The 72,089-nt window shown below is 38.8% G+C and overlaps 1 pseudogene; it reads left to right on the top strand.

The window, feature by feature from the left end:
* The first annotated feature begins 34,203 nt into the window (after positions 1–34,203).
* LOC115165359 (storkhead-box protein 2-like) lies at positions 34,204–42,311 on the top strand (annotated as a pseudogene).
* Positions 42,312–72,089: the final 29,778 nt, after the last annotated feature.

The following is a 72,089-nucleotide window of genomic DNA, read 5'->3' as shown; positions in this document are numbered from 1 at the left end:
GCTGTACTGCTTAATCAGGATGATAGGAACACTGTTGACACTTTTCAGCAAGTTGCAATCATGTAATACAGAAATAAACCATTTTTCAAAAACAAGGTCACTCTGTTAAGTACCATTTCGTTGTACTGTTTAAACTCGATGAAAGGAACACTGTTGACACTTTTCAGCAAGTTGCAATCATGAAATACAGAAATAAACATTTTTTCAAAAACAAGGTCTAAGTCATGTTTGATTCACTCTCTAAGTACCATTTTGCTGTACTGTTTAATCTCGATGAAAGGAACATTGTTGACACTTAAGCAAGTTGCAATCATGAAATACAGAAATAAACAGTTTTTCAAAAACAAGGTCTAAGTCATGTTTGAGTCACTCTGTAAGTACCATTTTGCTGTACTGTTTAATCTCGATGAAAGGAACACTGTTGACACTTTTCAGCAAGTTGCAATCATGAAATACAGAAATAAACAGCTTTTCAAAAACATAGTCTGTCATGTTTGAGTCACTCTGTAAGTACCATTTTGCTGTACTGTTTAGACTCGATGAAAGAAACATTGTTGACACTTTTCTGCAACTTGCAATCATGAAATACAGAAATAAACAGTTTTTCACAAACAAGGTCTAAGTCATGTTTGATGCACTCTGTAAGTACCATTTTTGCTGTACTGCTGAATCAGGATGATAGGAACACTGTTGACACTTTTCAGCAAGTTGCAATCATGTAATACAGAAATAAACAGCTTTTCAAAAACATAGTCTGTCATGTTTGAGTCACTCTGTAAGTACCATTTTGCTGTACTGTTTAGACTCGATGAAAGAAACATTGTTGACACTTTTCAGCAACTTGCAATCATGAAATACAGAAATAAACAGTTTTTCACAAACAAGGTCTAAGTCATGTTTGATGCACTCTGTAAGTACCATTTTTGCTGTACTGCTGAATCAGGATGATAGGAACACTGTTGACACTTTTCAGCAAGTTGCAATCATGTAATACAGAAATAAACAGCTTTTCAAAAACATAGTCTGTCATGTTTGAGTCACTCTGTAAGTACCATTTTGCTGTACTGTTTAGACTCGATGAAAGAAACATTGACACTTTTCAGCAACTTGCAATCATGAAATACAGAAATAAACAGTTTTTCACAAACAAGGTCTAAGTCATGTTTGATGCACTCTGTAAGTACCATTTTTGCTGTACTGCTGAATCAGGATGATAGGAACACTGTTGACACTTTTCAGCAAGTTGCAATCATGTAATACAGAAATAAACAGCTTTTCAAAAACATAGTCTGTCATGTTTGAGTCACTCTGTAAGTACCATTTTGCTGTACTGTTTAGACTCGATGAAAGAAACATTGTTGACACTTTTCAGCAACTTGCAATCATGAAATACAGAAATAAACAGTTTTTCACAAACAAGGTCTAAGTCATGTTTGATGCACTCTGTAAGTACCATTTTGCTGTACTGCTGAATCAGGATGATAGGAACACTGTTGACACTTTTCAGCAAGTTGCAATCATGTAATACAGAAATAAACAGTTTTTCACAAACAAGGTCTAAATCATGTTTGAGTCACTCTGTAAGTACCATTTTGCTGTACTGTTTATACTCGATGAAAGGAACATTATTGACACTTTTCAGCAAGCTGCAATCATGAAATACAGAAAAAATCAGTTTTTCATAAACAAGGTCTAAATCATGTTTGAGTCACTCTGTAAGCACCATTTGCTGTACTGTTTGACCTCGATGAAAGGAACATTGTTGACACTTTTCAGCAAGCTGCAATCATGAAGTACAGAAATAATCAGGTTTTCATAATCAAGGTCTAAATCATGTTTGAGTCACTCTGTAAGTACCATTTTGCTGTACTGTTTAAACTCGATTAAAGGAACATTGTTGACACTTTTCAGCAAGTTGCAATCATGAAATACAGAAATAATCAGTTTTTCATAAACAAGGTCTAAATCATGTTTGAGTCACTCTGTAAGTACCATTTCTGCTGTACTGCCTAATCCAGATTATAGGAACACTGTTGACACTTTTCAGCAAGTTGCAATCATGAAATACAGAATAAACAGCTTTTCAAAACAATAGTCTGATCATGTTTGAGTCACTCTGTAAGTACCATTTTGCTGTACTGTTTAGACTCGATGAAAGAAACATTGTTGACACTTTCCAGCAACTTGCAATCATGAAATACAGAAATAAAACAGTTTTTCAAAACAAGGTCTAAGTCATGTTTGATGCACTCTGTAAGTACCATTTTGCTGTACTGCTTAATCAGGATGATAGGAACACTGTTGACACTTTTCAGCAAGTTGCAATCATGAAATACAGAAATAAAAAGCTTTTTCAAAACATAGTCTGTCATGTTTGATGCACTCTGTAAGTACCATTTTTGCTGTACTGCTTTAGACTCGATGAAAGAACACATTGTTGACACTTTTCATGCAATTGCAATCATGAAATACAGAAATAAACAGTTTTTCACAAACAAGGTCAAGTCATGTTTGATGCCATAGGTAAGTACCATTTTGCTGTACTGTTTAGACTCGATGAAAGAAACATTGTTGACACTTTTCTGCAACTTGCAATCATGAAATACAGAAATAAACAGTTTTTCACAAACAAGGTCTAAGTCATGTTTGATGCACTCTGTAAGTACCATTTTTGCTGTACTGCTGAATCAGGATGATAGGAACACTGTTGACACTTTTCAGCAAGTTGCAATCATGTAATACAGAAATAAACAGCTTTTCAAAAACAAGGTCTAAATCATGTTTGAGTCACTCTGTAAGTACCATTTTGCTGTACTGTTTAGACTCGATGAAAGAAACATTGACACTTTTCAGCAACTTGCAATCATGAAATACAGAAATAAACAGTTTTTCACAAACAAGGTCTAAGTCATGTTTGATGCACTCTGTAAGTACCATTTTTGCTGTACTGTTTAGACTCGATGAAAGAAACATTGACACTTTTCAGCAACTTGCAATCATGAAATACAGAAATAAACAGCTTTTCAAAAACATAGGTCTGTCATGTTTGAGTGACTCTGTAAGTACCATTTTGCTGTACTGTTTAGACTCGATGAAAGGAACACTGTTGACACTTTTCAGCAAGTTGCAATCATGTAATACAGAAAAACTAGTTTTTCATAAACAAGGTCTAAATCATGTTTGAGTCACTCTGTAAGCACCATTTGCTGTACTGTTTGAACTCGATGAAAGGAACATTGTTGACACTTTTCAGCAAGCTGCAATCATGAAGTACAGATAATAATCAGGTTTTCATAATCAAGGTCTAAATCATGTTTGAGTCACTCTGTAAGTACCATTTTGCTGTACTGTTTAAACTCGATGAAAGGAACATTGTTGACACTTTCAGCAAGTTGCAATCATGAAATACAGAAATAAACAGTTTTTTCATAATCAAGGTCTAAATCATGTTTGAGTCACTCTGTAATTACCATTTTGCTGTACTCTTTAGACTCGATGAAAGAACATTGTTGACACTTTTCAGCAAGTTGCAATCATGAAATACAGAAATAAACAGCTTTTCAAAAACATAGTCTGTCATGTTTGAGTCACTCTGTAAGTACCATTTTGCTGTACTGTTTAGACTCGATGAAAGAAACATGTTGACACTTTTCATGCAACTTGCAATCATGAAATACAGAAATAAACAGTTTTTCACAAACAAGGTCTAAGTCATGTTTGATGCACTCTGTAAGTACCATTTTTGCTGTACTGCTGAATCAGGATGATAGGAACACTGTTGACACTTTTCAGCAAGTTGCAATCATGTAATACAGAAATAAACAGCTTTTCAAAAACATAGTCTGTCATGTTTGAGTCACTCTGTAAGTACCATTTTGCTGTACTGTTTAGACTCGATGAAAGAAACATTGTTGACACTTTTCTAGCAACTTGCAATCATGAAATACAGAAATAAACAGTTTTTCACAAACAAGGTCTAAGTCATGTTTGATGCACTCTGTAAGTACCATTTTTGCTGTACTGCTGAATCAGGATGATAGGAACATTTGACACTTTTCAGCAACTTGCAATCATGAAATACAGAAATAAACAGTTTTTCACAAACAAGGTCTAAGTCATGTTTGATGCACTCTGTAAGTACCATTTTTGCTGTACTGCTGAATCAGGATGATAGGAACACTGTTGACACTTTTCAGCAAGTTGCAATCATGTAATACAGAAATAAACAGCTTTTCAAAAACATAGTCTGTCATGTTTGAGTCACTCTGTAAGTACCATTTTGCTGTACTGTTTAGACTCGATGAAAGAAACATTGTTGACACTTTTCTGCAACTTGCAATCATGAAATACAGAAATAAACAGTTTTTCACAAACAAGGTCTAAGTCATGTTTGATGCACTCTGTAAGTACCATTTTTGCTGTACTGCTGAATCAGGATGATAGGAACACTGTTGACACTTTTCAGCAAGTTGCAATCATGTAATACAGAAATAAACAGCTTTTCAAAAACATAGTCTGTCATGTTTGAGTCACTCTGTAAGTACCATTTTTGCTGTACTGCTGAATCAGGATGATAGGAACACTGTTGACACTTTTCAGCAAGTTGCAATCATGTAATACAGAAATAAACAGCTTTTTCAAAAACATAGTCTGTCATGTTTGAGTCACTCTGTAAGTACCATTTTGCTGTACTGTTTAGACTCGATGAAAGAAACATGTTGACACTTTTCATGCAACTTGCAATCATGAAATACAGAAATAAACAGTTTTTCACAAACAAGGTCTAAGTCATGTTTGATGCACTCTGTAAGTACCATTTTTGCTGTACTGCTGAATCAGGATGATAGGAACACTGTTGACACTTTTCAGCAAGTTGCAATCATGTAATACAGAAATAAACAGCTTTTCAAAAACATAGTCTGTCATGTTTGAGTCACTCTGTAAGTACCATTTTGCTGTACTGTTTAGACTCGATGAAAGAAACATGTTGACACTTTTCAGCAACTTGCAATCATGAAATACAGAAATAAACAGTTTTTCACAAACAAGGTCTAAGTCATGTTTGATGCACTCTGTAAGTACCATTTTTGCTGTACTGCTGAATCAGGATGATAGGAACACTGTTGACACTTTTCAGCAAGTTGCAATCATGTAATACAGAAATAAACAGCTTTTCAAAAACATAGTCTGTCATGTTTGAGTCACTCTGTAAGTACCATTTTGCTGTACTGTTTAGACTCGATGAAAGAAACATTGTTGACACTTTTCTGCAACTTGCAATCATGAAATACAGAAATAAACAGTTTTTCACAAACAAGGTCTAAGTCATGTTTGATGCACTCTGTAAGTACCATTTTTGCTGTACTGCTGAATCAGGATGATAGGAACACTGTTGACACTTTTCAGCAAGTTGCAATCATGTAATACAGAAATAAACAGCTTTTCAAAAACATAGTCTGTCATGTTTGAGTCACTCTGTAAGTACCATTTTGCTGTACTGTTTAGACTCGATGAAAGAAACATTGACACTTTTCAGCAACTTGCAATCATGAAATACAGAAATAAACAGTTTTTCACAAACAAGGTCTAAGTCATGTTTGATGCACTCTGTAAGTACCATTTTTGCTGTACTGCTGAATCAGGATGATAGGAACACTGTTGACACTTTTCAGCAAGTTGCAATCATGTAATACAGAAATAAACAGCTTTTCAAAAACATAGTCTGTCATGTTTGAGTCACTCTGTAAGTACCATTTTGCTGTACTGTTTAGACTCGATGAAAGAAACATTGTGACACTTTTCAGCAACTTGCAATCATGAAATACAGAAATAAACAGTTTTTCACAAACAAGGTCTAAGTCATGTTTGATGCACTCTGTAAGTACCATTTTTGCTGTACTGCTGAATCAGGATGATAGGAACACTGTTGACACTTTTCAGCAAGTTGCAATCATGTAATACAGAAATAAACAGCTTTTCAAAAACATAGTCTGTCATGTTTGAGTCACTCTGTAAGTACCATTTTGCTGTACTGTTTAGACTCGATGAAAGAAACATTGTTGACACTTTTCTGCAACTTGCAATCATGAAATACAGAAATAAACAGTTTTTCACAAACAGGTCTAAGTCATGTTTGATGCACTCTGTAAGTACCATTTTTGCTTGTACTGCTGAATCAGGATGATAGGAACACTGTTGACACTTTTCAGCAAGTTGCAATCATGTAATACAGAAATAAACAGCTTTTCAAAAACATAGTCTGTCATGTTTGAGTCACTCTGTAAGTACCATTTTGCTGTACTGTTTAGACTCGATGAAAGAAACATTGTTGACACTTTTCTGCAACTTGCAATCATGAAATACAGAAATAAACAGTTTTTCACAAACAAGGTCTGTCATGTTTGAGTGCACTCTGTAAGTACCATTTTGCTGTACTGTTTAGACTCGATGAAAGAAACATTGTTGACACTTTTCTGCAACTTGCAATCATGAAATACAGAAATAAACAGTTTTTCACAAACAAGGTCTAAGTCATGTTTGATGCACTCTGTAAGTACCATTTTTGCTGTACTGCTGAATCAGGATGATAGGAACACTGTTGACACTTTTCAGCAAGTTGCAATCATGTAATACAGAAATAAACAGCTTTTCAAAAACATAGTCTGTCATGTTTGAGTCACTCTGTAAGTACCATTTTGCTGTACTGTTTAGACTCGATGAAAGAAACATTGACACTTTTCAGCAACTTGCAATCATGAAATACAGAAATAAACAGTTTTTCACAAACAAGGTCTAAGTCATGTTTGATGCACTCTGTAAGTACCATTTTTGCTGTACTGCTGAATCAGGATGATAGGAACACTGTTGACACTTTTCAGCAAGTTGCAATCATGTAATACAGAAATAAACAGCTTTTCAAAAACATAGTCTGTCATGTTTGAGTCACTCTGTAAGTACCATTTTGCTGTACTGTTTAGACTCGATGAAAGAAACATTGTTGACACTTTTCAGCAACTTGCAATCATGAAATACAGAAATAAACAGTTTTTCACAAACAAGGTCTAAGTCATGTTTGATGCACTCTGTAAGTACCATTTTTGCTGTACTGTTTAGACTCGATGAAAGAAACATTGTTGACACTTTTCTGCAACTTGCAATCATGAAATACAGAAATAAACAGTTTTTCACAAACAAGGTCTAAGTCATGTTTGATGCACTCTGTAAGTACCATTTTTGCTGTACTGCTGAATCAGGATGATAGGAACACTGTTGACACTTTTCAGCAAGTTGCAATCATGTAATACAGAAATAAACAGCTTTTCAAAAACATAGTCTGTCATGTTTGAGTCACTCTGTAAGTACCATTTTGCTGTACTGTTTAGACTCGATGAAAGAAACATTGTGACACTTTTCAGCAACTTGCAATCATGAAATACAGAAATAAACAGTTTTTCACAAACAAGGTCTAAGTCATGTTTGATGCACTCTGTAAGTACCATTTTTGCTGTACTGCTGAATCAGGATGATAGGAACACTGTTGACACTTTTCAGCAAGTTGCAATCATGTAATACAGAAATAAACAGCTTTTCAAAAACATAGTCTGTCATGTTTGAGTCACTCTGTAAGTACCATTTTGCTGTACTGTTTAGACTCGATGAAAGAAACATTGTGACACTTTTCATGCAACTTGCAATCATGAAATACAGAAATAAACAGTTTTTCACAAACAAGGTCTAAGTCATGTTTGATGCACTCTGTAAGTACCATTTTTGCTGTACTGCTGAATCAGGATGATAGGAACACTGTTGACACTTTTCAGCAAGTTGCAATCATGTAATACAGAAATAAACAGCTTTTCAAAAACATAGTCTGTCATGTTTGAGTCACTCTGTAAGTACCATTTTGCTGTACTGTTTAGACTCGATGAAAGAAACATTGTTGACACTTTTCTGCAACTTGCAATCATGAAATACAGAAATAAACAGTTTTTCACAAACAAGGTCTAAGTCATGTTTGATGCACTCTGTAAGTACCATTTTTGCTGTACTGCTGAATCAGGATGATAGGAACACTGTTGACACTTTTCAGCAAGTTGCAATCATGTAATACAGAAATAAACAGCTTTTCAAAAACATAGTCTGTCATGTTTGAGTCACTCTGTAAGTACCATTTTTGCTGTACTGCTGAATCAGGATGATAGGAACACTGTTGACACTTTTCAGCAAGTTGCAATCATGTAATACAGAAATAAACAGCTTTTCAAAAACATAGTCTGTCATGTTTGAGTCACTCTGTAAGTACCATTTTGCTGTACTGTTTAGACTCGATGAAGAAACATTGTTGACACTTTTCTGCAACTTGCAATCATGAAATACAGAAATAAACAGTTTTTCACAAACAAGGTCTAAGTCATGTTTGATGCACTCTGTAAGTACCATTTTTGCTGTACTGCTGAATCAGGATGATAGGAACACTGTTGACACTTTTCAGCAAGTTGCAATCATGTAATACAGAAATAAACAGCTTTTCAAAAACATAGTCTGTCATGTTTGAGTCACTCTGTAAGTACCATTTTGCTGTACTGTTTAGACTCGATGAAAGAAACATTGTTGACACTTTTCTGCAACTTGCAATCATGAAATACAGAAATAAACAGTTTTTCACAAACAAGGTCTGTTTGAGTCACTCTGTAAGTACCATTTTGCTGTACTGTTTAGACTCGATGAAAGAAACATTGTTGACACTTTTCAGCAACTTGCAATCATGAAATACAGAAATAAACAGTTTTTCACAAACAAGGTCTAAGTCATGTTTGATGCACTCTGTAAGTACCATTTTTGCTGTACTGCTGAATCAGGATGATAGGAACACTGTTGACACTTTTCAGCAAGTTGCAATCATGTAATACAGAAATAAACAGCTTTTCAAAAACATAGTCTGTCATGTTTGAGTCACTCTGTAAGTACCATTTTGCTGTACTGTTTAGACTCGATGAAAGAAACATTGTTGACACTTTTCATGCAACTTGCAATCATGAAATACAGAAATAAACAGTTTTTCACAAACAAGGTCTAAGTCATGTTTGATGCACTCTGTAAGTACCATTTTTGCTGTACTGCTGAATCAGGATGATAGGAACACTGTTGACACTTTTCAGCAAGTTGCAATCATGTAATACAGAAATAAACAGCTTTTCAAAAACATAGTCTGTCATGTTTGAGTCACTCTGTAAGTACCATTTTGCTGTACTGTTTAGACTCGATGAAAGAAACATTGACACTTTTCTGCAACTTGCAATCATGAAATACAGAAATAAACAGTTTTTCACAAACAAGGTCTAAGTCATGTTTGATGCACTCTGTAAGTACCATTTTTGCTGTACTGCTGAATCAGGATGATAGGAACACTGTTGACACTTTTCAGCAAGTTGCAATCATGTAATACAGAAATAAACAGCTTTTCAAAAACATAGTCTGTCATGTTTGAGTCACTCTGTAAGTACCATTTTGCTGTACTGTTTAGACTCGATGAAAGAAACATGTTGACACTTTTCTGCAACTTGCAATCATGAAATACAGAAATAAACAGTTTTTCACAAACAAGGTCTAAGTCATGTTTGATGCACTCTGTAAGTACCATTTTTGCTGTACTGCTGAATCAGGATGATAGGAACACTGTTGACACTTTTCAGCAAGTTGCAATCATGTAATACAGAAATAAACAGTTTTTCACAAACAAGGTCTAAGTCATGTTTGATGCACTCTGTAAGTACCATTTTTGCTGTACTGCTGAATCAGGATGATAGGAACATGTTGACACTTTTCAGCAAGTTGCAATCATGTAATACAGAAATAAACAGCTTTTCAAAAACATAGTCTGTCATGTTTGAGTCACTCTGTAAGTACCATTTTGCTGTACTGTTTAGACTCGATGAAAGAAACATTGTTGACACTTTTCTGCAACTTGCAATCATGAATACAGAAATAAACAGTTTTTCACAAACAAGGTCTAAGTCATGTTGATGCACTCTGTAAGTACCATTTTTGCTGTACTGCTGAATCAGGATGATAGGAACACTGTTGACACTTTTCAGCAAGTTGCAATCATGTAATACAGAAATAAACAGCTTTTCAAAACATAGTCTGTCATGTTTGAGTCACTCTGTAAGTACCATTTTGCTGTACTGTTTAGACTCGATGAAAGAAACATTGACACTTTTCAGCAACTTGCAATCATGAAATACAGAAATAAACAGTTTTTCACAAACAAGGTCTAAGTCATGTTTGATGCACTCTGTAAGTACCATTTTTGCTGTACTGCTGAATCAGGATGATAGGAACACTGTTGACACTTTTCAGCAAGTTGCAATCATGTAATACAGAAATAAACAGCTTTTCAAAAACATAGTCTGTCATGTTTGAGTCACTCTGTAAGTACCATTTTGCTGTACTGTTTAGACTCGATGAAAGAAACATGTTGACACTTTTCAGCAACTTGCAATCATGAAATACAGAAATAAACAGTTTTTCACAAACAAGGTCTAAGTCATGTTTGATGCACTCTGTAAGTACCATTTTTGCTGTACTGCTGAATCAGGATGATAGGAACACTGTTGACACTTTTCAGCAAGTTGCAATCATGTAATACAGAAATAAACAGCTTTTCAAAAACATAGTCTGTCATGTTTGAGTCACTCTGTAAGTACCATTTTGCTGTACTGTTTAGACTCGATGAAAGAAACATTGTTGACACTTTTCAGCAAGTTGCAATCATGTAATACAGAAATAAACAGCTTTTCAAAAACATAGTCTGTCATGTTTGAGTCACTCTGTAAGTACCATTTTGCTGTACTGTTTAGACTCGATGAAAGAAACATTGACACTTTTCAGCAACTTGCAATCATGAAATACAGAAATAAACAGTTTTTCACAAACAAGGTCTAAGTCATGTTTGATGCACTCTGTAAGTACCATTTTTGCTGTACTGCTGAATCAGGATGATAGGAACACTGTTGACACTTTTCAGCAAGTTGCAATCATGTAATACAGAAATAAACAGCTTTTCAAAAACATAGTCTGTCATGTTTGAGTCACTCTGTAAGTACCATTTTGCTGTACTGTTTAGACTCGATGAAAGAAACATTGTTGACACTTTTCTGCAACTTGCAATCATGAAATACAGAAATAAACAGTTTTTCACAAACAAGGTCTAAGTCATGTTTGATGCACTCTGTAAGTACCATTTTTGCTGTACTGCTGAATCAGGATGATAGGAACACTGTTGACACTTTTCAGCAAGTTGCAATCATGTAATACAGAAATAAACAGCTTTTCAAAAACATAGTCTGTCATGTTTGAGTCACTCTGTAAGTACCATTTTGCTGTACTGTTTAGACTCGATGAAAGAAACATTGTTGACACTTTTCAGCAACTTGCAATCATGAAATACAGAAATAAACAGTTTTTCACAAACAAGGTCTAAGTCATGTTTGATGCACTCTGTAAGTACCATTTTTGCTGTACTGCTGAATCAGGATGATAGGAACACTGTTGACACTTTTCAGCAAGTTGCAATCATGTAATACAGAAATAAACAGCTTTTCAAAAACATAGTCTGTCATGTTTGAGTCACTCTGTAAGTACCATTTTGCTGTACTGTTTAGACTCGATGAAAGAAACATGTTGACACTTTTCTTGCAACTTGCAATCATGAAATACAGAAATAAACAGTTTTTCACAAACAAGGTCTAAGTCATGTTTGATGCACTCTGTAAGTACCATTTTTGCTGTACTGCTGAATCAGGATGATAGGAACACTGTTGACACTTTTCAGCAAGTTGCAATCATGTAATACAGAAATAAACAGCTTTTCAAAAACATAGTCTGTCATGTTTGAGTCACTCTGTAAGTACCATTTTGCTGTACTGTTTAGACTCGATGAAAGAAACATTGTTGACACTTTTCATGCAACTTGCAATCATGAAATACAGAAATAAACAGTTTTTCACAAACAAGGTCTAAGTCATGTTTGATGCACTCTGTAAGTACCATTTTTGCTGTACTGCTGAATCAGGATGATAGGAACACTGTTGACACTTTTCAGCAAGTTGCAATCATGTAATACAGAAATAAACAGCTTTTCAAAAACATAGTCTGTCATGTTTGAGTCACTCTGTAAGTACCATTTTGCTGTACTGTTTAGACTCGATGAAAGAAACATTGTTGACACTTTTCAGCAACTTGCAATCATGAAATACAGAAATAAACAGTTTTTCACAAACAAGGTCTAAGTCATGTTTGATGCACTCTGTAAGTACCATTTTTGCTGTACTGCTGAATCAGGATGATAGGAACACTGTTGACACTTTTCAGCAACTTGCAATCATGAAATACAGAAATAAACAGTTTTTCACAAACAAGGTCTAAGTCATGTTTGATGCACTCTGTAAGTACCATTTTTGCTGTACTGCTGAATCAGGATGATAGGAACACTGTTGACACTTTTCAGCAAGTTGCAATCATGTAATACAGAAATAAACAGCTTTTCAAAAACATAGTCTGTCATGTTTGAGTCACTCTGTAAGTACCATTTTGCTGTACTGTTTAGACTCGATGAAAGAAACATTGTTGACACTTTTCTGCAACTTGCAATCATGAAATACAGAAATAAACAGTTTTTCACAAACAAGGTCTAAGTCATGTTTGATGCACTCTGTAAGTACCATTTTTGCTGTACTGCTGAATCAGGATGATAGGAACACTGTTGACACTTTTCAGCAAGTTGCAATCATGAAATACAGAAATAAACCGTTTTTCAAACCAAGGTCTAGTCATGTTTGAGTCACTCTGTAAGTACCATTTTGCTGTACTGTTTAGACTCGATGAAAGAAACATTGTTGACACTTTTCAGCAAGTTGCAATCATGTAATACAGAAATAAACAGCTTTTCAAAAACATAGTCTGTCATGTTTGAGTCACTCTGTAAGTACCATTTTGCTGTACTGTTAGACTCGATGAAAGAAACATTGTTGACACTTTTCAGCAACTTGCAATCATGAAATACAGAAATAAACAGTTTTTCACAAACAAGGTCTAAGTCATGTTTGATGCACTCTGTAAGTACCATTTTTGCTGTACTGCTGAATCAGGATGATAAGGAACACTGTTGACACTTTTCAGCAAGTTGCAATCATGTAAATACAGAAATAAACAGCTTTTCAAAACATAGTCTAAGTCATGTTTGAGTCACTCTGTAAGTACCATTTTGCTGTACTGTTTAGACTCGATGAAAGAAACATTGACACTTTTCAGCAAGTTGCAATCATGAAATACAGAAATAAACAGCTTTTCAAAAACATAGTCTGTCATGTTTGAGTCACTCTGTAAGTACCATTTTGCTGTACTGCTGAATCAGGATGATAGGAACACTGTTGACACTTTTCAGCAAGTTGCAATCATGTAATACAGAAATAAACAGCTTTTCAAAACATAGTCTGTCATGTTTGAGTCACTCTGTAAGTACCATTTTGCTTTACTGTTTAGACTCGATGAAAGAAACATTGACACTTTTCAGCAACTTGCATCATGAAATACAGAAATAAACAGTTTTTCACAAACAAGGTCTAAGTCATGTTTGATGCACTCTGTAAGTACCATTTTTGCTGTACTGCTGAATCAGGATGATAGGAACACTGTTGACACTTTTCAGCAGTTGCAATCATGTAATACAGAAATAAACAGCTTTTCAAAACATAGTCTGTCAGTTTGCAGTCACTCTGTACAGTACCATTTTGCTGTACTGTTTAGACTCGATGAAAGAAAAATTGACACTTTACAGCAACTGCAATCATGAAATACAGAAATAAACAGTTTTTCACAAACAAGGTCTAAGTCATGTTTGATGCCACTCTGTAAGTACCATTTTTGCTGTACTGCTGAATCAGGATGATAGGAACACTGTTGACACTTTTCAGCAAGTTGCAATCATGTAATACAGAAATAAACAGCTTTTCAAAAACATAGTCTGTCATGTTTGAGTCACTCTGTAAGTACCATTTTGCTGTACTGTTTAGACTCGATGAAAGAAACATTGTGACACTTTTCAGCAACTTGCAATCATGAAATACAGAAATAAACAGTTTTTCACAAACAAGGTCTAAGTCATGTTTGATGCACTCTGTAAGTACCATTTTTGCTGTACTGCTGAATCAGGATGATAGGAACACTGTTGACACTTTTCAGCAAGTTGCAATCATGTAATACAGAAATAAACAGCTTTTCAAAAACATAGTCTGTCATGTTTGAGTCACTCTGTAAGTACCATTTTGCTGTACTGTTTAGACTCGATGAAAGAAACATTGTTGACACTTTTCTGCAACTTGCAATCATGAAATACAGAAATAAACAGTTTTTCACAAACAAGGTCTAAGTCATGTTTGATGCACTCTGTAAGTACCATTTTTGCTGTACTGCTGAATCAGGATGATAGGAACACTGTTGACACTTTTCAGCAAGTTGCAATCATGTAATACAGAAATAAACAGCTTTTCAAAAACATAGTCTGTCATGTTTGAGTCACTCTGTAAGTACCATTTTGCTGTACTGTTTAGACTCGATGAAAGAAACATTTGACACTTTTCAGCAACTTGCAATCATGAAATACAGAAATAAACAGTTTTTCACAAACAAGGTCTAAGTCATGTTTGATGCACTCTGTAAGTACCATTTTTGCTGTACTGCTGAATCAGGATGATAGGAACACTGTTGACACTTTTCAGCAAGTTGCAATCATGTAATACAGAAATAAACAGCTTTTCAAAAACATAGTCTGTCATGTTTGAGTCACTCTGTAAGTACCATTTTGCTGTACTGTTTAGACTCGATGAAAGAAACATTGACACTTTTCAGCAACTTGCAATCATGAAATACAGAAATAAACAGTTTTTCACAAACAAGGTCTAAGTCATGTTTGAGTCACTCTGTAAGTACCATTTTGCTGTACTGTTTAGACTCGATGAAAGAAACATTGACACTTTTCAGCAACTTGCAATCATGAAATACAGAAATAAACAGTTTTTCACAAACAAGGTCTAAGTCATGTTTGATGCACTCTGTAAGTACCATTTTTGCTGTACTGCTGAATCAGGATGATAGGAACACTGTTGACACTTTTCAGCAAGTTGCAATCATGTAATACAGAAATAAACAGCTTTTCAAAACATAGTCTGTCATGTTTGAGTCACTCTGTAAGTACCATTTTGCTGTACTGTTTAGACTCGATGAAAGAAACATTGACACTTTTCAGCAACTTGCAATCATGAAATACAGAAATAAACAGTTTTTCACAAACAAGGTCTAAGTCATGTTTGATGCACTCTGTAAGTACCATTTTTGCTGTACTGCTGAATCAGGATGATAGGAACACTGTTGACACTTTTCAGCAAGTTGCAATCATGTAATACAGAAATAAACAGCTTTTCAAAAACATAGTCTGTCATGTTTGAGTCACTCTGTAAGTACCATTTTGCTGTACTGTTTAGACTCGATGAAAGAAACATTGTTGACACTTTTCAGGCAACTTGCAATCATGAAATACAGAAATAAACAGTTTTTCACAAACAAGGTCTAAGTCATGTTTGATGCACTCTGTAAGTACCATTTTTGCTGTACTGCTGAATCAGGATGATAGGAACACTGTTGACACTTTTCAGCAAGTTGCAATCATGTAATACAGAAATAAACAGCTTTTCAAAAACATAGTCTGTCATGTTTGAGTCACTCTGTAAGTACCATTTTGCTGTACTGTTTAGACTCGATGAAAGAAACATTTTTACACTTTTCTGCAACTTGCAATCATGAAATACAGAAATAAACAGTTTTTCACAAACAAGGTCTAAGTCATGTTTGATGCACTCTGTAAGTACCATTTTTGCTGTACTGCTGAATCAGGATGATAGGAACACTGTTGACACTTTTCAGCAAGTTGCAATCATGAAATACAGAAATAAACCGTTTTTCAAAAGAAGGTCTAAATCATGTTTTGAGTCACTCTGTAAGTACCATTTTGCTGTACTGTTTAGACTCGATGAAAGAAACATTGTTGACACTTTTCAGCAAGTTGCAATCATGTAATACAGAAATAAACAGTTTTTCACAAACAAGGTCTGTCATGTTTGAGTCACTCTGTAAGTACCATTTTGCTGTACTGTTTAGACTCGATGAAAGAAACATTGACACTTTTCAGCAACTTGCAATCATGAAATACAGAAATAAACAGTTTTTCACAAACAAGGTCTAAGTCATGTTTGATGCACTCTGTAAGTACCATTTTTGCTGTACTGCTGAATCAGGATGATAGGAACACTGTTGACACTTTTCAGCAAGTTGCAATCATGTAATACAGAAATAAACAGCTTTTCAAAAACATAGTCTGTCATGTTTGAGTCACTCTGTAAGTACCATTTTGCTGTACTGTTTAGACTCGATGAAAGAAACATTGTTGACACTTTTCTGCAACTTGCAATCATGAAATACAGAAATAAACAGTTTTTCACAAACAAGGTCTAAGTCATGTTTGATGCACTCTGTAAGTACCATTTTTGCTGTACTGCTGAATCAGGATGATAGGAACACTGTTGACACTTTTCAGCAAGTTGCAATCATGTAATACAGAAATAAACAGCTTTTCAAAAACATAGTCTGTCATGTTTGAGTCACTCTGTAAGTACCATTTTGCTGTACTGTTTAGACTCGATGAAAGAAACATTGACACTTTACAGGAACTTGCAATCATGAAATACAGAAATAAACAGTTTTTCACAAACAAGGTCTAAGTCATGTTTGATGCACTCTGTAAGTACCATTTTTGCTGTACTGCTGAATCAGGATGATAGGAACACTGTTGACACTTTTCAGCAAGTTGCAATCATGTAATACAGAAATAAACAGCTTTTCAAAAACATAGTCTGTCATGTTTGAGTCACTCTGTAAGTACCATTTTGCTGTACTGTTTAGACTCGATGAAAGAAACATTGTTGACACTTTTCAGCAACTTGCAATCATGAAATACAGAAATAAACAGTTTTTCACAAACAAGGTCTAAGTCATGTTTGATGCACTCTGTAAGTACCATTTTTGCTGTACTGCTGAATCAGGATGATAGGAACACTGTTGACACTTTTCAGCAAGTTGCAATCATGTAATACAGAAATAAACAGCTTTTCAAAAACATAGTCTGTCATGTTTGAGTCACTCTGTAAGTACCATTTTGCTGTACTGTTTAGACTCGATGAAAGAAACATTGTTGACACTTTTCAGCAACTTGCAATCATGAAATACAGAAATAAACAGTTTTTCACAAACAAGGTCTAAGTCATGTTTGATGCACTCTGTAAGTACCATTTTTGCTGTACTGCTGAATCAGGATGATAGGAACACTGTTGACACTTTTCAGCAAGTTGCAATCATGTAATACAGAAATAAACAGCTTTTCAAAAACATAGTCTGTCATGTTTGAGTCACTCTGTAAGTACCATTTTGCTGTACTGTTTAGACTCGATGAAAGAAACATTGTCACACTTTTCATGCAACTTGCAATCATGAAATACAGAAATAAACAGTTTTTCACAAACAAGGTCTAAGTCATGTTTGATGCACTCTGTAAGTACCATTTTTGCTGTACTGCTGAATCAGGATGATAGGAACACTGTTGACACTTTTCAGCAAGTTGCAATCATGTAATACAGAAATAAACAGCTTTTCAAAAACATAGTCTGTCATGTTTGAGTCACTCTGTAAGTACCATTTTGCTGTACTGTTTAGACTCGATGAAAGAAACATTGTTGACACTTTTCTGCAACTTGCAATCATGAAATACAGAAATAAACAGTTTTTCACAAACAAGGTCTAAGTCATGTTTGATGCACTCTGTAAGTACCATTTTTGCTGTACTGCTGAATCAGGATGATAGGAACACTGTTGACACTTTTCAGCAAGTTGCAATCATGTAATACAGAAATAAACAGCTTTTCAAAAACATAGTCTGTCATGTTTGAGTCACTCTGTAAGTACCATTTTGCTGTACTGTTTAGACTCGATGAAAGAAACATTGTTGACACTTTTCAGCAACTTGCAATCATGAAATACAGAAATAAACAGTTTTTCACAAACAAGGTCTAAGTCATGTTTGATGCACTCTGTAAGTACCATTTTTGCTGTACTGCTGAGACTCGATGAAGAAACATTGACACTTTTCTGCAACTTGCAATCATGAAATACAGAAATAAACAGTTTTTCACAAACAAGGTCTAAGTCATGTTTGATGCACTCTGTAAGTACCATTTTTGCTGTACTGCTGAATCAGGATGATAGGAACACTGTTGACACTTTTCAGCAAGTTGCAATCATGTAATACAGAAATAAACAGCTTTTTCAAAAACATAGTCTGTCATGTTTGAGTCACTCTGTAAGTACCATTTTGCTGTTACTGTTTAGACTCGATGAAAGAAACATTGTTGACACTTTTCAGCAACTTGCAATCATGAAATACAGAAATAAACAGTTTTTCACAAACAAGGTCTGTCATGTTTGAGTCACTCTGTAAGTACCATTTTGCTGTACTGTTTAGACTCGATGAAAGAAACATTGTTGACACTTTCTGCAAGTTGCAATCATGAAATACAGAAATAAACAGTTTTTCACAAACAAGGTCTAAGTCATGTTTGATGCACTCTGTAAGTACCATTTTGCTGTACTGTTTAGACTCGATGAAAGAAACATTGTTGACACTTTTCAGCAACTTGCAATCATGAAATACAGAAATAAACAGTTTTCACAAACAAGGTCTAAGTCATGTTTGATGCACTCTGTAAGTACCATTTTTGCTGTACTGCTGAATCAGGATGATAGGAACACTGTTGACACTTTTCAGCAAGTTGCAATCATGTAATACAGAAATAAACAGCTTTTCAAAACATAGTCTGTCATGTTTGAGTCACTCTGTAAGTACCATTTTGCTGTACTGTTTAGACTCGATGAAAGAAAACATTGACACATTTCAGCAACTTGCAATCATGAAATACAGAAATAAACAGTTTTTTCACAAACAAGGTCTAAGTCATGTTTGATGCAACTCTGTAAGTACCATTTTTGCTGTACTGCTGAATCAGGATGATAGGAACACTGTTGACACTTTTCAGCAAGTTGCATTGTTTGATGCACTCTGTAAGTACCATTTTTGCTGTACTGCTGAATCAGGATGATAGGAACACTGTTGACACTTTTCAGCAAGTTGCAATCATGTAATACAGAAATAAACAGCTTTTCAAAAACATAGTCTGTCATGTTTGAGTCACTCTGTAAGTACCATTTTGCTGTACTGTTTAGACTCGATGAAAGAAACATTGACACTTTTCAGCAACTTGCAATCATGAAATACAGAAATAAACAGTTTTTCACAAACAAGGTCTAAGTCATGTTTGATGCACTCTGTAAGTACCATTTTTGCTGTACTGCTGAATCAGGATGATAGGAACACTGTTGACACTTTTCAGCAAGTTGCAATCATGTAATACAGAAATAAACAGCTTTTCAAAAACATAGTCTGTCATGTTTGAGTCACTCTGTAAGTACCATTTTGCTGTACTGTTTAGACTCGATGAAAGAAACATTGACACATTTCAGCAACTTGCAATCATGAAATACAGAAATAAACAGTTTTTCACAAACAAGGTCAAGTCATGTTTGAGTCACTCTGTTAACACCATTCTGCTGTACTGCTTAATCAGGATGATAGGAACACTGTTGACACTTTTCAGCAAGTTGCAATCATGTAATACAGAATAAACAGCTTTTCAAAAACATAGTCTGTCATGTTTGAGTCACTCTGTAAGTACCATTTTGCTGTACTGTTTAGACTCGATGAAAGAAACATTGACACTTTTCAGCAAGTTGCAATCATGTAATACAGAAATAAACAGCTTTTCAAAAACATAGTCTGTCATGTTTGAGTCACTCTGTAAGTACCATTTTGCTGTACTGTTTAGACTCGATGAAAGAAACATTGACACATTTCAGCAACTTGCAATCATGAAATACAGAAATAAACAGTTTTTCACAAACAAGGTCTAAGTCATGTTTGATGCACTCTGTAAGTACCATTTTTGCTGTACTGCTGAATCAGGATGATAGGAACACTGTTGACACTTTTCAGCAAGTTGCAATCATGTAATACAGAAATAAACAGCTTTTCAAAAACATAGTTAAGTCATGTTTGAGTCACTGTAAGTACCATTTTGCTGTACTGTTTAGACTCGATGAAAGAAACATTGTTGACACTTTTCTGCAACTTGCAATCATGAAATACAGAAATAAACAGTTTTTCACAAACAAGGTCTAAGTCATGTTTGATGCACTCTGTAAGTACCATTTTTGCTGTACTGCTGAATCAGGATGATAGGAACACTGTTGACACTTTTCAGCAAGTTGCAATCATGTAATACAGAAATAAACAGCTTTTCAAAAACATAGTCTGTCATGTTTGAGTCACTCTGTAAGTACCATTTTGCTGTACTGTTTAGACTCGATGAAAGAAACATTGTTGACACTTTTCTGCAACTTGCAATCATGAAATACAGAAATAAACAGTTTTTCACAAACAAGGTCTAAGTCATGTTTGATGCACTCTGTAAGTACCATTTTTGCTGTACTGCTGAATCAGGATGATAGGAACACTGTTGACACTTTTCAGCAAGTTGCAATCATGTAATACAGAAATAAACAGCTTTTCAAAAACATAGTCTGTCATGTTTGAGTCACTCTGTAAGTACCATTTTGCTGTACTGTTTAGACTCGATGAAAGAAACATTGTTGACACTTTTCTGCAACTTGCAATCATGAAATACAGAAATAAACAGTTTTTCACAAACAAGGTCTAAGTCATGTTTGATGCACTCTGTAAGTACCATTTTTGCTGTACTGCTGAATCAGGATGATAGGAACACTGTTGACACTTTTCAGCAAGTTGCAATCATGTAATACAGAAATAAACAGCTTTTCAAAAACATAGTCTGTCATGTTTGAGTCACTCTGTAAGTACCATTTTGCTGTACTGTTTAGACTCGATGAAAGAAACATTGACACATTTCAGCAACTTGCAATCATGAAATACAGAAATAAAGAGTTTTTCACTAACAAGGTCTAAGTCATGTTTGATGCACTATGTAAGTACCATTTTTGCTGTACTGCTGAATCAGGATGATAGGAACACTGTTGACACTTTTCAGCAAGTTGCAATCATGTAATACAGAATTAAACAGCTTTTCAAAAACATAGTCTGTCATGTTTGAGTCACGCTGTAAGTAACATTTTGCTGTACTGTTTAGACCTGATGAAAGAAACATTGACACTTTTCAGCAAGTTGCAATCATGTAATACAGAAATAAACAGCTTTTCAAAAACATAGTCTGTCATGTTTGAGTCACTCTGTAAGTACCATTTTGCTGTACTGTTTAGACTCGATGAAAGAAACATTGACACATTTCAGCAACTTGCAATCATGAAATACAGAAATAAACAGTTTTTCACAAACAAGGTCTAAGTCATGTTTGATGCACTCTGTAAGTACCATTTTTGCTGTACTGCTGAATCAGGATGATAGGAACACTGTTGACACTTTTCAGCAAGTTGCAATCATGTAATACAGAAATAAACAGCTTTTCAAAAACATAGTCTGTCATGTTTGAGTCACTCTGTAAGTACCATTTTGCTGTACTGTTTAGACTCGATGAAAGAAACATTGTTGACACTTTTCTGCAACTTGCAATCATGAAATACAGAAATAAACAGTTTTTCACAAACAAGGTCTAAGTCATGTTTGATGCACTCTGTAAGTACCATTTTTGCTGTACTGCTGAATCAGGATGATAGGAACACTGTTGACACTTTTCAGCAAGTTGCAATCATGTAATACAGAAATAAACAGCTTTTCAAAAACATAGTCTGTCATGTTTGAGTCACTCTGTAAGTACCATTTTGCTGTACTGTTTAGACTCGATGAAAGAAACATTGACACATTTTCAGCAACTTGCAATCATGAAATACAGAAATAAACAGTTTTTCACAAACAAGGTCTAAGTCATGTTTGATGCACTATGTAAGTACCATTTTTGCTGTACTGCTGAATCAGGATGATAGGAACACTGTTGACACTTTTCAGCAAGTTGCAATCATGTAATACAGAAATAAACAGCTTTTCAAAAACATAGTCTGTCATGTTTGAGTCACTCTGTAAACTACCATTTTGATGTACTGTTTAGACTCGATGAAAGAAACATTGACACATTTCAGCAACTTGCAATCATGAAATACAGAAATAAACAGTTTTTCACAAACAAGGTCTGTCATGTTTGATGCACTCTGTAAATACAATTGTTGCTGTACTGCTGAATCAGGATGAGAGTAACACTGTTGACACTTTTCAGCAAGTTGCAATCATGTAATACAGAATTAAACAGCTTTTCAAAAACATAGTCTGTCATGTTTGAGTCACTCTGTAAGTAACATTTTGCTGTACTGTTTAGACTCGATGAAAGAAACATTGACACTTTTCAGCAAGTTGCAATCATGTAATACAGAAATAAACAGCTTTTCAAAAACATAGTCTGTCATGTTTGAGTCACTCTGTAAGTACCATTTTGCTGTACTGTTTAGACTCGATGAAAGAAACATTGACACATTTTCAGCAACTTGCAATCATGAAATACAGAAATAAACAGTTTTTCACAAACAAGGTCTAAGTCATGTTTGATGCACTCTGTAAGTACCATTTTTGCTGTACTGCTGAATCAGGATGATAGGAACACTGTTGACACTTTTCAGCAAGTTGCAATCATGTAATACAGAAATAAACAGCTTTTCAAAAACATAGTTAAGTCATGTTTGAGTCACTGTAAGTACCATTTTGTTGTACTGTTTAGACTCGATGAAAGAAACATTGTTGACACTTTTCTGCAACTTGCAATCATGAAATACAGAAATAAACAGTTTTTCACAAACAAGGTCTAAGTCATGTTTGATGCACTCTGTAAGTACCATTTTTGCTGTACTGCTGAATCAGGATGATAGGAACACTGTTGACACTTTTCAGCAAGTTGCAATCATGTAATACAGAAATAAACAGCTTTTCAAAAACATAGTCTGTCATGTTTGAGTCACTCTGTAAGTACCATTTTGCTGTACTGTTTAGACTCGATGAAAGAAACATTGTTGACACTTTTCTGCAACTTGCAATCATGAAATACAGAAATAAACAGTTTTTCACAAACAAGGTCTAAGTCATGTTTGATGCACTCTGTAAGTACCATTTTTGCTGTACTGCTGAATCAGGATGATAGGAACACTGTTGACACTTTTCAGCAAGTTGCAATCATGTAATACAGAAATAAACAGCTTTTCAAAAACATAGTCTGTCATGTTTGAGTCACTCTGTAAGTACCATTTTGCTGTACTGTTTAGACTCGATGAAAGAAACATTGACACATTTCAGCAACTTGCAATCATGAAATACAGAAATAAACAGTTTTTCACAAACAAGGTCTAAGTCATGTTTGATGCACTCTGTAAGTACCATTTTTGCTGTACTGCTGAATCAGGATGATAGGAACACTGTTGACACTTTTCAGCAAGTTGCAATCATGTAATACAGAAATAAACAGCTTTTCAAAAACATAGTCTGTCATGTTTGAGTCACTCTGTAAGTACCATTTTGCTGTACTGTTTAGACTCGATGAAAGAAACATTGTTGACACTTTTCTAGCAACTTGCAATCATGAAATACAGAAATAAACAGTTTTTCACAAACAAGGTCTAAGTCATGTTTGATGCACTCTGTAAGTACCATTGTTGCTGTACTGCTGAATCAGGATGATAGGAACACTGTTGACACTTTTCAGCAAGTTGCAATCATGTAATACAGAATTAAACAGCTTTTCAAAAACATAGTCTGTCATGTTTGAGTCACTCTGTAAGTACCATTTTGCTGTACTGTTTAGACTCGATGAAAGAAACATTGTTGACACTTTTCTGCAACTTGCAATCATGAAATACAGAAATAAACAGTTTTTCACAAACAAGGTCTAAGTCATGTTTGATGCACTCTGTAAGTACCATTTTTGCTGTACTGCTGAATCAGGATGATAGGAACACTGTTGACACTTTTCAGCAAGTTGCAATCATGTATACAGAAATAAACAGCTTTTCAAAAACATAGTCTGTCATGTTTGAGTCACTCTGTAAGTACCATTTTGCTGTACTGTTTAGACTCGATGAAAGAAACATTGACACATTTCAGCAACCTGCAATCATGAAATACAGAAATAAACAGTTTTTCACAAACAAGGTCTAAGTCATGTTTGATGCACTCTGTAAGTACCATTTTTGCTGTACTGCTGAATCAGGATGATAGGCACACTGTTGACACTTTTCAGCAAGTTGCAATCATGTAATACAGAAATAAACAGCTTTTCAAAAACATAGTTAAGTCATGTTTGAGTCACTGTAAGTACCATTTTGTTGTACTGTTTAGACTCGATGAAAGAAACATTGTTGACACTTTTCTGCAAGTTGCAATCATGAAATACAGAAATAAACAGTTTTTCACAAACAAGGTCTAAGTCATGTTTGATGCACTCTGTAAGTACCATTTTTGCTGTACTGCTGAATCAGGATGATAGGAACACTGTTGACACTTTTCAGCAAGTTGCAATCATGTAATACAGAAATAAACAGCTTTTCAAAAACATAGTCTGTCATGTTTGAGTCACTCTGTAAGTACCATTTTGCTGTACTGTTTAGACTCGATGAAAGAAACATTGTTGACACTTTTCTGCAACTTGCAATCATGAAATACAGAAATAAACAGTTTTTCACAAACAAGGTCTAAGTCATGTTTGATGCACTCTGTAAGTACCATTTTTGCTGTACTGCTGAATCAGGATGATAGGAACACTGTTGACACTTTTCAGCAAGTTGCAATCATGTAATACAGAATTAAACAGCTTTTCAAAAACATAGTCTGTCATGTTTGAGTCACTCTGTAAGTACCATTTTGCTGTACTGTTTAGACTCGATGAAAGAAACATTGACACTTTTCAGCAACTTGCAATCATGAAATACAGAAATAAACAGTTTTTCACAAACAAGGTCTAAGTCATGTTTGATGCACTCTGTAAGTACCATTTTTGCTGTACTGCTGAATCAGGATGATAGGAACACTGTTGACACTTTTCAGCAAGTTGCAATCATGTAATACAGAAATAAACAGCTTTTCAAAAACATAGTCTGTCATGTTTGAGTCACTCTGTAAGTACCATTTTGCTGTACTGTTTAGACTCGATGAAAGAAACATTGTTGACACTTTTCTGCAACTTGCAATCATGAAATACAGAAATAAACAGTTTTTCACAAACAAGGTCTAAGTCATGTTTGATGCACTCTGTAAGTACCATTTTTGCTGTACTGCTGAATCAGGATGATAGGAACACTGTTGACACTTTTCAGCAAGTTGCAATCATGTAATACAGAAATAAACAGCTTTTCAAAAACATAGTCTGTCATGTTTGAGTCACTCTGTAAGTACCATTTTGCTGTACTGTTCAGACTCGATGAAAGAAACATTGACACATTTCAGCAACTTGCAATCATGAAATACAGAAATAAACAGTTTTTCACAAACAAGGTCTAAGTCATGTTTTATGCACTCTGTAAGTACCATTTTTGCTGTACTGCTGAATCAGGATGATAGGAACACTGTTGACACTTTTCAGCAAGTTGCAATCATGTAATACAGAAATAAACAGCTTTTCAAAAACATAGTCTGTCATGTTTGAGTCACTCTGTAAGTACCATTTTGCTGTACTGTTTAGACTCGATGAAAGAAACATTGTTGACACTTTTCTAGCAAGTTGCAATCATGAAATACAGAAATAAACAGTTTTTCACAAACAAGGTCTAGTCATGTTTGATGCACTCTGTAAGTACCATTGTTGCTGTACTGCTGAATCAGGATGATAGGAACACTGTTGACACTTTTCAGCAAGTTGCAATCATGTAATACAGAATTAAACAGCTTTTCAAAAACATAGTCTGTCATGTTTGAGTCACTCTGTAAGTACCATTTTGCTGTACTTTTTAGACTCGATGAAAGAAACATTGTTGACACTTTTCTGCAAGTTGCAATCATGAAATACAGAAATAAACAGTTTTTCACAAACAAGGTCTTAAGTCATGTTTGATGCACTCTGTAAGTACCATTTTTGCTGTACTGCTGAATCAGGATGATAGGAACAATGTTGACACTTTTCAACAAGTTGCTATAATGTAATACAGAAATAAAAAGCTTTTCAAAAACATAGTCTGTCATGTTTGAGTCACTCTGTAAGTACCATTTTGCTGTACTGTTCAGACTCGATGAAAGAAACATTGACACATTTCAGCAACCTGCAATCATGAAATACAGAAATGAACAGTTTTTCACAAACAAGGTCTAAGTCATGTTTGATGCACTCTGTAAGTACCATTTTTGCTGTACTGCTGAATCAGGATGATAGGAACACTGTTGACACTTTTCAGCAAGTTGCAATCATGTAATACAGAAATAAACAGCTTTTCAAAAACATAGTCTAAGTCATGTTTGAGTCACTCTGTAAGTACCATTTTGCTGTACTGTTTAGACTCGATGAAAGAAACATTGTTGACACTTTTCTGCAAGTTGCAATCATGAAATACAGAAATAAACAGTTTTTCACAAACAAGGTCTAAGTCATGTTTGATGCACTCTGTAAGTACCATTTTTGCTGTACTGCTGAATCAGGATGATAGGAACACTGTTGACACTTTTCAGCAAGTTGCAATCATGTAATACAGAATTAAACAGCTTTTCAAAAACATAGTCTGTCATGTTTGAGTCACTCTGTAAGTACCATTTTGCTGTACTGTTTAGACTCGATGAAAGAAACATTGTTGACACTTTTCTGCAAGTTGCAATCATGAAATACAGAAATAAACAGTTTTTCACAAACAAGGTCTAAGTCATGTTTGATGCACTCTGTAAGTACCATTTTTGCTGTACTGCTGAATCAGGATGATAGGAACACTGTTGACACTTTTCAGCAAGTTGCAATCATGTAATACAGAATTAAACAGCTTTTCAAAAACATAGTCTGTCATGTTTGAGTCACTCTGTAAGTACCATTTTGCTGTACTGTTTAGACTCGATGAAAGAAACATTGTTGACACTTTTTAGCAAGTTGCAATCATGAAATACAGAAATAAACAGTTTTTCACAAACAAGGTCTAAGTCATGTTTGATGCACTCTGTAAGTACCATTTTTGCTGTACTGCTGAATCAGGATGATAGGAACACTGTTGACACTTTTCAGCAAGTTGCAATCATGTAATACAGAATTAAACAGCTTTTCAAAAACATAGTCTGTCATGTTTGAGTCACTCTGTAAGTACCATTTTGCTGTACTGTTTAGACTCGATGAAAGAAACATTGTTGACACTTTTTAGCAAGTTGCAATCATGAAATACAGAAATAAACAGTTTTTCACAAACAAGGTCTGTCATGTTTGATGCACTCTGTAAATACAATTGTTGCTGTACTGCTGAATCAGGATGATAGGAACACTGTTGACACTTTTCAGCAAGTTGCAATCATGTAATACAGAATTAAACAGCTTTTCAAAAACATAGTCTGTCATGTTTGAGTCACTCTGTAAGTACCATTTTGCTGTACTTTTTAGACTCGATGAAAGAAACATTGTTGACACTTTTCTGCAAGTTGCAATCATGAAATACAGAAATAAACAGTTTTTCACAAACAAGGTCTTAAGTCATGTTTGATGCACTCTGTAAGTACCATTTTTGCTGTACTGCTGAATCAGGATGATAGGAACAATGTTGACACTTTTCAGCAAGTTGCTATAATGTAATACAGAAATAAAAAGCTTTTCAAAAACATAGTCTGTCATGTTTGAGTCACTCTGTAAGTACCATTTTGCTGTACTGTTTAGACTCGATGAAAGAAACATTGACACATTTCAGCAACTTGCAATCATGAAATACAGAAATAAACAGTTTTTCACAAACAAGGTCTAAGTCATGTTTGATGCACTCTGTAAGTACCATTTTGCTGTACTGTTTAGACTCGATGAAAGAAACATTGTTGACACTTTTTAGCAAGTTGCAATCATGAAATACAGAAATAAACAGTTTTTCACAAACAAGGTCTAAGTCATGTTTGATGCACTCTGTAAGTACCATTTTTGCTGTACTGCTGAATCAGGATGATAGGAACACTGTTGACACTTTTCAGCAAGTTGCAATCATGTAATACAGAAATAAACAGCTTTTCAAAAACATAGTCTGTCATGTTTGAGTCACTCTGTAAGTACCATTTTGCTGTACTGTTTAGACTCGATGAAAGAAACATTGACACATTTCAGCAACTTGCAATCATGAAATACAGAAATAAACAGTTTTTCACAAACAAGGTCTAAGTCATGTTTGATGCACTCTGTAAGTACCATTTTTGCTGTACTGCTGAATCAGGATGATAGGAACACTGTTGACACTTTCAGCAAGTTGCAATCATGTAATACAGAAATAAACAGCTTTTCAAAAACATAGTCTGTCATGTTTGAGTCACTCTGTAAGTACCATTTTGCTGTACTGTTTAGACTCGATGAAAGAAACATTGTTGACACTTTTCTGCAACTTGCAATCATGAAATACAGAAATAAACAGTTTTTCACAAACAAGGTCTAAGTCATGTTTGATGCACTCTGTAAGTACCATTTTTGCTGTACTGCTGAATCAGGATGATAGGAACACTGTTGACACTTTTCAGCAAGTTGCAATCATGTAATACAGAATTAAACAGCTTTTCAAAAACTTAGTCTGTCATGTTTGATTCACTCTGTAAGTACCATATTGCTGTACTGTTTAGACTCGATGAAAGAAACATTGTTGACACTTTTCTGCAAGTTGCAATCATGAAATACAGAAATAAACAGTTTTTCACAAACAAGGTCTTAAGTCATGTTTGATGCACTCTGTAAGTACCATTTTTGCTGTACTGCTGAATCAGGATGATAGGAACAATGTTGACACTTTTCAGCAAGTTGCTATAATGTAATACAGAAATAAACAGCTTTTCAAAAACATAGTCTGTCATGTTTGAGTCACTCTGTAAGTACCATTTTGCTGTACTGTTCAGACTCGATGAAAGAAACATTGACACATTTCAGCAACTTGCAATCATGAAATACAGAAATAAACAGTTTTTCACAAACAAGGTCTAAGTCATGTTTGATGCACTATGTAAGTACCATTTTTGCTGTACTGCTGAATCAGGATGATAGGAACACTGTTGATTCTTTTCAGCAAGTTGCAATCATGTAATACAGAAATAAAAAGCTTTTCAAAAACATAGTCTGTCATGTTTGAGTCACTCTGAAAGTACCATTTTGCTGTACTGTTTAGACTCGATGAAAGAAACATTGACACATTTCAGCAACTTGCAATCATGAAATACAGAAATAAACAGTTTTTCACAAACAAGGTCTGTCATGTTTGATGCACTCTGTAAATACAATTGTTGCTGTACTGCTGAATCAGGATGATAGTAACACTGTTCACACTTTTCAGCAAGTTGCAATCATGTAATACAGAAATAAACAGCTTTTCAAAAACATAGTCTGTCATGTTTGAGTCACTCTGTAAGTACCATTTTGCTGTACTGTTTAGACTCGATGAAAGAAACATTGACACTTTTCAGCAACTTGCAATCATGAAATACAGAAATAAACAGTTTTTCACAAACAAGGTCTAAGTCATGTTTGATGCACTCTGTAAGTACCATTTTTGCTGTACTGCTGAATCAGGATGATAGGAACACTGTTGACACTTTTCAGCAAGTTGCAATCATGTAATACAGAAATAAAAAGCTTTTCAAAAACATAGTCTGTCATGTTTGAGTCACTCTGTAAGTACCATTTTGCTGTACTGTTTAGACTCGATGAAAGAAACATTGTTGACACTTTTTAGCAAGTTGCAATCATGAAATACAGAAATAAACAGTTTTTCACAAACAAGGTCTGTCATGTTTGATGCACTCTGTAAATACCATTTTTGCTGTACTGCTGAATCAGGATGATAGGAACACTGTTGACACTTTTCAGCAAGTTGCAATCATGTAATACAGAAATAAACAGCTTTTCAAAAACATAGTCTGTCATGTTTGAGTCACTCTGTAAGTACCATTTTGCTGTACTGTTTAGACTCGATGAAAGAAACATTGACACATTTCAGCAACTTGCAATCATGAAATACAGAAATAAACAGTTTTTCACAAACAAGGTCAAGTCATGTTTGAGTCACTCTGTTAATTAACCTCTTACATCTGCTCCAATATCCAATGATGGGCGGGGCGCGAAATACAAACTCCTCTAAAATCCCAAAACTTCCACTTTTCAAACATAGGACTATTTTACAGCTATTTAAAGACAAGACTCTCGTTAATCTAACCACACTGTCCGATTTCAAAAAGGCTTTACAACGAAAGCAAAACATTAGATTATGTCAGCAGAGTACCCAGCCAGAAATAATCAGACACCCATTTTTCAAGCTAGCATATAATGTCACAAAAAACAAAACCACAGCTAAATGCAGCACTAACCTTTTATGATCTTCATCAGATGACACACCTAGGACATTATGTTATACAATACATGCATGTCTGTTCAATCAAGTTCATATTTTTATCAAAAAACAGCTTTTTACATTAGCATGTGACGTTCAGAACTAGCATTCCCACCGAACACTTCCGGTGAATTTACTAAATTACTGACGATAAACGTTCACAAAAAGAATAACAATTATTTTAAGCAATACAGCAAAAATGGTACTTACAGAGTCCATCAAACATGATTTAGGCCTTGTTTGTGAAAAACTATTTATTTCTGTATTTCATGATTGCAACTTGCTGAAAAGTGTCAACAATGTTTCTTTCATCGAGATTAAAAAGTACAGCAAAATGGTACTTACAGAGTGACTCAAACATGACTTAGAACTTGTTTTTGAAAAACTGTGTCTTTCTGTATTTCATGATTGCAACTTGCTGAAAAGTGTCAACAGTGTTATTTTCATCGAGTTTAAACAGTACAGCTAAATGGTACTTAACAGAGTGACCTTGTTTTTGAAAAACTGTTTATTTATGTATTACATATTTGCAACTTGCTGAAAAGTGTCAACAGTGTTCCTATGATCCTGATTAAGCAGTACAGCAAAAATGGTACTTACAGAGTGCATCAAACATGACTTAGACCTTGTTTGTGAAAAACGGTTTATTTCTGTATTTCATGATTGCAACTTGCTGAAGTGTTAACAATGTTCCTTTCATCGAGATTAAACAGTACAGCAAAATGGTACTTACAGAATGACTTGGACCTTGTTTTTGAAAAACTGTTTATTTCTGTATTTCATGATTGCAACTTGCTGAAAAGTGTCAACAGTGTTCCTTTCATCGAGTTTAAACAGTACAACAAAATGGTACTTAACAGAGTGACCTTGTTTTTGAAAAACTGTTTATTTCTGTATTTCATGATTGCAACTTGCTGAAAAGTGTCAACAATGTTTCTTTCATCGAGATGAAATAGTACAGGAAAATGGTACTTACAGAGTGACTCAAACATGACTTAGACCTTGTTTTTGAAAAACTGTTTATTTCTGTATTTCATGATTGCACCTTGCTGAAAAGTGTCAACAGTGTTATTTTCATCGAGTTTAAACAGTATAGCAAAATGGTACTTAACAGAGTGACCTTGTTTTTGAAAAACGGTTTATTTCTGTATTACATGATTGCAACTTGCTGAAGTGTCAACAATGTTCCTTTCATCGAGATTAAACAGTACAGCAAAATGGTACTTACAGAATGACTTAGACCTTGTTTTTGAAAAGCTGTTTATTTCTGTATTACATGATTGCAACTTGCTGAAAAGTGTCAACAGTGTTCCTATCATCCTGATTAAGCAGTACAGCAAAAATGGTACTTACAGAGTGCATCAGACATGACTTAGACCTTGTTTGTGAAAAACGGTTTATTTCTGTATTTCATGATTGCAACTTGCTTAAGTGTTAACAATGTTCCTTTCATCGAGATTAAACAGTACAGCAAAATGGTACTTACAGAATAACTTGGACCTTGTTTTTGAAAAACTGTTTATTTCTGTATTTCATGATTGCAACTTGCTGAAAAGTGTCAACAGTGTTCCTTTCATCGAGTTTAAACAGTACAACAAAATGGTACTTAACAGAGTGACCTTGTTTTTGAAAAACTGTTTATTTCTGTATCACATGATTGCAACTTGCTGAAAAGTGTCAACAGTGTTCCTATCATCCTGATTAAGCAGTACAGCAAAAATGGTACTTACAGAGTCCATCAAACATGACTTAGACCTTGTTTTTGAAAAACTGTTTATTTCTGTATTTCATGATTGCAACTTGCTGAAAAGTGTCAACAGTGTTCCTTTCATCGAGTTTAAAGAGTACAACAAAATGGTACTTAACAGAGTGACCTTGTTTTTGAAAAACTGTTTATTTCTGTATCACATTATTGCAACTTGCTGAAAAGTGTCAACAGTGTTATTTTCATCGAGTTTAAACAGTACAGCAAAATTGTACTTAATAAACGCCAACCGTGTACCCCGATAACATTCCCGGTCCTCTTTAACCTTCCTCCAGGGGCCCTCTCCGGCTATAATCTCCTCCCAGGTCCACGACTCCCGATAGTCCACCTGCTGCTCCTTCCTCCGCTGCTTGTGCTGTGGTTGGTGGGAGATTCTGTCACGGTTGTCGTAATGGATGGACCAAGGCGCAGCGGGTATGTGAATGCTCATTTTTATTAAACATGAAACAAAACAAGAAACAAACAGTCTTGTAGGCTCACACAGCAATACAAAGAACAATCTCCCACAATCCCCAAAACAAACAAACTCCTAATTATAGGACCTTCAATCAGAGGCAACGATAACCAGCTGCTTCCAATTGAAGGCCCCAATCCCAAATACTAAACATAGAAATAAACACCCTAGAAACAGACATAGAACTAAACCAAAAAACCCCGGAAATATAAATAAAACGCCCCTCTACATAAACACACACTCAAAACCATATAAAACAAATACACCCTGCCACGTCCTGACCAAACTATACTGCTCAAAAAAATAAAGGGAACACTTAATGTAACCGCTGTGTTGGATTTCAAAACAGCTTTACAGCGAAACCACATTGTTCAATATTCTGAGTACAGAGCTCAGCCATCAAAGCAAGCTATACAGTTACCCGCCAAGTTCTGGAGTCAACAAAACTCAGAAATAGTATTATACCTTTGCTGATCTTCGTCGAAATGCACTCCCAGGACTCCCACTTCCACAAGAAATGTTGGTTTTGTTCAAAAAACTCCATATTTATGTCCAAATACCTCCGTTTTGTTCGAGCGTTCAGATCACTATTCCAAAGACACAATGCGCGAGCGCAAAACCCTAGACAAAAAGTCAAAAAGTTCCATTACCGTTTGTAGAAACATGTCAAACTATGTTTACAATCAATCCTTAGGGTCTTTTTATCGTAAATCTTCGATAATATTCCAACAGGACAATAGCGTATTCATTACAGAGGAAAAAGAAGGAACGGCGTGCATGCGTGACCACGCAGTAAACAACTCATTGGCCTCAGGCAGTCCACTTGTTGAGTCAGCTCTTATTCTCTCCCCTAGAAGCATGAAACAATGTTCTAAAGACTGTTGACATCTAGTGGAAGCCTTAGGAAGTGCAAAATGAACCCTAAGTCACTGTATACTGGATAGGGAATCACTTGAAAAACTACAAATCTCAGATTTCCACACTTCCTGGTTGGATTTTTCTCAAGTTTTTGCCTGCCATATGAGTTCTGTTATACTCACAGACATCATTCAAACAGTTTTAGAAACTTCAGAGTGTTTTAGAAATGTCAGAGTCTATCCAAATCTACTAATAATATGCATATCCTACCTTCTGGGCCCGAGTAGCAGGCAGTTTAATTTGGGCATGTCATTCATCTGAATTTCCGAGTACTGCCCCCTGTCACTAAAAAGTTAAAGCCCCAGCTGACTGGCTCCCCAAAGGGATGATCAGACAGTGATGACATTTATTGTATACCTATAACAATCTGTCCTGTCAGATTACTATCAGATAGATTAAGGTCGACTATGCGGTTGATGTATTGGGCCAGAACAGTTTTTACGATCGATGGATCGGTTACTACAAATAATGGCTTATCCATTGCTGAATAATATTATATGAGAATAATCAGACACCCATTTTTCAAGCTAGCATATCATGTCACATAAACCCAAACCACAGCTAAATGCAGCACTAACCTTTTATGATCTTCATCAGATGACACACCTAGGACATTTTTCACGTCATATGCGGCGCGTACCAAATGGCACCCTATTGGAGTGCATTATGAAGTGAATAGCATGCCATTTGAGAATGTTATGTTTGACATTCATGACATATTCTTCTCCACGTCATTGTCTAGGTGTGCCCACGCTGACGGCGGAGATCCTCCACCACACACCGAGCATGCTGGTCCGGGAGAGGAAGATCTACCCCACGCCGGAGGGCTACTTCATCGTCACGCCACAGACCTACTTCATCACGCCCTCTCTCATCAGGACCAGCTCCAAGTGGTACCACCTGGACAAGAGGTTACCTGATCGCAAGCAGCAGCAGCAGTGTACCTCCCCGTTCTCTGGAACCATTACCCCCTCCACCTCTGGCTGTGTCAGGGACAGGTCCTATACTAAGAACCATAGAGACTCTTATAATAATTACTGTGACGACCCCCCCAGCCACCATACCACCCTCACCAGGAAGTCCCCCAAGGAGCACAGAGAGGCCTACTCACCCCACTCCCCTCACACCCCCACACAGCCCCGGCACACCACGGAGAAGATCCGGAGCACCCTCAGCTTCCCCTTCAAGTCGGACACCCTGACCAAGCACCGAGAGGGGGGCAGCACCGGGGAAAAGCAGTCCAAGAAGTTTGGCATTAAGCTGTTCCTGCTGAGCTTCAAGAAGAACAAGACCAAACAACTGACCACCTTCTCGGCCCAGTTCACCCCGGAAGAGTGGCCTCTACAGGACGAGGAGACGCCCACGGCCGTGCCGCACAACGTGGAGGTGGAGATCATCAGATGGATCAACCCAGACCCGACAGTGGAGAACGTGGTGAGGCACACGGCCGTGAAGAAGAGGTTGGAGGAGAGAGCCCAGAGGAGCAAGGCCAGCTCGTCAGCCCAGCACAGCGCACGCAGCAGGAGGAGCCGCAGACACCGCAAGCCCCAGGGTAAGCCCTCATGCTCCCACATTAACCTCTCTGGCGCATGTGGGACGAATTCGTCCCACCTACGTAACAGCCACTTCAATCCAGTGGCGCGATTTTTGAATCGTTTGAAATACTATTACTTCAATTTCTCAAACATATGACTATTTTACAGCTATTTAAAGACAAGAATCTCGTTAACTTCTTCAGCCTACCATCCCGTTAGCGGGATCATTTTCCAGCGAAAACTCCTAGCGACATTAGCATAACGAAATTCAATATTTTTTTTTTTTCAAATATAGGGCTGTCTCATATCGTTTTATAGATACACCTCTCTTGAATCGACCCTCGTTGTCCGATTTCAAAAAGGTTTTACAGGAAAAGCACAATATTAGATTATGTTAGAGGAGTACATTGTAAAAGTCGCATCATATGAATTTTCCGAGCAAGCACACCCATCACATATAACCAAAAAACAGCTAAATGCAGCACTAACCTTTTACAAACTTCATCAGATGACACACCTAGGACATCATGTTACACACAGCATGCAATCTTTTGTTCAATAAAGGTCATATTTCTATATAAAAACAGCATTTTACATCGGCACCTGAGGTTGACTAACTATTTTCCCATATAATGCGTCCCGGGAAACAGTGCTACAATTTTATAAATTACTATTCGAAAACGATTTTTTTAATATATATTGTCAATCTAAGATTTATAGATGAATATCTCTTGAAAACACCTGTCAAAACAGATTTTAAATTAACTTTACAGGGTAATCACACTTTGAGATCAAATGGGATGCGATACCCAGAAATTGAGCTCGAAAACCTAGCTCGGCGCCATCTTTGAACATTTGAGCAAGTAACATCTGATATTGTATAATATCGCCAATAATCCCTCACCTTTAGTTGTCTTCATCAGAAAACACTTCCCGATGTCCCAGGTCCATGACAAATGTATTTTCGGTCGAAAAAGTCCATGCTTTATGTTCCATTAGCTTCCTGTCGTTAGCGCGTCCTAAGGCTGTAATCAAATGTTGTTCCGTGCGCGGCACCTGTCTAACGCAAAATGACTGTTTACGGTTAGTTAGGTTCGTTCAAACATGTCAAACGTTGTATAAAATAATCGTCAGGGCCTGTTTCAACAAGAGAGCCAATCAGATTCGAGTGGGAAGATGTCATTGTGTTTCAAAAGGCTTCCAAAGGTGGGGGCAGACACGGCCGCCGACGTCACAATGCTCATGGCCCTACTACTCTGACCAATTGCCACATCGTCTCTTTCACTGAGTTTCTACCGCAGAACCCTCAAAACACTTTGTAAAGACTGGGGACATCTAGTGGAAGCACTGGAAAGTGCTCAATTTTCATTTTTTTACGTTGTGATTTATAGGTAAGGCTGTGAAGTCGAGTCCACAATTCAGATTTCCACTTCCTGGTTCAATCGGTCTCGGGGTTTTGACTGCCATACGAGTTCTGTTATACTCACAGACACCATTCAAACAGTTTTAGAAAATTTAGGGTGTTTTCTATCCATATAAAATAAGTATATGCATGTCTTAGCTTCTGACTTTGATTAGTAGGTCGTTGAAAATGGGAACGATTTTTTTCCAAAATGCGCTGTGGCGCCCCCTATCCTAGGGTAAATCGAACAGGTTAATCTAACCACACTGTCCGATTTCAAAAAGGCTTTACAACATTAGAAACATTAGATTATGTCAGGAGAGTGCCCAGCCAGAAATAATCAGACACCCATTTTTCAAGCTAGCATATCATGTCACATAAACCCAAACCACAGCTAAATGCAGCACTAACCTTTTATGATCTTCATCAGATGACACACCTAGAACATTATGTTATACAATACATGCATGTCTGTTCAATCAAGTTCATATTTATATCAAAAACCAGCTTTTTACATTAGCATGTGACGTTCAGAAAAAGCATACCCCCCGCAAACTTCCGGGGAATTTACTAACAGTTTGCTAAATTACTCACGATAAACGTTCACAAAAAGCATAACAATTATTTTAAGAATTATAGATACATTACTCCTCTATGCACTCGATATGTCCGACTTTAAAATAGCTTTTCGGATGAAGCACATTTTGCAATATTCTAAGTACATAGCCCAGCCAACACGGGCTAGCTATTTAGACACCCACCCAGTTCAGCCTTCACCAAAATCACATTTCCTATAAGAAAAATGTTCTTACCTTTCCTGTTCTTCGTCAGAATACACTCCCAGGACTTCTACTTCAATAACAAATGTAGGTTTGGTCCCAAATAATCCATCGTTATATCCAAACAGCGACGTTTTGTTCGTGAGTTCTAGACACTATCAGAATGCTACATCACGGTCACGAGCATGGCGCATGGCGTGACAAAAAATGTCTAAATATTCCATTACCGTACTTCGAAGCATGTCAACCGCTGTTTAAAACCAATTTTTATGCCATTTATCTCGTAGAAAAGCGATAATATTCCGACCGGGAATCTGCAATGAGCCTAAACAGCCGAATGAAATTTCTCCACGGGGGCGAATCGTGCACGCGCCTCATTCAATGGTCCTCTGATCGGCCACTTACCAAAGGCGATAATCTGTTTCAGCCAGAGGCCGCCTCGTCATCGTTCAGGTTTTTCCCGGGTTCTGAGAGCCTATTGGAGCCCTAGGAATTGTCACGTTACAGCTAAGATCCTTACTTTTCAATAAACAGATGCAAGACGCACGACTCCTTGTCAGACAGGCCACTTCCTGCATGAAACCTTGTCAGGTTTTTGCCTGCCATAGGAGTTCTGTTATACTCACAGACACTATTCAAACAGTTTTAGAAACTTTAGGGTGTTTTCTATCCAAACCTGAACAATAATATGCATATTCTAGCTTCTGAGTTGGTGTAGGAGGCAGTTAAAAATGGGCACATATTTTTTCCAAAATTCTCAATACTGCCCCCTAGCCCAAACAGGTTATTAAGACCCGCACCTCTCGGAGAGACCCCTCTGAGGGATCCAACCTGGACATGGCGGCTGAGAGGGACTACCAGCCCTACAGCTCCTCCTCCATGGAACACAGCCATGGCCGCCACCTGGCTCACAGCAACCCAAACATCATGGAGTCCCACCTGCCCGTCACCCCAAAGTGGGACGTGTCAGGAGAGCTGGCCAAGAGGAGGACGGAGATGCCCTTCCCCGAGCCTTCGCACGGAACGTCCCACTCCAAGATGTACCACAGCCACACACAGGAGAGGAAATCACGCAACGAGCGCTCAGCCAACAAGGCCAAAGCGAACTCCAAAAGGTGCCTGGGGGTTGGGCTGATTGGGCCCCCGGACTACTTTGAACACAGCCCTGATGAGAGGGAGAGAGACAAGAGGCGCTACTACACAGACGAAGGAACCTTGAGGGCTGCAGCCCAGGCCTCCCACTACTCCCACTCGCGGGACACGCCCCATGCTGCTAAGTTAACCTCTGTGTGTGGGCCCAACAGAGGGAGGACACTTAAAAAGAGTAAAAGTAGAGACCGTTTACCTGACTACGACCGCTTGAAGGCTTACTCTCCAAAACCCATGGCTGAGGACTATTTCCAGTGCATTGCATCCAACGAATTGATCTTTACCGCTCCCAGCCCCTTAGGAAAACATAATCAAGATAGCTTACCTAAGGTGAAGGTGGGTTGTCCCTCCAACAGACAGACCCCTCACCCCCCAGAGTACAAAGAGGAAACTACAAAGGGACATAACAGTGTTAGCTTACCAATGCCCTGTCAGATGCTTGAACCTTTGCCAAATGGCCATTCTGTACAGCACCACAACACCAACTCCAATAGCATGGACAAGAGGAAGGAGATCTTCAGCAAAGACACTTTGTTTAAACCACCGCCCAACGCGTTGCCAGGCACCTATGGGGACGGCAGCTACTCCAGGTTGAGTACGTTGAGCAAGACCCAAGTCATGTCGTCATCCGAGATTCTGGACAGCCAGGGGCAATTTGAGCAGCCTGGCCCCCTGCTAGGTATGCCCCGGCCCCCTCCCTCTGCCCCCTCGGCTGAAGCCTCCTTCGACTACTACAATGTGTCTGATGATGACGAGCTGGAGGACGCTGCCTCGGCCAAGCGGTCAGAGCAGAAGGCCCCAGAGGGTTGTGGTGGGGGAGGACAGGGCACCATGCAGTGGCTGCTGGAGAGGGAGAAGGAGAGGGACCTCCAGCGCAGGTTTGAGAGGAACCTGACCTTCCCCAACCCCAAGGAGAGTGACCACAACAACCAGAGTCAGCTGTCGGCCCACTCAGCCAGGCTGGACAGCATGGACAGCAACAGTGTTACAGTGGACAGTGGATTTAACTCTCCACGGTAAGCCTCGGTTGGGTGAAAACAACTCACTCACATAGACACACACAGAGTCTCTGTTTGTGTGGACGATGGTAATGAGGGGATGGTTTCTTATTCTGTGAGAACCAAACGGACCGGTATTATTATAACATATGGTGCTATTGATTATAGTGAATCTGAGGTACAACCTATCATGGGTTATAGCTCTGTAGAAGAGACAGAATAGGAGGTTGCAATGTTCCTTAATTTCATAATTTCCTCATTCATGTGAGCCTATGCTTGTCTGTTTAGAAAACCTCATTTTTTCTCTGAATGAATTTGGTTTGCTTTGTTTGTTTGTTACATTTCATTTCTTTCTGATGTCTGTGCTTCATTCAATGATTCATGTCTGCTTATGTTCAATGATATCTTGAATATTTTTCTTAGTTTCTTGAATCACTTGAGCGTAAGCAGACATTTGTCTTTTTGTGGAGTTTTTAGCTCATGATACATGGTGTCTGTCACTGAAATATGTCCATTAAGACAACCATTCACATGGCTTTACCATCAGCCAACAAAATATTACCTTTTTTAGGCCCAAAAGCAACATAGAGTCTGAAGGCTACAGAGGATTTTGATATTTAGCAGTGCTGAAAGAGGGAGAAAGGGGGAGTAGGCCTGTCTCTGTCATAGTGTGTATGGAGTTAATCTGGTCAGAACTGTAACCGTTTTTTTAATGTACTTCCAAATTGTGTGAATTGTAATTCCAGGTGTTTTTAAAGACTGCCTATTAAACTTTGGTTTTCCATTACACAGATAGCAACCCCCAAAATATTTTGTGCATTACAACGCTGTGCCTTTTTTTTACCAAATCCTTTTTGCCCGGGCCCCTCTGGCATACTGGGAGTGTGTGACACTTCATTAGGGTCACATGTGTCTTCCTGTGTCTAACCACGACCACATGTTCCAGCCTCTAAATAAGATGGATGCCCGCGCTAGCGCCGCTCGTTTTTGATTGGTTTGTATTACGCTTTGGTTTGCAGTTCAGAACCTATGGGACGATCGGCTCATTTGCTTTCTGACTGAGTCCCCCCCACCTCATCTTCCCTCAGCCCCTTCCACGTTTCCAGGCACAGCCTACTGCTCTGTCCCGTGGCCAGTAATGGAAAAGAATGTATCTGTATCCAGCAGACATGTGGCTGTCGCTAACTCATGCTTCTCAGCCGATTTATTTAAACAAGATGGGCAACCTTTTATGGCAGTAATTGTGGAACTGGAAACAGTGTCTGCTGCATATTTTAAACAATGTGGAGTTGGAGTGGTGGTCCTTCCTTGTTGGGTCTGTTGCCTATTTCACAGACTCTCACAACCATGTCATTTTCCTTTCCTGTGACAGAAATGTGGTTTACACACTAATGTTGGGTTGGGACCCCCCTTGTGATGTAACTATGAGCCATCAAGGCAGATTTCAATAATCTCCTCTGTGACTGCTGTCGGAAAGGGCATCTGTCCACAGATGTGTACTTTGTCATTTGGCCCCCTCCCTTCCCCGAGGCAGCTCAGCTCCACCCTTCTCTCCCATAGCCCTAGCCTGCAGATGGAGGCAGTGACCAGAAGCACATCCACCTTTCAATGGGTGACATGGTCTAGCTGGAAGTGAAATCAAAGTTTATTGGTCACGTACACCGTTTAACAGATGTTATAGCGGATGCAGCGAAATGCTTATGTTACTAGCTCCAAACAATGCATTAAATTATCAAACAAGTACACGAATACAAGAACCGGGCGTGATCAGACTTTTTGACATGCTGTTACTCTCTAAACCACTAATGACATCATTCCAAAGAAGTGTCTTGTCATACAGATTTTAGGCTGATACCTTACATATTATCAGTCATATAATCTTTAAAACAACTCCACTGTACAGAACATCAGACAAACCATGAATGAGGACCACACCTTACATATTACTCTTCTCTCATTCTCTCTTCTCGCTTTACCCATCTTTTATTCTCACCTTTTGTTACTTCCTCTCCGGGCAGTGATTACAGCAGTTAGTGGTTAATATGGAGAGGATATCAAGTTTTGTTTTACTTGAAGGGAACTACCTAACCTGCAAGTTCTGGAAAACTTTATAGAAAATGTGTCAACAATCAATCAATACGATACTTTCTGCTCTCACACAATTCCACACAAACAAGGGAAGCCCAGGTAACATAACCTTTTTTCTGTATCCTCTGTGTGTGGACCTCTGTCCCTATTCTCCTCATTCTCTTCACCATAATTTTTTTCTCTCCCTTCCTCTCCTTTCTTCCTTTGGTCAGCACACGAGAGAGCCTGGCCTCAAACACCTCCAGCATTGTGGAGAGCAACAGACGTCAGAATCTGGCTCTGAGTCCCGGACACCTGGGAATCGCCACAGGCAACGGTCCACCTTTCACCTTCCAGACCATTCCCTTAGCCGCTCACCACCCAACCTGAGAAACTGCAGAAACCCTCAAACTGTTTGGCCTCCATTACGAGTGTGTGACAGTGGCTGGAGTGGGAGGTAAAAAAAGAGACAAGTGTTGGGTTTGGATTTATACCCTACACCTCCACCTCACTGGGACGGTTACAGCATACAGACTGACAGGGCCTTCATAACATACACCAGCCAGCTCAAGGACTGGTACTACATCTGTCATTCAATGGTTTTGGATTAGTTATCTTCCGTTGGGTTATATTTGAATGTGTGATGCTCACTACTACAATAACACCACTTCTTCTCACAAGAGGACATTTATGAAAATATTTAAAAGCATTGATCTTTTTCAAACCCATTCTAAAACTTGAAAAAGAAAATCATGTAATTCTACTGGTTCTTTTAGGTTTTTGTTTTTACTGAGCAGTTTTTATTTCTTTAATGTGATTGGTTTGACTTTGACCTGCCAGTTGACATTCTGTAATTTGTTTTGGTGTCAAATTTATAATCCTATAATCTCAGGTCACGTGTAATAATTACACTATTACATTTCTTTAGCTGTGTGGCTGTTCAGCTTTCTAAACTTACTCTTTAGCCCCCTCTACTGGCTCACATAGAGTCGTGCCATAATGCCATGCCTACAGAATAGTGATGGGAAGTTCAGCTCTTTTAACTGACTCTGATCTTTGACTCATTCAGTCAAAATAACAAATCTTTTGACTCATTTCATTCGTTTGAGCCAGTAATGCCCAGAGCACACATGATCCCCTGTTGGCGAACGATGAACTGAAAACTTGTAATAGTCATGATCCTACAATTCTCTCGTTCACGTCGCTGTCATTTGTGCATGAGACTTGTAAAAGCATGTTTTAAAAATGTGTTGATTTCTGGGCAAACAAATAACAATTTATTGGGCAGGAAAGTAATTTGGGGGGGGGTGTTCTGTGATTATTTTCACCTGGGGGGCCTGATGTTTTCAGCACCCCTACTTCCCACGGATATTTCAAGGTACATTTGAAACGAGGTCTAGTTGTGGGCAGCAACCAGACTAGATTGTAAATGACTCTTGGCGGAATGCATTGCTTGACTGCCATAAGGGTGATTAGCACAATATCATTACAACTGCATCACCCCAGACGATTCGCTTTCGAGTTTGTTGAGCAGAGACTGTTTTGGTTCTACAAAGCTGTGTCCATCAGAGCATTCTATAATCAATGAATTGTATTCATTCTTGCACCATGCGATAATGATCAGTTCTAAACATGTATTTTTCTTCTCTATGCTACCTGATCTACTTTGCCTGCAGTTGTTGGTCGGAGCACGTCTCCAGAGTTACCAGAGGAGCTCATATTATTCCTGTTGTACACTTAATTGCGGCCAGTATGTCGAACTAAGCACTAAAATGAACGGGTTGGTCAGAAAATGAGTCAGTAAAAAGAGTAGTTGAAAACGAACTAATTGTTCGCAAACTGCACATCACTAATACAGAGCTCTGCTAGACTAGTATGATAACACTTTACATGAACCCTCTGTCATAAGTCCTACATCATGATAATATAACATATAATAAACCGTTATGACAACTTATTTACCAGTATCATAACAGAAACAGTTGTTTAGGCCAGCAAATTGTCTGGGCATACAGCTATACAATACGTACACTTGAGTAATGGTTCGTGTCATGACTGTGTCAAGTGAGTTGCCATAGGCAGACATAAGGAGCTGCCATTATGGTTTATAATGTTATCACATTATTATACCAGTCTTACGTAAGGTGGGTTGGAGGGTACCAGTCCTGGGCAGAAATGAGTTATAGTTTATTTGAAAATACAAACTTTTCAAATACTCGTGGTAGTCGAATATAGTTTATATCGACTTTCAACTAAAAGGCAACTATTTTCTTTGAAATTCAAATACAGGTCTACATTTTTTATATTTGAAAGTGTTTTGAATACCTCTCAGAAAACCAAATAACATTTGAAGGTATTTGAACATACACTGCTCAAAAAAATAAAGGGAACACTAAAATAACACATCCTAGATCTGAATGAATGAAATAATCTTATTAAATACTTTTATCTTTACATAGTTGAATGTGCTGACAACAAAATCACACAAAAATAATCAATGGAATTCCAATTTATCAACCCATGGAGGTCTGGATTTGGAGTCACACTCAAAATTAAAGTGGAAAACCACACTACAGGCTGATCCAACTTTGATGTAATGTCCTTAAAACAAGTCAAAATGAGGCTCAGTAGTGTGTGTGGCCTCCACGTGCCTGTATGACCTCTCTACAACGCCTGGGCATGCTCCTGATGAGGTGGCGGATGGTCTCCTGAGGGATCTCCTCCCAGACCTGGACTAAAGCATCCGCCAACTCCTGGACAGTCTGTGGTGCAATGTGGCGTTGGTGGATGGAGCGAGACATGATGTCCCAGATGTGCTCAATTGGATTCAGGTCTGGGGAACGGGCGGGCCAGTCCATAGCATCAATGCCTTCCTCTTGCAGGAACTGCTGACACACTCCAGCCACATGAGGTCCAGCATTGTCTTGCATTAGGAGGAACCCAGGGCCAACCGCACCAGCATATGGTCTCACAAGGGGTCTGAGGATCTCATCTCGGTACCTAATGGCAGTCAGGCTACCTCTGGCGAGCACATGGAGGGCTGTGTGGTCCCCCAAAGAAATGCCACCCCACACCATGACTGACCCACCGCCAAACCGGTCATGCTGGAGGATGTTGCAGGCAGCAGAACGTTCTCCACGGCGTCTCCAGACTCTGTCACGTCTGTCACGTGCTCAGTGTGAACCTGCTTTCATCTGTGAAGAGCACAGGGCGCCAGTGGCGAATTAGCCAATCTTGGTGTTCTCTGGCAAATGCCAAACGATCTGCACGGTGTTGGGCTGTAAGCACAACCCCCACCTGTGGACGTCGGGCCCTCATACCACCTTCATGGAGTCTGTTTCTGACCGTTTGAGCAGACACATGCACATTTGTGGCCTGCTGGAGGTCATTTTGCAGGGTTCTGGCAGTGCTCCTCCTTGCACAAAGGCGGAGGTAGCGGTCCTGCTGCTGGGTTGTTGGCCTCCTACGGCCTCCTCCATGTCTCCTGATGTACTGGCCTGTCTCCTGGTAGCGCCTCCATGCTCTGAACACTACGCTGACAGACACAGCAAACCTTCTTGCCACAGCTCGCATTGATGTGCCATCCTGGATGAGCTGCACTACCTGAGCCACTTGTGTGGGTTGTAGACTCCGTCTCATGTTACTACTAGAGTGAAAGCACCGCCAGCATTCAAAAGTGACCAAAACATCAGCCAGGAAGCATAGGAACTGAGAAGTGGTCTGTGGTCCCCACCTGCAGAGCCACTCCTTTATTGGGGGTGTCTTGCTAATTGCCTATAATTTCCACCTGTTGTCTATTCCATTTGCACAACAGCATGTGAAATTTATTGTCAATCAGTGTTGCTTCCTAAGTGGACAGTTTGATTTCACAGAAGTGTGATTGACTTGGAGTTACATTGTGTTGTTTAAGTGTTCCCTTTATTTTTTTGAGCAGTATATATGCATGTCACGGTTGTCGTCGGTGATGGAGGACCAAAACGCAGCAGGTATGTGTATGCTCATCTTGATGTTTATTTAACTATCAAAATGAACGTACAAAAATAACAAAACACGAGAACTAACGAAAGGAACGCATAACAACAACAAACAGTCTGGCAAAGCATATGGCTAAACACAGAACAATCACCCACAAATAACAAACACAAACACACCCTAATATATGGGACTCTCAATCAAAGGCAGATAGACAACACCTGCCTTCAACTGAGAGTCCCAACCCCAATTAACCAAACATAGAAACAGACATACTAGACTAATACCTGAAAACCAAACAGTGCCCAAAAACCCCGGAATACTTAAACCAAATGCCCCTTCAACAAAACACACCACCCCGAACCATATAAAACGAATACCCTCTGCCAAGTCCTGACCAAACTACAATACTAATTAACCCTTATACTGGCCAGGACGTGACAATGCAAGTTATTTGAAAACAAAAAAAATCATATTTGATGAACCAAAAACTACAACAGTTAGTTTAATTAGTGTAAATATATGACCATAAGCACATGGTTTGGAGGGCTCCTAGATATTAATATATTCTAGAAAAAAATACATGAGGGACATGAAAGCCCCTCAACATTAGACTACTTTTGCGGCTTCAAAATGACTAACAAATATATTTTCATAATGAGTGAGCCATAAAGTAATACAGTAATACGTGACATCAAGTTCTTATACATGTGTAGTAACTTAGTGATTTTTTTTATTTTCAATAGCAACACTGTTACATAGGACTTTGGAAATTGCTTTCTAATTGCATAATAATGGCGTTATTACATACGTGGAATAAGGAACTGTCCCTCTTCCTCGTGTACAGTAGTTACAAAACCTCTAACCTCATTGCTATGCAATTAAAATGCAATTGAGTTGAGTTTATTTTATTTTTACAGGGACAGTGCACATTAATCAACGTTTCAGTAAAAGTGCCGGTTTTAGCCAGCCGGCTAATTTTCAACCGCAGTCCCTGGGCAGGTTATTAAAAACAATTACAATATAGACAATCATAGAACAGTGTGCACACGCAGAGTAACATAGGACAAGCAAGACATAGCATACAAACAGAGCAACATAGGACAAGCAAGATGTAGCATACAGACAGAGCAACATAGAACAAAATTACCAAAGTATTATGTAACAACGTGCTAATAAAATGTTTCTCCAAAAGTATTTTGTTTTATTACACAGGCCAAGTGCAGTTTAATGTTAAGTGTTACTGAGAATACTAACTGTAACAATGTATGGCTATTAACCTGTTATGGCTAGGGGGCAGAATTTTCACGGCCGGATAAAAAACGTACCCGATTTAATCTGATTATTACTCCTGCCCAGAAACTGGAATATGCATATAATTATTAGCTTTGGATAGAAAACACTCCAAAGTTTCTAAAACTGTTTGAATGGTGTCTGTGAGTATAACCGAACTAATTTGGCAGGCCAAAACCTGAGAAGATTCTGTACAGGAAGTACCCTGTCTGACCATTTCTTGTCCTTCTTGATTATCTCTATCCATTACAGAGGATCTCTGCTGTTACGTGACACTTCCTATGGCTCCCATGGGATCTCAGAAGGCGGCAAAAAGCTGAATCGTGGCTTTGCAGGCTCTGGCTGAAAAACATTAGCGCGTTTGGATAGTGGCCAGTAACAGTACTATGAGACTCAGGCTCGTGCACGAGAGGATAGCATGCTTTTATTTTCTCTCTCTTTGTACGTTTACACGCTTTCCCGGTCGGAATATTATCGCTTTTTTACGAGAAAAATGGCATAAAAATTGATTTTAAACAGCGGTTGACATGCTTCGAAGTACGGTAATGAAATATTTAGAAATCTTTTGTCACGAAATGCGCCATGCTCGTGACCCTTATTTACACTTCGGATAGTGTCTTGAACGCATGAACAAAACGCCGCCGTTTGGATATAACTATGGATTATTTTGGACCAAACCAACATTTGTTATTGAAGTAGAAGTCCTGGGAGTGCATTCTGACGAAGAACACCAAAGGTAATCAAACTTTTCTAATAGTAAATCGGAGTTTGGTGAAGGCTAAACTTGCTGGGTGTCTAAATAGCTAGCCCTGTGATGCCAGGCTATCTACTGAGAATATTGCAAAATGTGCTTTCACCGAAAAGCTATTTTAAAATCGGACATATCGAGTGCATAGAGGAGTTCTGTATCTATAATTCTTAAAATAATTGTTATGTTTTTTGTGAACGTTTATCGTGAGTAATTTAGTAAATTCACCGGAGATTTGCGGGGGGTATGCTAGTTCTGAACGTCACATGCTAATGTAAAAAAGCTGGTTTTTAATATAAATATGAACTTGATTGAACAAAACATGCATGCATTGTATAACATAATGTCCTAGGGTTGTCATCTGATGAAGATCATCAAAGGTTAGTGCTGCATTTAGCTGTGGTTTTGGTTTTTGTGACATTATATGCTAGCTTGCAAAATGGGTGTCTGATTATTTCTGGCTGGGTACTCTGCTGACATAATCTAATGTTTTGCTTTCGCTGTAAAGCCTTTTTGAAATCGGACAGTGTGGTTAGATTAACGAGAGTCTTGTCTTTAAAATGGTGTAAAATAGTCATATGTTTGAAAAATGGAAGTTTTCGGATTTTAGAGGAGTTTGTAATTCGCGCCACGCCCATTATTGGATATTGGAGCAGGTGTTCCGCTAGCGGAACGTCTAGATGTAAGATTAACTTCTTGGGGCTATGTGGGACGTTAGCGTGCCACCCGTGGCGCACCCTATCAACAGCAGGTGCATTTCAAGAGCGGCAAATTTGAAACCAAATAAATGTCAAAATTCAAATTTCTCAAACATACAACTAACTTACAGCCTTTGAAAGATAACCATCTCCTTAATCTAACCACGTTTTCCGATTTCAAAAAGGTTTTACGGGGAAAGCATAAAGTTAGGTTATGTTAGGAGAGTACATTGACAATAGCTGTGTGTAGTGTATTGTCGATTCAAAGACAGGCGTCACCAAAACCATAAAATCAGCTAAAATTATGCACTAACCTTTTACAACCTCCATCAGATGACACTCCTAGGACATTATGTTAGACAATGCATGCATTTTTAGTTCTATCAAGTTCATATTTATATCTAAAAACAGCGTTTTACTATGGCGTTGATGTTCAGGAAATCGTTTCCCTCCAATACCGGCAGTCAAGTCATGACAACAAAATATTTAATTAATATTAGAAAACATTGGTAAAATATTATATTGTCATTCAAAGAATTATAGATTTACATCTCTTGAACGCAATGGACTTGCCAGATTTAAAATTAACCTTACTGGGCAATCACACTTTGCAATAATCTGAGCACTGCGCCAGAAAAATACGCATTGCGATACAGACTAACCGCCATGTTGGAGAGATCTAAAATCGAAAATACTATGTAAATAATCCATTACCTTTGATTCTCTTCATCAGATGTCACTTCCAAAGAATCCCAGGTCCATAACGAATGTAGTTTTGTTCAAAAAAGCTCATCATTTATGTCCAAAAACCTCCGTGTTGTAGCACATGATCTAAGCCAGCCGGACTTCACTTCACATCACGAACGGAAAAAATATATTTACGTTCGTTCAAACATGTCAAACGTTGCATCGCATAAATCATTAGGGCCTTTTTTAACCAGAACATGAATAAAATTCAAGGCGGACCATTGGGTTCTCTTTTAAAACGTTTCGGAATGAGAGTACCCACCATCAACTCGCGCGCCAGGTGTCTTATGGGCCATCGCCGTTCCAAAGCTCTTCTTCAGTCAGATCTCACTGTAGAAGACTCAAAACACTTTGTAAAGGCTGGGGACATCTTGTGGAAGTATCCACTTCCTGTCAGAATCTGTCTCAGGGTTTTGCCTGCCAAATGAGTTCTGTTATACTCACAGACACCATTCAAACAGTTTTTGAAACTTTAGGGTGTTTTCTATCCATATATAATAAGTATATGCATATTGTAGTTACTGGGTAGGATTAGTATTCAGATTAAATCGGGTCCTTTTTTTATCCAGCCGTGAAAATACTGCCCCCTATACCCTAACAGGTTAAGGAGAATTGTATCTATAATTCCTTCAATAACTGCTGTAAATTTTATCAACGTTTATGATGAGTATTTTTGTAAATTGATGTGCTCATTCACCGGAAGTTTTCGAGGCAAAACATTTTCTGAACATCACGCGCCAATGTAAAATGTGTTTTTTGGATATAAATATGAACTTTATCGAGCAAAACATACATGTATTGTTTAACATGAATTCCTATGAGTAACATCTGATGAAGATCATCAAAGGTTAGTGATTCATTTTAGCTGTATTTCTGGTTTTTGTGACGCCTCTCCTTGCTTGGAAAATGGCTGTGTGGTTTTTCTTGTCTCGGCGCTGTCCTAACATAATCTAATGCTATACTTTCACCGTAAAGCATTTTTAAAATCGGACAATGTGGTTGGATTAATGCAGGGAGAGACTGTTTACGTTCCAAATGACACCCTATTCCCGATATAGTGCACTACTTTTGACCAGGGCCCATAGGTCAAAAGTAGTGCACTACATAGGGAATAGGGATCCATTTCAGAGATACCCAGAGTGGGACAGGGCGATCAATGCTGCAGTAGTAACAGCTCCCCATCCACTCCTCCATGCCACTCACAGTACAGCGCTGAACTGCTTCACTTCACTGGAGGTAGTAATGCTCACAGTTACATTATTGTGCCCTTTCAGCCCGGCCAGCGTAATGTAATCCCACCTGCCAGCCAGCCGCATATGCAGACTGAGGCTGCAGCAAAACACAGGCAGGCGAGGAAACTAGAGGTCACTTCCATCTCAGACTCACACACAGCACCCAGCCCCATAACGACTACACACACACCACTTGGCATGTGATAGGGAGAGGCAGGTATTGTGTCTACTATACAGGTCTACTGTCGTGGAGCAATAGAGGGATTATTTAAAGAGTAAAAAATCCCTCAAATGAACTATATATGTACCCTGTTGAATTAAAGGAATGTTAACAGTCTAAAATAGGATAATACATACTAGATTCAGCTTAGGAAATTAGTAACGGGACTAAAAGCAAATGTCCTGTAAATTGAGTGGACAGGTTATGGTAGTGTGTACGCATTTGGCAATAGTGGTTGATGGTCATCCCTCTTAGTCCAGTCAAAAACAGTCAACACAAACACACTAAGATCTATTTGTAAACTGGCAGGCAGGCAGTTACCCGCCTACACGATAGATAAGTCTTGACTAGTTGGGGTTGCCTGACATTACATCATAAGGGTTTAGTTGCCCGACCAAAGTGAAGCAACTTCATCTTGTTCCTTCTTTTGAGTCTACAGAGGGGTAGTAGTCTAGGAAAAAGGGTGCATCAAAAATGGTAACCTATTCCCTATTTAAAAGTAGTGCAATATAAACTCAAATCAAATCAAATGTATTTATATAGCCCTTCTTACATCAGCTGATATCTCAAAGTGCTGTACAGAAACCCAGCCTAAAACCCCAAACAGCAAGCAATGCAGGTGTAGAAGCACGGTGGCTAGGAAAAACTCCCTAGAAAGGCCAAAACCTACGAAGAAACCTAGAGAGGAACCAGGCTATGAGGGGTGGCCAGTCCTCTTCTGGCTGTGCCGGGTGGAGATTATAACAGCACATGGCATAGATGTTCAAATGTTCATAAATCACCAGCATGGTCAAATAATAATAATCATAGTAGTTGTCGAGGGTGCAACAAGTCAGTAACACAAGAGTAAGTGTCAGTTGGCTTTTTCATAGCCGATCTTTGAGAGTATCTCTACTGCTCCTGCTGTCTCTAGAGAGTTGAAAACAGCAGGTCTGGGACAGGTAGCACATCCGGTGAATAGGTCAGGTTTCCAGCAGGTCTTGGACAGCAGGTCTGGGACAGGTAGCACATCCGGCGAACAGTTCAGGGTTCCATAGCTGCAGGCAGAACAGTTGGAACTGGAGCAGCAGCACGGCCAGGTGAACTGGGGACAGCAAGGAGTCATCAAGCCAGGTAGTCCTGAGGCATGGTCCTAGGGCTCAGGTCCTCCGAGAGAGAGAAAGAAAGAAAGAGAAAGAGAGAATTAGAGAGAGTATATTTAAATTCACACAGCACACCGGAAAAGACAAGAGAAATACTTCAGATGTGACAGACTGACCCTAGCCCCCCGACACATAAACTACTGCAGCATAAATACTGGAGGCTAAGACAGGAGGGGTCAGGAGACACTGTGGCCCCATCCGATGAAACCCCCGGACAGGGCCAAACAGGTAGTATATTACCCCACCCACTTTGCCAAGAATTACAAATTCCTCAAAAATCCAAAACCTTCAATTTTTCAAACATATGACTATTTTACACCATTTTAAAGACAAGACTCTCCTTTATCTAACCACACTGTCCGATTTCAAAAAGGCTTTACAGCGCAAGCAAAACATTAGATTATGTCAGCAGAGTACCCAGCCAGAAATAATCAGACACCCATTTTTCAAGCTAGCATATAATGTCACAAAAAACAAAACCACAGCTAAATGCAGCACTAACCTTTGATGATCTTCATCAGATGACACGCCAAGGACATTATGTTTTACAATACATGCATGTTTTGTTCAATCAAGTTCATATTTATATCAAAAAACAGCTTTTTACATTAGCATGTGACGTTCAGAACTATTATTCCCACCGAACACTTCCGGTGAATTTACTAAATTACTCACGATAAACGTAAGAATTATAGATACAGAACTCCTTTATGCAATCGAGGTGTCCGATTTTAAAATAGCTTTTTGGTGAAAGCACATTTTGCAATATTCTGAGTAGATAGCTCGCCATCACCGGCTAGCTATTTTGACACCCACCAAGTTTGACCCTCACCAAATTCAGATTTACTATAAGAAAAATTGGATTACCTTTGCTGTTCTTCGTCAGAATGCACTCCCGGGACATCTACTTCAACAACAAATGTTGTTTTGGTTCCAAAGAATCCATAGTTATATTAAAATACCTCCGTTTTGTTCGTGCGTTCAGGTCAGTATCCGAAGGGTGATGCGCGAGCGCATTTCGTGACAAAAAAATGCTAAATATTCCATTACCGTACTTCGAAGCATGTCAAACGCTGTTTAAAATCATTTTTTATGCTATTTTATTCGTAAAATAGCGATAATATTCTGACCGGGCGACGTTGTATTCATTCAAAGGCTGAAAGAAGAAAATAGAAAATTCTCATGAACGCGCATCTCCAGTGTTACTGTTCCCAGCCTGACCACTCATAAACAGAGCTGCTGTACTTAGCCCAGAGACTGCAGCCACCCCATTACACTTTCTGGCGCCTTCTGAGAGCCAATGGAAGCCTTAGAAAATGTCACGTTACAGCAGAGATGCTGTATAGAATCTTCTCAGGTTTTGGCCTGCCATATGAGTTATGTTATGCTCACAGACACCATTCAAACAGTTTTAGAAACTTTAGAGTGTTTTCTATCCAAATCTACTAACTATATGCATATTCCCATTTCTGGGCAAGAGTAGTAACCAGTTTAAATCGGGTACGTTTTTATCCAGCTGTGCAAATACTGCCCCCTAGCCCCAACAGGTTTTAAGATAAGTTGGGACACCTGAAAAGGGTCTGAGATACAGGACTGTCCCGAGATAAATGTATGAGTGAATTTTTTTTTTAAACCATAACAGAGGTTTGTTTAATTTGGAATAAGCTTTTATTTTAATATGTACCACTGTAGCAGTACAAACTGCATTTTAAACAAATTCGAGAATTTTTAAATTTGCTTATTAAGAAACCCCGCCAAAAGTTTGACTACGTTGCATTTGGGGAGGGGGGGAGGGCTCGTCTCATACCCTGGGCCCACTGTAATTCGCACTCTGTCACTATAGAATAATCTTAGATCTGACTTCCTTAATTAAATAATTAATCACATTTTAGTCTTTAAGCATTTTAGTCTTGAACTGTCTGAAAGATTGGTTGTTTTCCACCACTGTAAGGACAGAATATTGTTAAAATAAAGAATAGCAGTTATTATTACTACAGTATTGGGTCAGAGGTATTAGATAGTGAATATGTTAGATCAGGGTTTCCCAAATTTGGTCCTGGGTCCCCCCTGGGTGCACGTTTTGCTAGGCCACCAGGACCGAATATGTGAAACCCTATGTTAGATGACAGCTGGTTAGCGCCAGAGCGGTTCTTCCCTCCATTAACACTGACGCTTTCCTATGGGAGAGACAGAGGACAGGATGAATTCTCTATCTCTCTCTCATGCCCGTCTGCTGCAGCGGTAGCAAACAATTCACACAGCTAGCCAGTGAGTCCTTTGTCCGTGCACCTTCTGCTTAACCCCACTCCCTTATTTTGTGATTCATTCCGGCAAAGCAACACAACACTATCTACAGCATTTACACACACTTATCTAGAGCAGGAAAAAAGGGAGAGGGTGAGACAGCGTCAGAGAGATAGAAGAATGAGATGGGTAGTACCTTAGCTGATTGTGTTGACTCCTCCGCTTTAACCTCTTTGGTATAGGGGGCAGTATTGAGAATTTTGGAAAAAATATGTTCCCATTTTTAACTGCCTCCTACACCAACTCAGAAGCTAGAATATGCATATTATTGTTCAGGTTTGGATAGAAAACACTCTGAATTTTCTAAAACTGTTTGAATGGTGTCTGTGAGTATAACAGAACTCCTATGGCAGGCAAAAACCTGACAAGGCTTCAAGCAGGAAGTACCCTGTCTGACAAGGAGTCGTGCGTCTTACCTCTTTTTATTGAAAAGTAAGGATCTTAGCTGTAACGTGACAATTCCCAGGGCTCCAATAGGCTCTCAGAGCCCGCGAAATAACTGAAGGTTTACGAGGGAACCTCAGGTTGAAATATATTATCGCCTTTTGTAAGTGGATGCTCGGAGGACCTTTCAATGATGCGCGTGCATGAGTCGCTTCTGAGGAGAAATTTTATTCGGCTGTTTAGGCTCAATGCATACTCCCGGTCGGAATATTAACACTTCTCTATGACATAAATGGCATAAAAATTGGTTTTAAACAGCGGTTGACATGCTTCGAAGTACGGTAATGGAATATTTAGACATTTTTGACACGCCAATGCGCCATGCGCGACACCGCGAAGAAGCATTCTAGAACTCACGAACAAAACGTCGCTGTTTGGATATAACGATGGATTATTTGGGACCAAACCAACATTTGTTATTGAAGTAGAAGTCCTGGCAGTGTATTCTGATGAAGAACAAGCAAGGTAAGAACATCTTTCTTATAGGAAATGTGATTTTGGTGGATGCTGACCTGGGTGGGTATCTAAATAGCTAGCCCTGTAATGCCGGGCTATGTACTTAGATTATTGCAAAATGTGCTTCATCCGAAAAGCTATTTTAAAATCGGACATATCGAGTGCATAGAGGGGTAATGTATCTATAATTCTTAAAATAATTGTTATGCTTTTTGTGAACGTTTATCGTGAGTAATTTAGCAAACTGTTAGTAAATTCACCGGAAGTTTGCGGTGGTTATGCTTTTTCTGAACGTCACATGCTAATGTAAAAAGCTGGTTTTTGATATAAATATGAACTTGATTGAACAGACATGCATGTATTGTATAACACAATGTCCTAGGTGTGTCATCTGATGAAGATTATAAAAGGTTAGTGCTGCATTTAGCTGTGGTTTGGGTTTATGTGACATGATATGCTAGCTTGAAAAATGGGTGTCAGATTTTTTCTGGCTGGGCACTCTGCTGACATAATCTAATGTTTTGCTTTTGTTGTAAAGCCTTTTTGAAATCGGACAGTGGGGTTAGATTAACGAGATTCTTGTCTTTAAATAGCTGTGAAATAGTCATATGTTTGAGAAATTGAAGTTATAGCATTTCTAACGATTCAAAAATCGCGCCACTGGATTTCAGTGGCTGTTACGTAGGTGGGACGAGTTCGTCCCACATGTACTAGAGAGGTTAATCCAAGCAGATCCAAAGACAGCTCTTTGAGCTGCAGCCCCCAGACAAATGAGCATTCACTCAAGGGCCTTACCCAGCATGCTCCACTCCACACAAAGACAAGGGGGTGTGACCAATCACATCGTGCTTCAGTATGCACTGTTTTTTACCCCTCTCTCTCTGCTCCCTCCCTCCATCTCTCTCCCTCCCGTTAATGTCCACTGACAGACAAGCTTGTGGGCGGCCTGCCGAAAGTGTTGATATGGCAACGGGTTCTGAGTTGCACCCAATGCCTGTTCTGCAAGCTTTTTATCCCTCCCCCTCTTTATGGCGCTCTCTATTCAATTTAAGGGGCTTTATTGGCATGGGAAACATATGTTTACACTGCCAAAGCAAGTGAAATAGATTACAGTAAAGTGAAAAAAATTGGGGGAAAAATACAGTAAACATTACACTCACAAAAGTTAAAAAAGAATAAAGACATTTAAAATGTCATATTATGTGCAAATAGTTAAAGTACAAAATTACAACAGGTCACGAATCTTGCTGCTGTGATGGCACACTGGCATTTCATCCAATAGATTGGGTTTGTTTTCTAATTCTTTGTGGGTCTGTGTAATCTGAGGGAAATACGTGCCTCTAATATGGTCATACATTTGGCAAGAGGCTAGGAATTACAGCTCAGTTTCCACCTCATTTTGTGGGCAGTGTGCACATAACCTGTCTTCTCTTGAGAGCCAATAGCAAGGCTATGCTCACTGTACATAGTCAAAGCTTTCCTTAAATTTGGGTCAGTCCCAGCGGTCATTTATTCTGCCACTGTGTGCGCTCTGTTTAGTGCCAAATAGCATTCTAGTTTGCTCTGTTTTTTGTTATTTCTTTCCAATGTGTCAAGTAATTATCTTTTAATTTTGTCATGACTTGTTTGGGTCTAATTGTGTTGTTGTCCTGTTTGTGTTTGTGAACAGAGACAAAGGAACAGCATGCTTAGGGGGCTCTTCTCCAGGTTCATCTCTCTGTAGGTGATGGCTTTGTTATGGAAGGTTTGGTAATCGCTTCCTTTTAGGAAGTTGTTGAATTTAAGCTAAGGACTCTGGGACTAAACACCTCCCTCTGCAACTGGATTCTGGACTTCCTGACAGGCCCCAGGTGGTAAGGGTAGGGAACAACACATCCGCCACGCTGATCCTCAACATGGGAGCCCCTCAGGGGTGCGTGCTCAGTCCCCTCCTGTACTCCCTGTTCACTCATGTCTACACGGCCAAGCACGACTTCAACACCATCATTAAGTTTGCCGATGACACAACAGTGGTAGGCCAGATCATCGACAATGATGAGACAGCCTATAGGGAGGAGGTCAGAGACCTGACCGTGTGGTGCAAGCCAACAACCTCTCCCTCAACGTAATCCAGACAATGGAGATGATTGTGGACTACAGGAAAACGAGGATCGAGCATGCCCCCATTCTCATCGACGAGGCTGTATTGGAGCAGGTTGAGATCTTCAAGGTCCTTGGCGTCCACATCACCAACAAACTAACATGGTCTAAGCACACCAAGACAGTTGTGAAGGGGGCACGATAAAACCTGTTCCTCAGGAGACTAAAAAGATTTAGCATGGGTCCTCAGATCCTCAAAAGGTTTTACAGCTGCACCATCACTGCCTGGTATGGCAACTGCTCGGCCTCTGACCGCAAGGCACTGCAAAGGGTAGTGCGTATGGCCCAGTACATCACTGGGGCCAAGCTTCCTGCCATCCAGGACCTCTATACCAGGCAGTGTCAGAGGAAGGCCCTAAAAATTGTCAAAGACTCCAGCCACCCTAGTCATAGACTGTTCTCTCTGCTATCGCACGGCAAGCAGTACCGGAGCGCCAAATCTTGGTCCAAGAGGCTTCTAAACAGCTTCTACCCCCAAGCCATAAGACTCCTGAACATCTAATCAAATGGCTACCCAGACTATTTTCATTGCCACCCCCCCTTCTATGCTGCTGCTACTCTCCGTTATTATCTATGCATATTCACGTTAATAACTCTACCTACATGTACATATTACCTCAATTACCTCAACACCAGTGCCCCAGCACATTGACTCTGTAACGGTACCCCCTGTATATAGCCCCGCTATTGTTATTTACTGCTGCTCTTTAATTATTTGTTATTCTTATTTCTTACTTTTTTTGTATTTTCTTAAAACTACATTGTTGGTTAAAGGCTTGTAAGTAAGCATTTCACTGTAAAGTTTACACCAGTTATTCGGCGCATGTGACAAATACAATTTGATTTGATTTGAAATGAGGTGGAAACTGAGATGCACTTCCTAACCTCCTGCCAAATGTGTGACCATATTAGAGACACATATTTCCCTGAGACTACACAGACCCACAAAGATTTCGAGAACAAATCCAATTTTGATAAACTCCCATATCTATTTGTGTGAAATACCACAGTGCCCTATCACAGAAGACCTATATTTATATTTACAACCTATATTTATGTTTATTTATTTCCCCTTTTGTACTTGAACTATTTGCACATCATTACAACACTGTATATAAACATAATATGACATTTGAATTGTTTATTTTGTAATGTTTACTGTTCATTTTTTGTTTATTTCACTTTTGTTTATTATTTATTTCACTTGCTTTGGCAATGTAAACATATGTTTCCCATGCTTAAATTTAATTGAATTGAGAGAGAATTGAGAGAGAGTGTGTGTGTGTATGTGTGTGTGTGTGTGTATGTGTGTGTGTGTGTGTGTGTGTGGGCGGGGCTGCATTATATGTAAGTGGAGGAGGGGTGGACATTCACAAAAGGGCCCTTGAGTTCATCCAAAGTATGCAAAAGCTGAAAGTAGACCTATTTAGAGAGTAGAGAACCTACATAACACTTCCAAATTTAGGCCAAACTATTGATCTGAGAGATTTACCTGTACTCAAATGGTTTGTTGCTAAGCACCCAGCTTAAACATGAAACCAGTGTCTAGGTGCTACTGCTATAAATGTACATTCACCACCCTGCAGGTCCTGAGAAAAGTACCATGTTAGACCACAAATAGAGAAGCACCATTTCACACCCATACTGTAGCACTTTACATTTCAACACAAGCTAACATGGTAATATTATGCTCACATGTTGTAGTGAGTGGTATGAATGCTTTCAATGTGAGTAACTATTACTTGTTACCATACTATTACCAGCGCTACTACTTGATTCTGTAAAGTGCTACCTCAATATTTATATTTTGAAGGAATAAACTACACTGTCTCAGGAAATGGTTTGTATGAATTCTTAATATTCACAAACTAAAACATTGAAAAAAACATCAGGTTCTTTCTCCTTATGACCTGTTAGAGAGTGTATCTGAACACAACACTTGCTCAATGACCTCTAGGTCAGCAGGAGTTAGAATTCCACTTGGTGACAACAATCAAGCTGTCACACAACACAAACAAACATAACTATTAGGCATATACTGACCAAAGACACTATTAAACCACCTACTGTATATACGACTGAAGGTACCATGTGGTCAACAGTGTTTGTTAGGCTAATTCACATGCCTTAACACTAGATGGGGGTAAGAGACTGACTGGCTCACAGTCACAATGTCAAAACTGAATGAACCTCTGAGGAGGCAGTAGGTGAGTCAAATCTCCATGTGAGATTGCTTTTGTTTGCCTTTTCTTTCCTAAGGGATCTAGGATGAGGTATAACTGGTCTTTTCACTTAATCTAATGTTGTGTCTTTGGGCACGATTAAAACTGAAGACATGTTTATAAAAATAACTCCCTGTAATTATTATCACGCGATTAAACTGATTAATCTTTTAACTGTAATTAACTAGGAGATCGGGGCACCAAGGAAAATATTCAGATTACAAAGTTATAATTTTCCTAATATAACTTTCCTATATTATAACATTATATATTATATTATATTATATTATAGTATAGGCCGATTATCTTCTGGTTTAAATGGTGTATTTTACCTCGCGTCCAGTCTCATTCCAAACGTCGTAAATTGTTGTATCTGCACGAACCCAGCCTTAACTAAGTCATCCATACATCAACTGTCTTAAAATCATTTATTTACTAAACAAAGTATTTCACAGAAAGTATACAAACAGTAATTATCGTCACAAAGAACTGGTAGAGGAATGTGCCCTAGTGGGCTAAACAGGCATGGCTGGTGTCTTGTTAAAACAAAGGGTCGGGGGGGGAATAAAAATGTATGAAATGAAAATGAAATGTATGCATTCACTACTGTAAGTCGCTCTGGATAAGAGCGTCTGCTAAATGACTAAAATGTAAAATGTAATGTAAATGGGTCATAAAGGGCAGCTGAGAAGACCCTACAGAGTTGATAAATATTAACAATTGATATGCTAATCCTTTGCACATGAACGCTCACTCATTCGGGAACAATTGCAATCAATATATATACTGCTAAAAAAAATAAAGGGAACACTTAACCTCTTATGGCTAGGGGGCAGTATTTTCACGGCTGGATAAAAAACGTACCCGATTTAATCTGATTATTAGTCCTGCCCAGAAACTAGAATATGCATATAATTATTAGCTTTGGAGAGAAAACACTCCAAAGTTTCTAAAACTGTTTGAATGGTGTCTGTGAGTATAACAGAACTCCTATGGCAGGCAAAAACCTGAGAAGTTTCTGTTCAGGAAGTACCCTGTCTGACCATGTATTTGCTTTCTTTGACATCTCTTCCAAAAACTAAGGATCTCTGCTGTTACGTGACACTTCCCACATCTCCAATGGGCTCTCAGAGCCCGGGAAAAACCTGAATGACGTAATTCAAAGCCCTGGCTGAAACACACGAGCGCTTTTGCTAAGTGGTCTATCAGCAGACAAAAGGCTTAGGCGCGTGCACTGCCCGCCACCGCCTTTCTGTTTTTCCCTCTATTTACAGACAGGCAGATTCCCGGTCGGAATATTATCACTTTTCTACGAGATAAATTGCATAAAAATTGATTTTAAACAGCGGTTGACATGCTTCGAAGTACGGTAATGGAATATTTAGAAATTTTTTGTCACATTATGCGCCATGCGCGCGACCGTGATTTACCATTCTGATAGTGTCTAGAACTCACGAACAAAACGTCGCTGAAGGAACATAACGATGGATTATTTGGGACCAAACCTACATTTGTTATTGAAGTAGAAGTCCTGGGAGTGCATTCTGACGAAGAACAGGAAAGGTAAGACCATTTTTCTTATAGTAAATATGATTTTGGTGAAGGCTAAACTTGCCGGGTGTCTAAATAGCTAGCCCGTGATGGCTGGGCTATGTACTTAGAATATTGCAAAATGTGCTTCATCCGAAAAGCTATTTTAACCTGTTGGGGCTAGGGGGCAGTATTGAGAATTTTGGAAAAAATATGTGCCCATTTTTAACTGCCTCCTACACCAACTCAGAAGCTAGAATATGCATATTATTGTTCAGGTTTGGATAGAAAACACCCTAAAGTTTCTAAAACTGTTTGAATGGTGGATTCATCAGACTTAAGGACAGATTTCCAACTGTCTAATGTCCATTGTTCGTGTTCTTTGGCCCAAGCACGTCTCTTCTTCTTATTGGTGACCTTTAGTAGTGGTTTCTTTGCATCAATTCGACCATGAAGGTCTGATTCACACGGTCTCCTCTGAACAGTTGATGTTGAGATGTGTCTGTTACTTTAATTCTGTGAAGCATTTATTTGAGATGCAATTTTTAAGGCTCATAACTAATTAACTTATCCTCTGCAGCAGAGATAACTCTGGTTCTTCCTTTCCTTTGGCCGTCCTCAGTTTCATCATAGCGCTTGATGGTTTTTGCGACTGCACTTTAACCATTTTCCAGAACTTCTTGGGATTAGACCCAAAGAGATAGAACTGCTCCTTAAAGTAACTAACTTTGGCCTTCCGGATAGCCTGAGTGCACTTATTTCTAATTTGCCTGAACGATAGCCAGTCAGCCTGAGTATGCGTGTCCCGAGCTATTCGCCAAATGCAATTCTTGAGGTGGAGTAACTCTGCAAGGTCAAGGTCGAACCAGGGGCTGAACCTGTTTTTAATTCTCATTTTCTTTATGGGGGCGTGTTTGTTACCAATACCACAAAAAATATCAAAAAAGAAGGTCCAAGCAACTTCGACAGGGGGGGATCAAGCTGATTCTATACCAGTTCATGAAGGAAGGCATACTCATTGAAGTTTTTTAGCAAGCGTCTATGACAAATAAGGACAGGTCGTTTCACTGAGCAAGCATTACGAACACAGGCTGTAAAACAGTGGTCACTAAGGTATCATTCTGGTGTTTTCTGTAATGACCTATCAGGATTATTTGTGAGGATAACATCGAGGAGAGAAGCCTTTTCTGGGTGTTTGGAGTCAGCCTTGTGGGATTGGTAATAATCTGAGAAAGTTTTAGGGAGTCCCATTGCTTTAGGACTTGGTCAGGTGGTTTAAGCATGTCCCAGTTTAGGTCACCAAGCAGGACAAATTCAGACTTAGTGTAAGGACCAGGAGAGAGCTTAGCGCAGATACGGTACAGGCTGGTGCTGATGGAGGACGATAGCAACCAGCAACAGTCAACAAAGAGCTATTTGAAAGTTAAATGCTTAAAACCAGCAAATCAAATTGTTTGGGGACAGACTTGGTGGAGACAACCGAGCACTGAAGGTGATCCTTGGTAAAGATTGCCACTCCCCCACCTTTGGAAGATTTGTCCTGCCGAAAAAGGTTATAACCAGAAAGGTTAACGTCAGTATTCAAAACACTCTTCCTTTTCAGCAATGACCAACACAATGGATTGGAGTTGTGAACCCACACTTTCAATTGATCCACTTTAGGTAATACACTTCTAGTGTTAACATGCAGAAAACCCAGGCTTTTATGAGAGCAGAAATCGATGAAGCAGATATCAGAGCACAAGTCAGAATTGGGACTAGAATCAGTAGATGGGCCAGGGTGTACATGCACATTTCCAGATATCATCAACTGTAATACAATCAAGGCATGGCATAGGACAGGGAGAGCTCTGCAGTGCTGATTTATGACATCTGAATGTGCATCAGATGACAACAAGATCATATTGTACAGCAATTTCATCAGGTAACATGAATACAAAGCTGGCGAGAGGTGTTTAGAATGGGATGGGAGGCCAAGAGTAGGTGTAACCGATAAAGAGTCAGTCCCAAGTGTGGGAACAAACATAGTCAGTCCCATGGTTGGGTAAAGAAAGCTTGTAGTCAACAAAGTATGCAGGAGTCATGAGGCAAATAGCAAAATGGCAAAATGCAGTAGAAAAAAATAAAATATACTGCTCAAAAAAATAAAGGGAACACTTAAACAACACAATGTAACTCCAAGTCAATCACACTTCTGTGAAATCAAACTGTCCACTTAGGAAGCAACACTGATTGACAATAAATTTCACATGCTGTTGTGCAAATGGAATAGACAACAGATGGAAATTATAGGCAATTAGCAAGACACCCCCAATAAAGGAGTGGTTCCGCAGGTGGGGACCACAGACCACTTCTCAGTTCCTATGCTTCCTGGCTGATGTTTTGGTCACTTTTGAATGCTGGTGGTGCTTTCACTCTAGTGGTAGCATGAGACGGAGTCTACAACCCACACAAGTGGCTCAGGTAGTGCAGCTCATCCAGGATGGCACATCAATGCGAGCTGTGGCAAGAAGGTTTGCTATGTCTGTCAGCGTAGTGTCCAGAGCATGGAGGCGCTACCAGGAGACAGGCCAGTACATCAGGAGACGTGGAGGAGGCCGTAGGAGGGCAACAACCCAGCAGCAGGACCGCTACCTCCGCCTTTGTGCAAAGAGGAGCAGGAGGAGCACTGCCAGAGCCCTGCAAAATGACCTCCAGCAGGCCACAAATGTGCATGTGTCTGCTCAAACGGTCAGAAACAGACTCCATGAGGGTGGTATGAGGCCCCGACGTCCACAGGTGGGGGTTGTGCTTACAGCCCAACACCGTGCAGGACGTTTGACATTTGCCAGAGAACACCAAGATTGGCAAATTTGCCACTGGCGCCCTGTGCTCTTCACAGATGAAAGCAGGTTCACACTGAGCACATGTGACAGACGTGACAGAGTCTGGAGACGCCATGGAGAACGTTCTGCTGCCTGCAACATCCTCCAGCATGACCGGTTTGGCGGTGGGTCAGTCATGGTGTGGGGTGGCATTTCTTTGGGGGGCCGCACAGCCCTCCATGTGCTCGCCAGAGGTAGCCTGACTGCCATTAGGTACCGAGATGAGATCCTCAGACCCCTTGTGAGACCATATGCTGGTGTGGTTGGCCCTGGGTTCCTCCTAATGCAAGACAATGCTAGACCTCATGTGGCTGGAGAGTGTCAGCAGTTCCTGCAAGAGGAAGGCTTTGATGCTATGGACTGGCCCGCCCGTTCCCCAGACCTGAATCCAATTGAGCACATCTGGGACATCATGTCTTGCTCCATCCACCAACGCCACGTTGCACCACAGACTGTCCAGGAGTTGGCCGATGCTTTAGTCCAGGTCTGGGAGGAGATCCCTCAGGAGACCATCCGCCACCTCATCAGGAGCATGCCCAGGCATTGTAGGGAGGTCATACAGGCACGTGGAGGCCACACACACTACTGAGCCTCATTTTGACTTGTTTTAAGGACATTACATCAAAGTTGGATCAGCCTGTAATGTGGTTTTCCACTTTAATTTTCAGTGTGACTCCAAATCCAGACCTCCATGGGTTGATAAATTGGATTTCCATTGATTATTTTTGTGTGATTTTGTTATCAGCACATTCAACTATGTAAAGAAAAAAGTATTTAATAAGATTTCATTCATTCAGATCTAGGATGTGTTATTTTAGTGTTCCCTTTATTTTTTTGAGCAGTGGACTTGGGGCTAGCCATTGTAAGTTCAGAGTCACTCGCCCGAACAGTGCGTGAGTGCTAGAGGCGAGCGAAATCTCGGGAGAGAGGGGTGAGTGTGGTGGGGGTACCTGTACCAGACAGGGGGAGACAGGCCAGGGCAGACGGTGAACAGATCGCCAGGTGGAATCCATGCAGCGGTGAAGAAGCAACGGGAGTAAGTGTCACACCCACTTGGGAGAAGCTTTTATTTCTGGAGGCAGATTTCTTGTAGAAAATGCCAGTGAATGGTTTTTGAATAGCAGGAGGGGGCATCAGAAGATGCTTGAAAGACTCCTGCCACTTGTTGGGCCCAAAGGCCTCTACACCTTTACGTCACACCTTAGCGCTAATTGAATTTGTATCTGGTTTGTCCTTGCAAGCCTGTGAGCCTTGACTCAGTTTTCAGTCCACATAAAATAAAAATATATCATTGTAATGTGCTTTATTTTCATTTTTTCTTCTTATATAGCTAGCTATAGCCAGCTAGCTAGGTAAGCAATGAACCTAGCTAGGTAAACAGCGTTTAAGATCAAACACATCACGTAACGCTAACTAATAAGCCAGCCAGCTAATATTAGCTAATTAACCTCTTATGGACAATATCCAATGGTAGCGCCTGGCGCGAAATACAAAAAACCTTAAAAATGCTATAATTTCAATTTCTCAAACATACGACTATTTTACACCATTTGAAAGATAAGACTCTCCTTTATCTAACCACATTGTCCGATTTCAAAAAGGCTTTACAGCGAAAGCAAAATATTAGATTATGTCAGGAGAGTACCCAGCCAGAAATAATCACACACCCATTTTTCAAGCTAGCATATATGTCACAAAAACCAAAACCACAGCTAAATGCAGCACTAACCTTTGATGACACTCCTAGGACATTATGTTATACAATACATGCATGTTTTGTTCAATCAAGTTCATATTTATATCAAAAACCAGCTTTTTACATTAGCATGTTTTGTTCAGAACTAGCATACCCACCGAAAACTTCCGGTGAATTTACTTAATTACTCACGATAAACGTTCACAAAAAATATAACAATTATTTTAAGAATTATAGATACAGAACTCCTTTATGCAATCGCGGTGTCCGATTTTAAAATAGCTTTTCGGTGAAAGCACATTTTGCAACATTCTGAGTACATAGCCCGGCCATCACGGCTAGCTATTTTGACACCCACCAAGTTTGGCACTCACCAAACTCAGATTTACTATAAGAAAAATTGTATTACCTTTGCTGTTCTTCATCAGAATGCACTCCCAGGACTTCTACTTCAACAACCAATGTTGTTTTGGTTCCAAATAATCCATAGTTATATCCAAATACCTCCGTTTTGTTCGTTTTGTTCAAGTCACTATCCGACTATCCGGTGCGTTTCGTGACAAAACATAAAAAAATATTCCATTACCGTACTTCGAAGCATGTCAAACGCTGTTTAAAATCAAATTTTATGCGATTTTTCTCGTAGAATAGCGATAATATTCCAACCTGGAGACTTGTATCCGTTCAAACACTGAAAGAAAAACATGGAGTCGTCACATGCACGCGCGCCCCAGTGTCATTGTCCTCAGAAGGACCACTCACCAAAACCCCTGCTTTTTTTCGCCCAGAGACTGCAGAGCTATCATTCCACATTCTGGCGCCATCCTAGAGCCAATGAAAGCCTTAGAAAATGTCACGTTACAGCACAGAGGCTGTATTTTCGACAGAGAGGCTATAGAAGGACAAGAAATGGTCAGACAGGGCACTTCCCATATAGAATCTTCTCAGGTTTTGACCTGCCATATGAGTTCTGTTATACTCACAGACAGCATTCAAACAGTTTTAGAAACTATGGAGTGTTTTCTATCCAAATCTACTAATTATATGCATATTCTAGTTTCTGGGCAGGAGTAATAACCAGATTAAATTGGGTACGTTTTTTATCCGGCCGTGAAAATACTGCCCCCTATCCCAAACAGGTTAAACAACAATGAACAAAATACCACAGTGCCGGTTGGTCCAATGTGAGCTAGCTAACATAAAGCTCTAACTAGAAAAGCAAACAGCTCTGGGAAACAAATAATAACTTCAGCTAGGGAGCCTGCCAGCTAACGTTAGCTAGCTAGCTAACAGTACACTTTAGCTTGAAATGAAACCGCTTCATGTCAAAATTAGAAACGTGTAATATCTGAAAATGTAGCTAGCTAACGCTAGACTATCTTACCTGTGTACATCAACATGCATCATGGATGCATTTTCCTGTCAGGAATGCCATACCACGGTTGCCCTTAGTTTAATCTGGAGACAGGTGTTTTCTCCATCTCTCATACTCTATTCCACTGTTTTCAAAACTTGATCCTCCAGAAAATGGAGAGCAACACTTATGCAGCTCCACTACACAATGCATTTTTTTTAAAAGCTGCGTTCGACAGGATTACCAACACAGACTGACAAGCTCAAATAGACAGGTGCCTTCAATATGGCAGACCAATCCAAACTCCTCTCTAGGCATGTCCAGCCCACTCATTATCTCAGCCAATCATAGCTAGTGGGAAGGTTGCTAACATTTTCTGTGACTTAACCAACAAGGCTCGTAATTTAACAATTTTATTCGTATTTACAGAGTGTGTTATTAAGGCACATGAAAGTTCACATGTTCGAGAAGGCATTTCTGTCAGTAAACACATTTTTTTACGTTCAAACAGCTCTCCTGGGAAGCCGTGACTTGAGACATATGCCTAGTTTCCTGAATCGGGTCACATTTTTCTAGTTATTACATAATTCATGTCAGATTTTTTTTCTTCAGGGTGATTATGTAATATGGAGGACCAGGCAAGCCAACCTTTTCCCTATAATGTAAACTCCAACAGAAATAACTTAAAATGTATAACTTCAAATAAAACAAAATCATTTGTACTCATGACAACTGGTTTCAATAAGATTTTCTGCCAACTTACAAGCAAATACTTTGAATTTATTATTATATATACACACTTGTAAGGTTGCTAGCCAACTAGCCTGCTAACGTTAGTCCTACTAGCCTGCTAACGTTAGTCCTACTAGCCTCAAACGTTAACCCTACCAGCCTGCTAGCACTACATGAGCCAGTCAGTTGCTATCAACACCTAGCTTACAGCTACATTAAAGTATGCCAAAGTTTTGGAAATACATTTAACCAGTTATCTTAGCCTACAAGCTAGCCAGCCAGGTAACGTTAGCTATTTAGCCAACTAGCTATTAGAATAGCCAGGCTAGCCAACCACCACATTAATGGTTGGCAAGTTAGAGCCCAACTACTGGAGACCAGCTAGAACACAACTAACACAACTAAAGCAAAACCACAGATCAAAGCAAAGAGGGAGCAGTGACTTGCAGATTGGGGCTCATCCGATGGTAAAACCTTTAAAAGCATGCAGGCTGAGTTAACTTCACTGGCTGATGGAGAGTCAGGGAAATCCCAAATAGATAGATTTCAGATGTCTGTCAGCTAGCGCGCTAGCACTAAGCCAAGGTGGAAAAAGTTACAAAACTCATGTAGCCTACTTTTACCGGAGAACATGCCGAAAAGTTGACAAAACAAAAAGGTGAACAGACTAGGTACTACAAAATTGGAGCAAGCAGGAGCCTACTGTGCTAACAGGTTCCCACTAGATAACACAGCCATAAAGTGTGTAAAGAGCATGCTGCATGTCCACATGTGCCCCATCTGCTTCTTGTTTACATCCCACTTCCTGTGATTGTTGGATTGTAGCTCACCACCACCAAGGTTTTGTCTGGAATGTAATATATGCTAGCATGGCTAGTGGTTAACGTTAGCCGGCTTGAGCTAAGTACCGAGCTATCATCCTCCATATGACGTTGAGAAACAATGCATTGTGGATAGTTTAGCAGATGTCCGAAGATGTCTGTAAATATGTAATAACCCAAAAACATAACTATGTTTGTACTTAGGCAACCAGATTGTGACTACAGCTACTAAGTCTTTGACCACACTGTTTTGCTACATTGGTGAGTAAAAACTCATGCTTCCTACCCTTTAAAGCACCACTGGTTTACTACTCCAACTGCTCCAAAAATACACACGGTTCACATGATGCCTTCACACACCAAGGAATAGTCTGCTTTACCTGTATGTTGTCACTTGTCTGCTTGGCTGCACGGTTACTGCCCTATCTTGGTCAGGTCGTAATTGTAAAAGATAGTGTTCTCAATGATTTACCTGGTTAAATACATTATTTTATAAAAATAGTTTTGCCGATATCTATGATTATTTATTATTAATTTGATATATCCGTGAATATGCTCTTGTCATGTATCTCAACTGCCAGGACGCTGTATTGTGTATTCTGTTCTTCCTATGTGTGAAGCTACTGTAGCTGCTGGCTCTGACTGTCCTGAAGTACACAGAAAACCAGAGACCAAAACATTTTTGCAAGAATGGCCTGGCTTTGACTCCCCAGTCATTTATTAATTTCCAACAATGGCCATGTAATTTAGCCTCTGACCCGTTGTGTTGCTAGGAAACGAGAATAGAGCTTGAATCAATGCGAGGCTTGGCGGCCTCCATTTAGCCCTTCTCTATGGGCTCCTTCAGGCTGAAAATACACTGCCTCTCCTTTACTTTGCCGTTCTCAGGACCCCTGACATACACTGAATGTACAAAACATTAAGAACACCTACTCTTTTCATGACATAGACTGACCAAGTGAATCCAGGTGAAAACTATGATCCCTTATTGATGTCACTTGTTAAATCCACTTCAACCAGCGGAGATGAAGGGGAGGAGACTGGTTAACCTCTCTGGGCCAGTGGGATGCTTGCGTCCCACCTACTCAACAGCCAGTGTAAACCCGTGGCGCGATATTCAAATACCTTAGAAATGCTATTACTTCAATTTCTCAAACATATGACTATTTTACACCATTTTAAAGACAAGACTCTCGTTAATCTAACCACACTGTCCGATTTCAAAAAGGCTTTACAACGAAAGCAAAACATTAGATTATGTCAGCAGAGGACCCAGCCAGAAATAATCAGACACCCATTTTTCAAGCTAGCATATAATGTCACATAAACCCAAACCACAGCTAAATGCAGCACTAACCTTTGATCTTCATCAGATGACAATCCTAGGACATTATGTTATACAATACATGCATGTTTTGTTCAATCAAGTTCATATTTATATCAAAAACCAGCTTTTTACATTAGCATGTGACTAGCATGTGACTAGCATTCCCACCGAACACTTCCGGTGAATTTACTAAATTACTCACGATAAACGTTCACAAAAAACATAACAATTATTTTAAGAATTATAGATACAGAACTCCTTTATGCACTCGCTATGTCCGATTTTAAAATAGCTTTTCGGTGAAAGCACATTTTGCAATATTCTGAGTAGATAGCCCGGCCATCACAGGCTAGCTATTTTGACACCCACCAAGTGTGGTACTCACCAAACTCCGATTTACTATTAGAAAAGTTTGATTACCTTTGCTGTTCTTCGTCAGAATGCACTCCCAGGACTTCTACTTCAATAACAAATGTTGGTTTGGTTCCAAACAATCCATAGTTATATCCAAATAGCGGCGTTTTGTTCGTGCGTTCAAGACACTATCCGAAGAGTAAAGAAGGGTGACACGCCCGACGCGTTTCGTGACAAAAATTATTCCATTACCGTACTTCGAAGCATGTCAAACGCTGTTTAAAATCAATTTTTATGCGATTTTTCCGCGTAAAAAAGCGATAATATTCCGATCGGGAGTCGTTGTTTTCGTTCGAAGAGAGAGAAAGTAAACATGGTGTCGGCTCGTGCACGCGCCTCCAGTCTCATTGTCCTCAGATCGACCACTATCCAAATGCGCTAATGTTTTTCAGCCATGGCCTGCAAAGCCACCATTCATCGTTCTGGCGCCTTCTGAGAGCCTATGGGAGCGTTAGAAAATGTCACGTTATGCCAGAGATCCCCTGTTTTGGTTAGAGATGATCAAGAAGGCCAAGAAATTGTCAGAGAGGGGGCGCTTCTTGTTTGGAATCTTCTCAGGTTTTGGCCTGCCAAATGAGTTCTGTTATACTCACAGACACCATTCAAACAGTTTTAGAAACTTCTGGGTGTTTTCTATCCACATCAAACAATTATATGCATATTCTAGTTACTGGGCAGGAGTAGTAACCAGATTAAATCGGGTACGTTTTTTATCCGGCCGTGCAAATACTGCCCCCTATCCCCAACAGGTTTAAGAAGGATTTTTAAGCCTTGAGACATGGCACACATTGTGTACGTGTGCCATTCAGATGGTGAATGGGCAAGTTTTAAGTTCCTTTGAACGGGGCATGGTAGTAGACGCCAGGCGCACCGATTTGTGTCAAGAACTGCAATGCTGTTTGTTTTTTCAAATTCAGCAGTTTCCCGTGTGTATCAAGAATGGTCCACCCCCCAAAATACATCCAGCCAACTTGAGATAACTGTGGGTAGCATTGGACTCAACATGGGCCAGCATCCCTGTAGAATGCTTTTGACACCTTGTAGACTCCATGCCCCGATGAATTGAGGCAGTTTTGAGGGTAAAAGGGGGGGGGTGCAACTCAATATGTTTGGTATATTCAGCGTACATCCCAGATCTGTGAGTTTGTGTCAGCTCTGCTCCTCAAATTAAAGAGCAAGAATTAAATAAACCAATGTTTGGCCCGCTTAAAATATTATTAGAATTGATGAAACAAAACAGAACCCTCTGGGACTGTAGAGTGGCAATGCATTCTGAGATTTGTGGTTCTATGGGGGATTACATCTTCTGCTGAAAAGAAACACGGGAGGTTGTATTTTTCCTTTGATAAGCTACATTAACGGGCCTACTGCAGAATATTAATTAATCAAACTAGGGCACTCTTTTTCATTGATAAAATAACCATTGCATATTGTAGGTTATTTTCTCTCTGGCATAGGTGGTTGACTACATTGACAGTGCTGTTTCACAAGCAGTACAAGCATGTTTAGCTGGTGTTATCTGACCCTGATCCTGCCTAGTCCATATTATTCTCATCAGCCAATATTCAGACAAAGCCCTCTGCACCATCTGATTCAACCCCTATATCTAATCAGCCTACTGAATCATACCAACTAACTCAGCCGTATGACACAATCATACCATTCTTGACTGATGGTTAGCTGGTACAGTCTTCTTTAATATCATGAAAAATCATTATGAAAATAATAATAATGATGTCGTCATGTGAAATATCGCTTGGCCCATCTTTAATAACAGAGACACATTGTAATTTGTAAAGCAAATAATAGGCTATGATGACATTTTTCAAGATAAACAAGCACCCCTCCTGGAAAAATAAAAACACCAACATCCTCACTCTTTACTACAGTACGAACAGCAAAACACAA

This window comes from Salmo trutta, chromosome 3 (genome assembly GCF_901001165.1).
Source record: "Salmo trutta chromosome 3, fSalTru1.1, whole genome shotgun sequence".
In the NCBI taxonomy this organism is placed as follows: Eukaryota; Metazoa; Chordata; class Actinopteri; order Salmoniformes; family Salmonidae; genus Salmo; species Salmo trutta.
The sequence above is the reverse complement of the archived record's forward strand: the minus strand, read 5'-3'. Positions and strand labels throughout refer to the sequence as shown.